The 66,629-nt window shown below is 48.9% G+C and overlaps 10 protein-coding genes, 1 long non-coding RNA gene and 1 pseudogene across 31 annotated transcripts in view; 11 read left to right on the top strand and 1 right to left on the bottom strand.

The window, feature by feature from the left end:
- LOC104910915 (T-cell surface glycoprotein CD8 alpha chain-like) overlaps nt 1-81 on the top strand; it is a 3,724-nt gene extending 3,643 nt beyond the window's left edge. The window contains exon 4 of the mRNA XM_085223713.1: nt 1-81. This exon is cut by the window's left edge and continues 1,101 nt beyond it. The gene's annotated coding sequence lies outside the window, so the exon portion shown is untranslated.
- Nucleotides 82-1,588: 1,507 nt separating this feature from the next.
- On the top strand, nt 1,589-5,004 carry LOC104910899 (T-cell surface glycoprotein CD8 alpha chain-like). 2 transcript variants are annotated; one of them, XM_010710598.4, is made up of 5 exons: nt 1,589-1,634; nt 2,088-2,459; nt 3,069-3,164; nt 3,322-3,438; nt 4,258-5,003. In XM_010710598.4, the coding sequence occupies exons 1-5, from the start codon at nt 1,589-1,591 to the stop codon at nt 4,272-4,274; spliced, it is 648 nt and encodes a 215-aa protein (XP_010708900.2). In that variant the 3' UTR covers nt 4,275-5,003. The 2 variants fall into 2 exon arrangements, with proteins under 2 accessions (XP_010708900.2, XP_085079841.1); XM_085223715.1 differs by lacking the exon at nt 1,589-1,634 and having other exon boundaries at nt 1,979-2,459; nt 4,258-5,004.
- Nucleotides 5,005-6,252: 1,248 nt separating this feature from the next.
- LOC146544543 (uncharacterized) lies at nt 6,253-17,188 on the bottom strand. Its single transcript, XR_014883262.1, has 3 exons — nt 17,104-17,188; nt 12,110-12,197; nt 6,253-7,884 (listed from the first exon to the last, which is right to left on the bottom strand). It is a non-coding gene; the product is annotated as an uncharacterized LOC146544543 (long non-coding RNA).
- Nucleotides 7,934-10,523, top strand: LOC146544544 (uncharacterized; annotated as a pseudogene).
- LOC100546932 (uncharacterized) lies at nt 12,774-16,288 on the top strand. Of its 11 annotated transcripts, XM_085223707.1 has the most exons (6): nt 12,774-12,886; nt 13,350-13,718; nt 14,293-14,385; nt 14,800-14,880; nt 15,029-15,145; nt 15,913-16,288. In XM_085223707.1, the coding sequence occupies exons 1-6, from the start codon at nt 12,841-12,843 to the stop codon at nt 16,281-16,283; spliced, it is 1,077 nt and encodes a 358-aa protein (XP_085079833.1). In that variant the 5' UTR covers nt 12,774-12,840; the 3' UTR covers nt 16,284-16,288. The 11 variants fall into 11 exon arrangements, with proteins under 11 accessions (XP_085079833.1, XP_085079835.1, XP_085079834.1 ...); XM_085223709.1 differs by lacking the exon at nt 14,293-14,385; XM_085223708.1 differs by lacking the exon at nt 14,800-14,880.
- Nucleotides 17,189-18,343: 1,155 nt separating the features above from the next.
- Nucleotides 18,344-21,124, top strand: LOC146544542 (T-cell surface glycoprotein CD8 alpha chain-like). The gene is made up of 4 exons (XM_085223701.1): nt 18,344-18,711; nt 19,240-19,329; nt 19,920-20,036; nt 20,896-21,124. The coding sequence occupies exons 1-4, from the start codon at nt 18,375-18,377 to the stop codon at nt 20,910-20,912; spliced, it is 561 nt and encodes a 186-aa protein (XP_085079827.1). The 5' UTR covers nt 18,344-18,374; the 3' UTR covers nt 20,913-21,124.
- Nucleotides 21,125-27,891: 6,767 nt separating this feature from the next.
- LOC104916556 (T-cell surface glycoprotein CD8 alpha chain-like) lies at nt 27,892-30,714 on the top strand. 5 transcript variants are annotated; one of them, XM_019611379.2, is made up of 5 exons: nt 27,892-27,975; nt 28,442-28,810; nt 29,416-29,511; nt 29,667-29,918; nt 30,412-30,708. In XM_019611379.2, the coding sequence occupies exons 1-5, from the start codon at nt 27,930-27,932 to the stop codon at nt 30,423-30,425; spliced, it is 777 nt and encodes a 258-aa protein (XP_019466924.2). In that variant the 5' UTR covers nt 27,892-27,929; the 3' UTR covers nt 30,426-30,708. The 5 variants fall into 5 exon arrangements, with proteins under 5 accessions (XP_019466924.2, XP_031413514.2, XP_085079815.1 ...); XM_031557654.2 differs by lacking the exon at nt 30,412-30,708 and having other exon boundaries at nt 29,802-30,399; XM_085223689.1 differs by lacking the exon at nt 27,892-27,975 and having other exon boundaries at nt 27,984-28,810; nt 30,412-30,714.
- Nucleotides 30,715-33,790: 3,076 nt separating this feature from the next.
- On the top strand, nt 33,791-36,969 carry LOC100550587 (uncharacterized). 2 transcript variants are annotated; one of them, XM_085223699.1, is made up of 5 exons: nt 33,791-34,504; nt 35,027-35,119; nt 35,534-35,614; nt 35,772-35,888; nt 36,631-36,969. In XM_085223699.1, exons 1-5 carry the CDS (start codon nt 34,168-34,170, stop codon nt 36,645-36,647), a joined length of 645 nt encoding a protein of 214 aa, XP_085079825.1. In that variant the 5' UTR covers nt 33,791-34,167; the 3' UTR covers nt 36,648-36,969. The 2 variants fall into 2 exon arrangements, with proteins under 2 accessions (XP_085079825.1, XP_085079826.1); XM_085223700.1 differs by lacking the exon at nt 35,534-35,614 and having other exon boundaries at nt 33,793-34,504.
- A 2,677-nt stretch (nt 36,970-39,646) lies between these two features.
- Nucleotides 39,647-43,152, top strand: LOC104910916 (T-cell surface glycoprotein CD8 alpha chain-like). Of its 4 annotated transcripts, none has more exons than XM_085223697.1 (6): nt 39,647-39,783; nt 40,245-40,613; nt 41,209-41,298; nt 41,712-41,792; nt 41,941-42,057; nt 42,916-43,152. In XM_085223697.1, exons 1-6 carry the CDS (start codon nt 39,738-39,740, stop codon nt 42,930-42,932), a joined length of 720 nt encoding a protein of 239 aa, XP_085079823.1. In that variant the 5' UTR covers nt 39,647-39,737; the 3' UTR covers nt 42,933-43,152. The 4 variants fall into 4 exon arrangements, with proteins under 4 accessions (XP_085079823.1, XP_085079822.1, XP_085079824.1 ...); XM_085223696.1 differs by having other exon boundaries at nt 42,819-42,972; XM_085223698.1 differs by lacking the exon at nt 41,209-41,298 and having other exon boundaries at nt 42,819-42,972.
- A 1,546-nt stretch (nt 43,153-44,698) lies between these two features.
- Nucleotides 44,699-48,173, top strand: LOC146544541 (T-cell surface glycoprotein CD8 alpha chain-like). Of its 2 annotated transcripts, XM_085223694.1 has the most exons (4): nt 44,699-44,790; nt 45,256-45,624; nt 46,152-46,244; nt 46,899-48,173. In XM_085223694.1, the coding sequence occupies exons 1-4, from the start codon at nt 44,745-44,747 to the stop codon at nt 47,150-47,152; spliced, it is 762 nt and encodes a 253-aa protein (XP_085079820.1). In that variant the 5' UTR covers nt 44,699-44,744; the 3' UTR covers nt 47,153-48,173. The 2 variants fall into 2 exon arrangements, with proteins under 2 accessions (XP_085079820.1, XP_085079819.1); XM_085223693.1 differs by lacking the exons at nt 44,699-44,790; nt 46,899-48,173 and having other exon boundaries at nt 44,919-45,624; nt 46,152-46,860.
- Nucleotides 48,174-53,893: 5,720 nt separating this feature from the next.
- LOC146544540 (T-cell surface glycoprotein CD8 alpha chain-like) lies at nt 53,894-57,244 on the top strand. The gene is made up of 3 exons (XM_085223688.1): nt 53,894-54,256; nt 54,786-54,860; nt 55,515-57,244. Exons 1-3 carry the CDS (start codon nt 53,917-53,919, stop codon nt 55,766-55,768), a joined length of 669 nt encoding a protein of 222 aa, XP_085079814.1. The 5' UTR covers nt 53,894-53,916; the 3' UTR covers nt 55,769-57,244.
- Nucleotides 57,245-60,271: 3,027 nt separating this feature from the next.
- CD8A (CD8 subunit alpha) lies at nt 60,272-64,293 on the top strand. The gene is given in 6 exon segments (NM_001303198.1): nt 60,272-60,317; nt 60,778-61,146; nt 61,460-61,555; nt 62,237-62,353; nt 63,135-63,165; nt 64,239-64,293. Coding segments are annotated over 6 exon segments (714 nt in total).
- Nucleotides 64,294-66,629: the final 2,336 nt, after the last annotated feature.

The following is a 66,629-nucleotide window of genomic DNA, read 5'->3' as shown; positions in this document are numbered from 1 at the left end:
CACCTCAATCACACCCAAAGCTCAGCTCTCATACCCCAACCTCCCTCTCACTTCTCAAGTATTCCTCATTAAACGCATCTAATTCTCAACGCTCTCAGTGTGCTCTTTGGATTCATTCACAGTTCTCATAGGGCCAGAAGGACTGAACATGCTACAATCAACAGCACTTAGGTTTAAAATAAAAGAAATTCACTCAGAAATATATTGAAATATACATGTCTTTCTGTGCAGGGAACCATGGTGGGAAATCTCTCCCAACTTTTCCAACTGAATTCCCCTCTGCAAAGAGTGAGATCATTCATCTCAAACTCACGGCCTCCTGAACCCAGTCCAAAACCTGTCAGACTCTCCCATCCCTCCAGCATTTTATATACGCTCTCCACAGATATACATCATTGATTAATTGTTTTACGTAAATAAATGAAATACAAATCAATTTCAGCACAGCCTTTACTAGTAATAAACTGTGATGCCTCAGTTATTAAGGGCAGGAAGAATCTCCAAACCTGAGAGCTCATCTCTCTTTTCCAGCTCTCTCAGTTGCACTATCAGTGCTGCTGATGGTCACTGCTCGGCAAGTGAGGAGTCAGCACTTTGGATAAGTGGATCTGAAACATTACAGTTGACTCTTGGCTGACCTTAGTTACCACATTCCAGAAGGCTTCACAGCGGCTTTCCTTACTCAGCCAAATGCTTTGAGGCCCAACGAAATGAGCCCAGGCATAACTAAAAAATTTTGGCCCAATTTCTCACCAAACAGCACTTTCATCTGACAGCAGGGCCAGGATTCTGGCATCCAGGAACAGGGGACACATTTGCAACAGAGCAATATAACAACACATCACAAATAACTGTACAGCCAGGAAATAACAACAGACGACACAAATAACACCAGCCCAAGGAAACTGTTAGTATGTGTGTGCAAAGCTGCAGGAAGCCCAGCACTTACCAATGTGTGAGTGGTCACCTACAGGCAGCAGCAAGAGCCCTCAGTGTTGAGGTATATAAGGGTTTTTTTTGACAGGGCGGAAGTCCCTGTTGTTGTAGAACAAAAACACAAGAATTTAAATTAAAAAAAAGAAGTCTGCATGACTCTGGAACATGGGGCTGTAGTGATGGCTACCACATCACAGACCTCTTGCCCTGCACACAGAGGCTTGTGCACAGAAATTATAAAGAAGAAATGTGGAGAACAGCTGGGCTGAAGCACTCAGCTACACGTCAGCAATGCATGGACCCTGCCAGTGAGACGGACTTATTCTAGAAATCAGCAAATGTGGACATGATGAGAGTGCCCAAATGGTTGAGAGACAGCAGTTTGTAGTACCTGATTTGATTTCAAGCACAAACATTGTCAAGGTCTGAATCTCAACTGAAGACATTGCAGCAAAATCCCTGAGGCACCTTAAAAACAACTTAGCCCTATTTCTGGGTCACAGCTGAAGTGCTGCAGAAATCATTCTTTTCTGAATGCCACCTCTGCACAGAAGAGGGTCCTGATGACATCACATCCTCTCCTATAAGTTACGCTGCCTCCAAAGTTCAGTGAGAAACATCACCCGCGCTCCGCTGCACCGCCCCGAGGACGATGGCCGGGTCTCCTGCACTGCTCCTCCTGCTCAGCCTGGGGCTCTGTGAGTATGGAAGCGGGAAGGACAAAATAGAGGGCTGCTCAGTGACTGCAGAGGGAAGTGGGAGTGGTGGTACTGCAGTGCGATATGCAGCAGGAACAGAGCCTGTTCAGACAGGTGTTGCTGGTGGGGATGGGGAAGGGAAGAGAGGGGGCATGTAGCAGTTGTTAGTGTTGAATCATCTGTCAAAGAAGCTGGGAAATGGCAGCAGCCCTGAGAAGGCAGCTGAAGGGCAGCATCCATCTCGAGAGCCCGGCGCTCTCAACGCTGAGTTCCCACGGACTCCAGCACAGCACCCAAGTGTGCTGGATGCCGAGGCCCTCCCTCTGCATTCACCCTCACAGCCCAGCTGCCTGCTTGCCATGCACCGCACTGGTGGGGAAGACCGCTGCCCAAAGGCCCCAGGAGCTCTTCCTGAGCAGCACCAGAGGAGACATGGCGGACTTCTGCCCACAGGCTGCACCGGTGCCCAGGGACAGAGGATGGAGGCCAGATTCCTCAACAGGAATATGAAGCACCCTCAAGAGGGACAGCGACTGGAGCTGGAGTGCCTGCATTACGAAAGAAACAGATCCCCCTTATTCCTCTTCTGGATCCGCCTGGATAAGGATGGGAGGCTTCACTTCATTGTCTCCTGCTACCAATCGTACTCTGCTACCTACTATTGGGGTGACAAAAAATCTACGCAGTTTGATGCATCACTGAGAGACAACACCTGCAGACTGGTGGTGAAGTCCTTCAGGGCACAGGACCAGGGGATCTATTTCTGCATGAACTATATCAACTCGGTGCTGCACTTCAGCTCTGGACAACCCGCCTTCTTCCCAGGTCAGCAACAGCTTCATCCACCTCACTTACACCCACCACCCCTGCCCATGCCTTCTCAATCCGGCCCATCACCCACACTCCCCACATCCCTGCTTCTTTGCCCAAGCCGTTTCATCACACAGCCACTGCTCCTCCTCTTAGAGGCTCCCTGCCCACCATCTCCGCTCGCAGTACTGGCTCTGCCCATACACACAGGTGGTCGCAAAGCCCAGCAGCATCTCCCCATCCCATCAGTGCCTTAGAGGGATGAGAGTTACAATGTCCACAGCTGCCACATCCTTCCTCACCTCACAATAATCCAGATTGTCCTAAGAAATTCTGAATGCTGAAGACATCTCAAAAAGTGACTCACAGGTTAGGTGTAGGTTGCACTGTGGAAAGATAAGGTTCCCAGGTCTCTCAAAGAACTATTCTGAATAAGAAGGATCTCTGCATGTGCTGCTCAGGAAGAACGAACCGTCAGATTTCTATTTCCATGGTTGGGCAGTGTTTCACTGTATCACTTCAAAATGGGATCTATGAAGTTCCACCCGATTTGGCCTTTTCCTGGCAGTGGTGGCAGAAGGTGGTTTATTCTATTTTGCTGTATTCATTCATTTCTTCTTCCAGTCACAACAACAACAGCAGCACCCACCACACCCACTGCCACCACCCAAAGCAGCCAGGTCACTACAGAGGATATCTCCCAGCACAGCCCGGATACAGGTAACCCAGCAATGGGGAGGCAAAGGCTCTGCCAGCAGTGCTGCTTTGGTCTTAAGAGGCCCAATTAAAGTCTGTGCTGGCTACAGGCATTTCAAGATGCAAGAAGATGTCTGCAGCTGGGCCTTTCCTCTTTTCTCTCTCTCTTTTCTTGCTGCAGAAATAAACAACAAGAATACACCACACTTCTGCCATGAAATAGTCATGTGGGTAAACCTGCTATGCGCCTGCCTCCTGCTCCTCACTGCCATAACCATCACCATCATGCACTGCCAAAGTAAGTCACATCCTGATACCCTGCAGAGATTCCTGGAGCCTCACACCACAGAGCACAGCCCACTCCTCCAGGGGAATGGGCTCTCTGCCCACGTAGCCATTGCGTATCCAGGACACAGGGAATGCAGAAAGATGCTCTTAAAATTCCTATCCAGATTTTCCCCATCTCCAAGTTTATTACCAGAAGTATTTATCACATTCTATGCTACCAGCAAAAAGAATATAAGCAGTGAAAACTTATTCTAACAAACTGCATTGGCTAAAATAGGTATCTGTGTGGGAAGTATCAGAACAAAAACATTACTCAACCATTGATTTCTGCCATTTCGTGCTGATTCGAATTACCAGTGCAAATCCACTCGTTGCAGTAATTTCTGCAGCATGCAGAATAAACCCTCAAAGACACCTTGTTATGAGACCTACATTTTCTGTTAAAATTAACGGCTCGATGGTGTAATGTGCTAAAAAGAACCTTCAGAAATAAAAGAGATGACACAAAGGGGAAGAGAATCATTCAGAGGGATTCACACTGAAAGGCTCTAAGTCAGACTGAGCCACCAGAGCAGACACAGGGCCTTCCAGAGAGTCTGCCTAAAAGCACAAGTAGGTGTGTTTAGTCTGAACCATCCTAATATGGCATCCACCATCTCAAATGAAAGATTGTGATTTGAGTATAAATTCAGAAAGCTTCATTGATACTTTGGATTCCTCCTTGCTAAAGTGGTCAGGTGTTCCCATGCTAAGAGCAGGAAGCATCAGCAGTGCTGAAATAAACACAGCCACGCGTCACACGCGCTCACCACAAGCCGATCACTTGCAGGACCAAGCTCAGCGTAAGCAAGCAGTGCTGCGTCGCTGCTCAGCAGAAGGCACACAGGCGTCCTCCTCAAGCACCGCACGGATCCCAGCAGCAACACACACAGCTGCCCTGATGCAGCGCGGGCATTTGGCTGCTCCTCCTGTGCTGCCCACCAGCACTGCACACCTCCCGCGCCCTGACCTGTGCTCCTGCCCCACACTGCTGGCACACACCCAGACCGCGGGGACACTGCTGACCCTAAGAAGCCGGGCAGCTCCGTGCCACTGGGGAAAAGACACCGCTGTGCTGGACAGCTGAGCCTTCCATGAGATGACCAATAAACCAATCATACCAATACTCAGCTCTGATGCCCCAACCCCTCTCTATTTTGCAATATTTTTCCCATTAAATGGTTGTAACTTTTGTCTCTTTCTCTGAGTTGTTCAGTTTCACTATTTCCAGGACGGCAGGGAGTCTGAACATGCCACCACCTTCCTCACTGGTGTTTCAAAAGAAGAAAAGATCCGATTGGAAGGGCCACTCCAAACTGTACTGAAATAACTTGATGCTTGACCAGGGTCCATGATAGGATTTCTCTACTCCCTTTTTCACCTCAAATCTCCTTAACAGGCATTGAGAAAATTCATTCTTAACTCACCTCCTGCTGGGCCACGTTCCTCAATCTGTCAATCTGTATGTTGCCTGCAGGATTTTGTCCCTTCCTTTTTGCATGTCCCCTTGCTTAATTCTTTGTCATGAATAAACTGAATACAGACCAGTATCTCTGCAGACTCCATATACATCAACCCATTTTGCTTCTGTATTTAAAGGCAGCGAGGTCCTGCAGAACTGAAACTTCTTTTCTCTTGACAAATCAAAGTGTGTAAATTCGTTTGCCATAACTTGAGCCACCCATAATTTGTTTCATTTTGAACGCTGCTATGACTTGAAACACAGCACAGGTAAGTTGGTTTACACTGTGAAGATGTATGTTCAACTTACTTAAAGAGAGGCCATATCCACTAGAAGCATTAAAACTGTCACATGTTTTCAGCCTCACAAATGTTCCTTTTGATTCCGGAAATCATTTCATTTCAGTTTGCAAATCCTAACACTGCTTAGCATTTTACCTTACTTTAAAAATGTGACTTACACACCTTACTTTAAAAAAAGTAAATGATGTCTCCATTATCAGCATTTGTACTTTTAAGGAATGCCTGGTGATGGTTCAATCCCTTGGGCTTCATGAAATTCAGACATTTGTTGACAACTGACATGACAATCTCCATTTTTAAAGCCTTTGCACATATATTTCCCTGATGTACCATGCAGAGATGTTGCACCAAACCTGAGTTTCTGGCAGCAATTCCATTGTCTTCCATTAATTCTATAAGCCCCTCTTTTTCACCAACCACTGCCTGGGTGCCATCAGTAGCTCTACCAGATGCGTCAACAAAAGTTAAATAAAATCATTTTTACGCCATTTGTATTGCTCTGTCTGCATCCAAAGATTTCTTCGTGTCTTTAATGGTACCAAAGAAGCCTTTTCTTCAGTGACTAAGTTCTTAAGAATACTTTCCATGAAAACAGCAAATTGAGTCATATCTGTAGCATCAGCTATTTCATCTGTCAGCAAAGGATAACTTCTGAAATTGACAGCTTTACTTTGCAACTTTCTTGCCACAGATTTGTCCATTTCTACAGTCCGTCTGGCAATAGTTGACTGACACCAACTGATTTTACAGAAATCCCCGTTTTAATCAGGGCAGATTGCATCTGTGATGCTGTCTGTGCATTGCTCAATAAACTCACCACTAGCAGATGGTTTTGCTGCTTCTGCCATCAAATTTGCCACCACATCACTGGCCTTTATAGCCGAGTCCATCTGAGGTTTAACTTAACAGCAGTAACTCAGTTTTACCTCAACAAAAAAAGTACTCATCTGCCCATTTTTCATTGAATACTTCTCCTTCAACCACAATTTTTCTTCATTTCAGAGTTCTGTCTTGAGAAGACATTAGGAAGGCTGAAATGTTACAGTGGGTAATTAGTGTGTCTCAGTCACCCAGTGGCACACATGGGTAACACAAACGGGTTTTTATTTGACTGAGCGTGTGGTGGGTGCCAGAGGTGGAGATAGCACAGCACTGTACCCTGCCCATGTCCTGGTTGAGCTGATGCAGAGCCAATCTCACACCGCTGTGTGGCTGTGTCAGTGATGGGTGCACAGAGAGGGCCGGGTCACTTAGCGGGGCAGAGCCGCTGCTGTGATGGCACAGGACGGGAGACGGCTGCAAGACGGGCTGGGCCGGGCAGCGTGCGGCCCGCAGGTTGGGCATGCCTGGAATAGAGAGCTAAGTGCCGTATGAAAACAGGTGGAAGTCAAAGGGATTCCTTATTTCATCTCACAATCTAGGTATGCTTGCTGCTGTGGTGAAGCTGCTTGACTTAACTCACCACCTTGTTGCATTCTTCATTGTCCAGCTCTTTTTCACATGAAACAGCAGTTTTATCACTCAGCACTGCCAGGTTTCTCACAACCAGGAGCAGGGTATGCTTTCCAAAGGAGTAATGGAACAACACCTCTCACAATGAAAAAAGCAAGAAAGCCAGAAAATAGCAAAAAAAAAAAAAAAAAAAAAAAAAAAAAATCAAATAGCAGCAGAGCAAAGCTGTTGAGAAGCTGTTGTGCTAAGCTGCAGGAAGTCAAAACCCTTACCAGTGTGTGTGGTCACCTAGAGGTTGTGGGCTGGCCTCCGAATGTTGAAGCTTGTATGGAGAGGTTTTTTGGCATGGCGAAAGTCCATGTGGTTGGAGAAGAAAAAAAACACAGAGTAACTTTTTGTCCTTTAGATGTGAATGCCACTGGGACACGGGGCTGTCTTGGTAGGTATCACATCACAGAATCAGAGAACGTCAGGGACTGGAAGGGACCTTAAACAATAATCTAGTCCAATCCCCCTGCCGGAGCAGGAACAAGACCTCCTGCCTTGAACACAGTGGCTTCTGCTGAGAAACTACAAAGAATAATTGCAGAGAACAACAGAGCTGTAGAACTCAGATACATATCAGCAATGCACGGGCTCAGAGATTAAAAGTACAGGTATAGAGATACTATAGAACATTATACATCTTTCTTTTAATTATAAAAAGAATTAAATAACGCATAAAAAGATAAAATCACTACCAAGAAATACAATTTGTGCTCCAAGGCATAGGAATTCACTTTGTATTCCACAGATCTGGACATGATGAGAATGCCCCGAATCACTGTGAGACAGCAGACTGTACTGGCTAATCCAACTTGAAGAAGGACCACTGTCAGTATGAATCTCAACTGAAGACACTGCAGCAAAATCCCTGAGGCACCATTAAAAACAAGCCTGTAATGATAAATCAGCCCAGGTTCCGGATCACAGATGAAGTGCCACAGAATTCTTCACCTCAGAGGTTGAACACGAACTCTTCACAGAAGAGGGTCCTGATGACATCACATCCTCTCCTATAAATTACGCTGCCTCCAAAGTTCACTGAGAAACATCACCCGCGCTCCGCTGCACCGCCCCGAGGACGTTGGCCGGGTCTCCTGCACTGCTCCTCCTGCTCAGCCTGGGGCTCTGTGAGTATGGAAGCGGGCTTACGGGGCACCTGTGCCGAGAGGAAAAAGGACAATGAGTGAAGGCATTCCACTTGTACCATGTCCAAGAATATCGGCAAAAAGGACCATGGAGGAAAAAAAGGGCAAACCCAAAGGACTGAATTCAGGGCTGCTCAGTGACTGAGCAGGGAAGCAGGAGCGGTGGGACTGCAGTGCGATACGCAGCTGGAACAGAGCCTGTTCAGACAGGTGTTGCTGTAGGGAATGGGGAAGAGGAGAGAGGGGGCATGTAGCAGTTGTTAGTGTTGAATCACCTGTCAAAGAAGCTGGGAATTGGCAGCAGCCCCGAGCAGGCAGCTGAAGGACTGCTCTGAAGGGCAGCATCCATCTCGAGAGCCCGAAGCTCTCAACGCTGACTCCCCAGCGACTCCAGCACAGCACCCAAGTGTGCTGGACGCCGAGTCCCTCCCTCTGCATTCACCCTCACAGCCCGGCTGCCTGCCTACCACACACCGCACTGGCAAGGAAGAGCCCTGCCCAAAGGCCCCAGGAGCTCTTCCTGAGCAGCAGCTGAGGGGACATGGCTGACTTCTGCCCACAGGCTGCACTGGCGCCCAGGGACAGAGGAACACGATGGAGGCCAGGTTCCTCAACAGGAATATGGAGCACCCTCAGGAGGGACAACGGCTGGAACTGCAGTGCCAGTATTCCCATAGTCATGAAGGTATCTTTTAGATCCGCCTGGACAAAGATGGGATTCTTCACTTCATTCTCTCCAGTTACAGTCCGCACTTTAACACCTTCCATGGGGGTGAGAAAACATCCCAGCACTTTGAGGCATCATGGAGTGACAACACCTGCAGACTGGTGGTGAAGTCCTTCAGGGCACAAGATGAGGGGACTTATTTCTGTGTCAGCTACATCAACACGGTGCTGCACTTCAGCTCTGGACAACCCACCTTCTTCCCAGGTCAGCAACAGCTTCATCCACCTCACTTACACCCACCACCCCTGCTCATGCCTTCTCAATCCGGCCCATCGCCCACACTCCCCACATCCCTGCTTCTTTGCCCAGCTGTCTCATCACACAGGCACTGCTCCTCCTCATAGAGGCTCCCTGCCCACCAGCTCTGCTCACGGTACCAGCCCTGCCCATACACACAGGTGGTCGCACAGCCCTCCCCATCCCATCAGCGCTTCTGAGGGATGAGAGTTTCAAGGTCCACAGCCACCACATCCTTCCTCACCTCATAATAATCCTGAATATCCTAACAACTTCCGAACACTGACAGCACCTCAAAAAGAAACTCACAGTGGAGGTGGACTGCACAAAGAAAAAGGTTCCCAGATCTCTGAAAACATTGTTCCTAATAGGCAAGAGAGATCTGTGTGTGCTGCCAAAGAATTAGGAACCATTAGCCTTCTGTTTCTACAGTGTCCCATTCCTACTGGCCGTGTCTTGGGAGGGGTGGCAGAAAGCAGTTTTATTGTATTTCGCTGTATTCATCCATTTCTCCTTCCAATCACAACAACAGCAGCACCCACTGCTAGCACTGAGAGCAGCCTGGTCACCAAGAAGAACATCTTTCGGCATAGCCCAGATTCAGGTAATCCAGCTGTGGGGTGGCAGGGGCTCTGCCAGCAGTGCTGCTTTGCTCTCAAGAGCCTAAATTAAGGCCTGGTTTGACTGATGGGAGGGGAGACAAAGTGCTTTAGCCTTTATCAGAGAGCAGCCCATTAGGAGATGAAACTAACTGCTTTTTGCACTGGGCTGCCCAGGAATGTGGTGGAGCAACCACCGCCCAAGATATTTGCCTTCTCTGAACGTGGCAATAAAGGATGTCAGATATTAATGGGATTCAGAAGGACAGGCCTTGGAGATCTTGAAGGTCTTTAACAAACTAAGTGATTCCAGGATACTATTACACAATCTACCTTTCATCCCACGTGGGCTGACCTAAAAGTCACAAGCATGGACAGCCATGGGTCACACCAAAACAAGGGATTGCATTTTGAGCTAACACTGCTTTTAGCCTCAGCATGGGATACTAGAAGTCTCCTGACTACATGTCCTGACTCAGCTCCCCAGCACAATACCAACAGCATCAGACCAAGGCTGAGGGTGTCACGTGCAGACATGGCTTGTCCCTGCCTCTCTGTGCTCTGTGAAAACCCTCTCCTCACCTACACCTACCGCCAGCCTCACTCAGAGCCACACAGCTCCCTTTGCTGCAGGATCACCCAACTAGCTAGCTAGCTCTACCACAGCTGGCTGTAACCCCAGCTAGAAGCTGGGTCTGTCTTCTTTCCTCACTCCTTTCTTCCAGCAGAAACAAGCAACGAGAAAAGGGTGAACTGCTGCAATGATACAGTCATGTGGCTTAACGTGGCTGGCACCTGCCTCCTGCTCCTCACTGCCATAACCATCACCATCGTGCACTGCCAAAGTAAGTCACATCCGGACACTCTGCCGAGCTTCCTGCAACCTCACACCACAGAGCACAGCCCGCTCCTCCAGGGGAATGGGCTCTCTGCCTATTGCCCTCACGCAGCCATTGCGTATTCAGGACACAGGGAATGCAAAAGGACTGCTCTCAAAATCCTTTTCCACATTTTCCTCATCTCCAGGTTTAGCTTGAGAAATATTTATCACACTGCACTGTCAGACAATAAAACACAGGAACCTTAATCTACCAGACTGTGTTGCCTCTACCATCCTGAAATCTGTGTATTAGCTTTGGAAGAAGGAGAACCAAAAGCACTGTGAAATGACAGGAGAAACATGCTTCGGTATGGGTCTTGCAAGTGTCCAAATGTCAGCAGTAGCTTGACTTACAGTCAAACTACCTCCTTAATTACACATATTCAGAGGTGCTACATTAAATGTAGTGAGGCTTTCAACCTCTGGGAAGGCAAAAGGTTTTGGGCACAATTTCATGTCTGAAATCTCTAAGTTGCCACAAGAAAAGAGCCAGTGCTAAGGTATGTTTGAGTGCCAACATTGCCCTTTTCCTCCCTCCAACTGAAACAAAGCTTGTGTTTGGAAAGTAAATTCTGAAACTTTCAGTCAACTCTTAGTCCTTCCTTACCACAGAGATCAAATGTTCTAAAAGCAAATGTTCTAAAAGAGATGGATGATCAAAGCCAACCATGTCTCATACTCCATTGTCACTTGCAGGACCAAGCTCAGCGTAAGCAAGCAGTGCTGCGTCGCTGCTCAGCAGAAGGCACACAGGCATCCTCCTCAAGCACCACACTGATCCCAGCAGCAACACACACAGCTGCCCTGATGCAATGCAGGCATTTGGCTGCTCCTTCTCTGCCTACGCCTCAATCACACCCAAAACTCAGCTCTCGTACCCCAGCCTCCCTCTCATTTCCAAGGTCTTCCCAACTAAATACATCTAATTCTTAACGCTCTCAGTGTGTTCTTTGGATTCATTTGCAGTTCTCTAGGGCCAGAGGGCCTGAACATGCTACAATCAACACCAATAATGCTTAAAATAAAAGAAAAGTAATCACAACTATATTGAAATATATATGTCTGCCCGAGCAGGGATCCACAGTGGGAAATCTCTCCCAACCTTTCCCATTGAATTCCCCTCTGCAAAGAACGAGACCATTCATCTCAAACTCACGGCCTCCTGAGCCCAGTCCAAAACCTTTCAGACTCTCCCATCCCTCCAGGATTTTATATACGCTCTCCACAGATATACATCATTGATTAATTGTTTTACGTAAATAAATGAAATACAAATCAATTTCACCACAGCTTTTACTAATAATAAATTGTGATGCCTCAGTTATTAAGGGCAGGAAGAATCTCCAAACCTGAGAGCTCATCTCTCTTTTCCAGCTCTCTCAGTTGCACTATCAGTGCTGCTGATGGTCACTGCTTGGCAGGTGAGGACTCAGCACGACGTTGTGTAAGAGGACCTGAAACATTACAGTTGACCATTGGCTGACCTTAGTTACCCCACCCTACAGGCTCCACAGCAGCTTTCCTTACTCAGCCAAATGCTTTCAGGCCCAATGAAATGAGCCCAGGCATAACCAGACAATTTTGGCCCAATTTCTCACCAAACAGCACTTTCATCTGACAGCGGGGCCAGGATTCTGGCATCCACAATAAAGGGGGCACATTTGCAACAGAGCAATACAACAACACATCACAAATAACTGTACAGCCAGGAAATAACAACAGAAGACACAAATAACAACAGCCCAAGGAAACTGTCAGTACGTGTGCAAATCTGCAGGAAGCCCAGCACTTACCAATGTGTGAGTGGTCACCTGCAGGCAGCAGCAGGGGCCCTCAGCTTTGGGTCATATAAGCGGGTTTTTTTTTGGCAGGGAGGAGTCCCTGTGGTTGTAGAACAAAAACACAAGAATTTTAATAAAAAAAAAATAAGTCTACATGAGTCAGAGACATGGGGCTGTAGTGATGGCTACCACATCACAGACCTCTTGCCCTGCACACAGAAAGAATAAAGATGATTTGAAGAGAACAGCTGAGCTGAAGCACTCAGCTAGATGTTAGCAATGGATGGACCCTGAGATGAGAAGTGCACAAAGATCAATCTGAAAATAGAATAGAATAAAACATCACAAAATCTCCTCCATAAAACACCACTTGCAAACCATGTCCATGGCACGGGACTTCTTGTTATCTGCAAATATGGACATGATGAGAGTGCTCCAAATGGCTGAGAGACAGCAGTTTGTAGTAGCTGATTTGATTTCAAGCACAAACATTGTCACTGTCTGAATCTCAACTGAAGATGCAGAAACAAAATTGCTGAGGCATCATTAAAAACCACCCTGTAACGATGAACCAGCCCATGTTCTGGGTCACAACTGAAGTGCTGCAGAAATCATTCTTTTCTGAACGCCACCTCTTCACAGAAGAGGGTCCTGATGACATCACATCCTCTCCTATAAATTACGCTGCCTCCAAAGTTCACTGAGAAACATCACCCGCGCTCCGCTGCACCGCCCCAAGGACGATGGCCGGGTCTCCTGCACTGCTCCTCCTGCTCAGCCTGGGGCTCTGTGAGTATGGAAGAGGGAAGAATGGAATTCAGGGCTGCTCAGTGACTACGCAGGGAAGAGGAGAGGTGGGACTGCAGTGCGATACGCAGCAGGAACAGAGCCTGTTCAGACAGGTGTTGCTGGAGGTGATTCAGAAGGGGAGAGACAGGGCATGCAGCAGTTGTTAGGGAGATAAAACTCTGGAGAAGCTGGGAAATGGCAGCAGCCCTGAGAAGGCAGCTGAAGGGCTGCTCTGAAGGGCAGCATCCATCTCGAGAGCCCGAAGCTCTCAACGCTGACTCCCCAGGGACTCCAGCACAGCACCCAAGCGTGTTGGAAGCCGAGGCCCTCCCTCCACATTCACCCTCACAGCCCAGCTGCCTGCCTGCTACGCACTGCACTGGCGAGGAAGAGCTTTGCCCAAAGGCCCCAGGAGCTCTTCCTGAGCAGCACCTGAGGGGACATGGACGACTTCTGCCCACAGGCTGTGCCGGCACCCAGGGACAGAGGGATGCATTCGTGGTCAGGTTCCCCAACAGGAGAATCATACAGCCCCAGGAGGGACAGCGGCTGGAGTTGGACTGCTGGAGAAACAAAACCTCCTGGAAAGTATCCTGGATCCGCCTGGATAAGGATGGGAACCTTCACTTCATCCTCTCCATTACCCATTCTCATTCCAGCACAATGCAGGAGAGTGAGAAAACAGCTACAAACTTTGAGGCACTATGGAGAGGAAACTCCTATCGACTGGTGGTGAAATCCTTCAGGGCACAGGACCAGGGGATCTATTTCTGCGTCAACTACATCAACCCAGGGCTGCACTTCAGCTCTGGACAACCCGCCTTCTTCCCAGGTCAGCAACAACTTCACCCACCTCGCTTACACCCACCACCCCTGCCTGTGCCTTCTCAATCTGGCCCAGCACCCACACTCCCCACATCCCTGCTTCTTTGCCCAAGCCGTCTCATCACACAGGCACTGCTCCTCCTCATAGAGGCTCCCTGCCCACCTGTTCCGTTCGCGGTACCAGCCCTGCCCAAACATACAGGTGGTCACAGAGCCCGGCAGCACCTCCCCATCCCATCAGTGCTTCTGAGGGATGGGAGTTACAAAGTCCACAGCAACCATACCCTTGCTCAACGCACCTGGATCTCTACAATCTCACAGCCTCCATATGCTTACAGCACCTCAAAAAGAAACAAAAAAAAATCCCTATGACTCTAACAACATCTTTTATAACAGAGATAACAAAGATCTCACACATACGGAAGGGGGTGATAAGAAATTAGGAGCCCTGGGCAGCATGTAAAAGCATCACTGCTCAAAGCAGACCCATAAAAAGTTCTTCCTCTGCTGGCTGTGTCCTTCCTTCCAGGAGGAAGCTCTTCTGTAGTACCTCACTGGATTCATTTATTTCTTCTTTCCAGTCACATCAACAGCAGCACCCACCACACACACAGCCACCACCCAGAGCAGCCAGGCCACCATGAAGGACAACTCACAACAGGGCCCAGATGCAGGTAACCCAGCTGTGGGAAGGCAGGAGCTCTGCCAGCAGTGCTGAATTGCTTGGAACAGCATGAATTCAAGGCTGTGCTGACTGCAGGCATTCTGGGATGTCAGAAGAAGAGAAACTTGTAATCTTTCTCAGAGAGCTGCCAATGTGGGCATGAAACCACCTAAAGAGCTCAGAATTTCTGAGGGTCCTGGAAAGAAATTCTGAGCACACAGCCCTCAGGTTTCATGGCTGGGCAGCTCAGCAATGTAAGCAGATCTCACATCACAGTGTCAGGGCATCACAGGTCAAAATGGGTCCTACGGAGTCCACCCACAGTGCTGGCCACAGGTTCATCTATGGCCTGGCAGGATGGGAAAAGGTTGTTTTCTTGTATCTCACTGTATTCATCCATTTTTCCATCCACTCACAACAACAGCAGAACACATCACATCCACAACTACCACCCAGAGCAGCAAGGACACCATGAAGGACAACTCACAACAGGGCCCAGATGCAGGTAACCCAGCTGTGGGGCTCTGCCAGCAGTGCTGTTTTGGTTAAAAGTGGCCTAATTAAAGTCTGAACTGGCTGCAGCCATTTCAGGATGCAGGGAGATGTCAGCAGCTGGGCCTTCCTTCTTTCCTGTCTCTCCTTTCATCCTGCAGGAACAAGCAGTGACAACACACCAAGATTCTACTGTACAATGACCATGTGGGTTAACCTGTCTTGCGCCTGCCTCCTGCTCCTCACTGCCATAACCATCACCATCGTGCACTGCCAAAGTAAGTCGCACCCTGACACCCTGCACAGGTTCCTGCAGCCTCACACCACTGAGCACAGCCCGCTCCTCCAGGGGAATGGGCTCTCTGCCTCTTGCCCTCACGCAGCCACTGAGTATCCAGGACACAAGAAGTGTTGAAGGACTGCTGTTAATTTTCTTTTCTATATTTTCCTCCTCACTAGCTTTAGATTCAGAAATATTTATCATGTTCTACACTGACAGACAAGGTATTATGAACAGGCATTACTGGATTTCTTAACAGAAATTATAAACAGACTAGAAATTACAAACTGCGTTGCCTGTGCCATCCTGATATCATCATACTGGGGTTGAAATTGCCTGAATCCAAAACATTACTCAACCATATATTTTGGCCATTTCACACTGATCAGGATTACCAGTGAAGATCCATTAGCTGCATTAATTTCTGCAGCATGCAGCACTAATACTGAAGGAAGGACTGTTACACAACATCTGCATTTGCTGCTAAAATTCTGGCTCAACATTGTAATTCAATGAAAGCATACCACAACAGTAGTGACAGACAAGCAAAATGGGGAGGAGTATCATAAAGGCAGGTTGATCCTGAAGGGCTCTAAGTCAGCTTACTGTCAACACAGTGCCTTTAACAGACTCTGCCTAACAGCAGAACTGGCCATTTTACTTCGCTGTTTTCAAACTTCAACTTCAAAATGCAAGATTGTGATTTAAGAGTAAATTTAGAAAAATTCATGAATACTTTGGATTTCTTCTTGCTAAATTGGTCAGATGTTCCCATGCTAAGAGCAGGAAGCATCAGCAGTGCTGAAATAAACACAGCCACGCGTCACACGCGCTCACCACAAGCCGATCACTTGCAGGACCAAGCTCAGCGTAAGCAAGCAGTGCTGCGTCGCTGCTCAGCAGAAGGCACACAGGCGTCCTCCTCAAGCACCGCACGGATCCCAGCAGCAACACACACAGCCGCCCTGATGCAGCGCGGGCATTTGGCTGCTCCTTCTCTGCCTGCACCTCAATCACACCCAAAGCTCAGCTCTCATACCCCAACCTCCCTCTCACTTCTCAAGTATTCCTCATTAAACACATCTAATTCTCAACGCTCTCAGTGTGTTCTTTGGATTCATTCACAGTTCTCATAGGGCCAGAAGGATTGAACATGCTACAATCAACAGCACTTAGGTTTAAAATAAAAGAAATTCACTCAGAAATATATTGAAATATACATGTCTTTCTGTGCAGGGAACCATGGTGGGAAATCTCTCCCAACTTTTCCAACTGAATTCCCCTCTGCAAAGAGCGAGATCATTCATCTCAAATTCACGGCCTCCTGAGCCCAGTCCAAATCCTGTCAGACTCTCCCATCCCTCCAGGATTTTATATACGCTCTCTATAGATTCACATTATTGATTAATTGTTTTACTTAAATAAATGAAATACAAATCAATTTCAGCACAGCCTTTACTAGTAATAAACTGTGATGCCTCAGTTATTAAGGGCAGGAAGAATCTCCAAACCTGAGAGCTCATCTCTCTTTTCCAGCTCTCTCAGTTGCACTATCAGTGCTGCTGATGGCCGCTGCTTGGCAGGTGAGGACTCAGCACGACGTTGTGTAAGAGGACCTGAAACATTACAGTTGACCATTGGCTGACCTTAGTTACCCCACCCTACAAGGCTTCACAGCAGCTTTCCTTACTCACCCAAATGCTTTCAGGCCCAATGAAATGAGCCCAGGCATAACCAGACAATTTTGGCCCAATTTCTCACCAAACAGCACTTTCATCTGACAGCGGGGCCAGGATTCTGGCATCCACAATAAAGGGGGCACATTTGCAACAGAGCAATACAACAACACATCACAAATAACTGTACAGCCAGGAAATAACAACAGAAGACGCAAATAACACCAGCCCAAGGAAACTGTCAGTACGTGTGCAAATCTGCAGGAAGCCCAGCACTTACCAATGTGTGAGTGGTCACCTGCAGGCAGCAGCAAGAGCCCTCAGTGTTGAGGCACTTTTTGGGTTTTCTGGCAGGGAGGAGTCCCTGTGGTTGTAGAACAAAAACACAAGAATTTTAATTAAAAAAAATAAGTCTACATGAGTCAGAGACATGGGGCTGTAGTGATGGCTACCACATCACAGACCTCTTGCCCTGCACACAGCAAGAATAAAGATGATTTGAAGAGAACAGCTGAGCTGAAGCACTCAGCTAGATGTCAGCAATGGATGGACCCTGAGATGAGAAGTGCACATGGAACAATATGAAAACAGAATAGAATAAAACATCACAAAATCTTCTGCACAAAGCACAACTTGCAAACCATGTGCATGGCATGGGACTTCTCTTTGTTATCTGCAAATATGGACATGATGATTGTGCCCCAAATGGCTGAGAGACAGCAGTAGTGGCAGCTGATTTGATTTCAAGCATAAACATTGTTAAGGTCTGAATCTCAACTGAAGATGCAGAAACAAAATTGCTGAGGCATCATTAAAAACAACCCTGTAATGATGAACCAGCCCATGTTCTGGGTCACAACTGAAGTGCTGCAGAAATCATTCTTTTCTGAATGCGATTTCTTCACAGTAGAGGGTCCTGATGACATCACATCCTCTCCTATAAATTACGCTGCCTCCAAAGTTCACTGAGAAACATCGCCCACACTCCGCTGCACCGCCCCAAGGACGATGGCCGGGTCTCCTGCACTGCTCCTCCTGCTCAGCCTGGGGCTCTGTGAGTATGGAAGCGGGAAGGATGCAATTCAGGGCAGCTCAGTGACTGAGCAGGGAAGCGGGAGTGGTGGTACTGCAGCGTGATACACAGCAGGAACAGAGCCTGTTTAGACAGGTGTTGCTGGAGGGGATGGGAAAGGGAAGAGAGGGGGCATGTAGCAGTTGTTAGTGTTGAATCAGCAGGCAAAGAAGCTGGGAAATGGCAGCAGCCCCGAGAGGCAGCTGAAGGGCTGCTCTGAAGGGCAGCATCCAACTCGAGAGCCCGGCGCTCTCAACTCTGACTCCCCACGGACTCCAGCAGAGCACCCAAGTGTGCTAGACGCTGAGACTCTCCCTCCACATTCACCCCCACAGGCCGGCCGCCTGCCTACCACGCACCGCACTGGTGGGGAAGAGCCCTGCCCAAAGGCCCCAGGAGCTCTTCCTGAGCAGCACCTGAGGGGACATGGACAACTCCTGCCCACAGGCTGCACCGGTGCTCAGGGACAGGAGAACACGATGGAGGCCAGGTTCTTCAACAGGACTATGAAGCACCCCCAGGAGGGACAGCGGTTGGAGCTGGAGTGCACATCTTACAACAGTTACAGCGGTGTTTCCTGGGTCCGACAGGACAAGGATGGGAAACTTCACTTCATCGTCTACATTTCCATGTTTTCCCGGACCACCTACCCAGGGTATGCGAAAACATCTTCACAATTTGAGGGGTCAAAACAAGGCAACTCCTATCGGCTGGTGGTGAAGTCCTTCAGGGCACAGGACCAGGGGATCTATTTCTGCATCACCAACATCGAACCTATGCTGCACTTCAGCTCTGGACAACCCGCCTTCTTCCCAGGTCAGCAACAGCTTCACCCACCTCGCTTACACCCACCACCCCTGCCCATGCCTTCTCAATCTGGCCCAGCGCCCACACTCCCCACATCCCTGATTCTTTCCCAAGCCGTCTCATCACACAGCCACTACTCCTCCTCTTAGAGGCTCCCTACCCACCAGCTCCACTTGCAGTACCAGTCCTGCCAAGCACACAGGTGGTCTCACAGCCCAGCAGCACCTCCCCATCCCATTAGCCCTCTAAGTACCAATGGCCTCCATATGCTTAGAGCACCTCAAAAAGAAACTCAGTAATGCCCGTGACTCTAACAACATCTTTTATAACAGAGATAACAAAGAGCTCGCACATATAGAGGGGCTGATAAGAAATGAGGAGCCCAAATCCCTCTGTTTACAGGGCTGGGCAGCATGTGAGACCATCACTGCTCAAAGCAGACCCTTAAAAAGTTCTTCCTCTGCTGGCTGCGTCCTTCCTTCCAGGAGGAAGCTCTTCTGTTGTACTTCATTGGATTCACTTAGTTCTTCTTTCCAGTCACAACAGCAGCACCCACCACATCCACAGCCACCACCCAGAGCAGCCAGGTCACCATGAAGGACAACTCACAACCGGACTCAGATGCAGGTAACCCAGCTGTGGGGAAGCAGGAGCTCTGCCAGCAGGGCTGAATTGCTTGGAACAGCATGAATTCAAGGCTGTGCTGACTGCAGGCATTTTGATATCTCAGAAGAAGAGAAACTTGTAATCTTTCCCAGAGAGCTGCCAATGTGGGCATGAAACCACCTAAAGAGCTCAGAATTTCTGAGGATGCTGGAAAGAAACTCTGAGCACACAGCCCTCAGGTTTCATGGCTGGGCAGCTCAGCAATGCAAGCAGACCTCACTTCACAGTGTCAGAGCATCACAGGTCAAAATGGGCCCTACGGAGACCACCCGCAGTGCTGGCCACGGGTTCATCTATGGCCTGGCAGGAGTGGGAGAAGGCTCTTTTCTTGTATCTCACTGTATTCATCCATTTTTCTATCCACTCACAACAACAGCAGAAGGTCCAGATCCAGATAAACCAGCAGTGTGGAGGCAGGGGCTCTGCCAGCAGTGCTGCTTTAGTCATAAGAGGCCAAATTAAAGTCTGTGCTGACTGCAGGCATTTCAGGATGCAGGGAGATGTCAGCAGCTGGGCCTTCCTTCTCTCCTGTCTCTCCTTTCATCCTGCAGGAACAAGCAGTGACAACACACCAAGATTCTACTGTACAATGACCATGTGGGTTAACCTGTCTTGCGCCTGCCTCCTGCTCCTCACTGCCATAACCATCACCATCACGCACTGCCAAAGTAAGTCGCACCCTGACACCCTGCACAGGTTCCTGCAGCCTCACACCACTGAGCACAGCCCGCTCCTCCAGGGGAATGGGCTCTCTGCCTATTGCCCTCACGCAGCCACTGCGTATCCAGAATGCAGGAAATGCTGAAGGACCTACCTCAAAATCATTTTCCATATTTTTCTCATCTACACATTAAGCTTCAGAAATATTTATCATGTTCTACATTGACAGACAAGGTATTATGAACAGGCATTACTGGATTTCTTAACAGAAATTATAAACAGACAAGAAATTACAAACTGCATTGCCTGTGCCATCCTGATATCATCATACTGGGGTTGAAATTGCCTGAATCCAAAACATTACTCAACCATTTATTTTGGCCTTTTCACACTGATCAGGATTACCAGTGAAGATCCATTAGCTGCATTAATTTCTGCAGCATGCAGCACTAATGCTGAAGGAAGGACTGTTACACAACATCTGCATTTGCTGCTAAAATTCTGGCTCAACATTGTAATTCAATGAAAGCATACCACAACAGTAGTGACAGACAAGCAAAATGGGGAGGAGTATCATAAAGGCAGGTCGATCCTGAAGGGCTCTAAGTCAGCTTACAGTCAACACAGTGCCTTTAACAGACTCTGCCTAACAGCAGAGCTGGCCATTTTACTTCACTGTTTTCAAACTCCAACTTCAAAATGCAAGATTGTGATTTAAGAGTAAATTTAGAAAAATTCATGAATACTTTGGATTTCTTCTTGCTAAATTGGTCAGATGTTCCCATGCTAAGAGCAGGAAGCATCAGCAGTGCTGAAATAAACACAGCCACGCGTCACACGCGCTCACCACAAGCCGATCACTTGCAGGACCAAGCTCAGCGTAAGCAAGCAGTGCTGCGTCGCTGCTCAGCAGAAGGCACACAGGCGTCCTCCTCAAGCACCGCACGGATCCCAGCAGCAACACACACAGCTGCCCTGATGCAGCGCGGGCATTTGGCTGCTCCTTCTCAGCCTGTGCCTCAACCACATCCAAAACTCAGTTCCCATACCCAACCTCTCACTTCTGAACTATTCCCGATTAAACGCATCTAATTCTTAATGCTCTCAGTGCCTTCTTTGGATTCATTCACAGTTTTCACAGGGGCGGAGGGACTGAACATGCAACAACCAACACCAAGAATATTTAAAATAAAAGAAATCGACTCCCAGCTATATTCCAGTATATTTGTCTTTCTGTGCAGGGATCCCTGGTGGGAAATCTCTCCCAGTTTTTCCAACTGAAACCCCCTCAGCAAGCACCGAGGTCATTCATCTCAAACTCGTGTCCACCTGAGCCCATTACAAAATGTGTCAGACTCAGTCCTCCCTCCAGGATTTTGTCCACGCTCTCCACAGCCATATTTCATTGATTCATCGTTTGACGTAAATTCACAGAATCACAGAATCACCAAGGTTGGAAAAGACCTTCAAGATCATCCTGCCCAACCATCCACCTATCACCAATAGTACTCACTACACCATGTCCCTCAACACAAAATCCAGACGTTCCTTGAACACCCTCCAGGGTCGGTGACTCCACCACCTCCCTGGGCAGCCCCATTCCACTGCCTGACTACTCTTTCAGAAAAGTAGTATTTCCTAACGTCCAGCCTAAATCTCCCCGGCGCAGCTTGAAGCCATTCCCTCTAATTCTATCACCAGTTACAGGAGAAGAGGCCGGCCCCCAGCTCACTACAACCTCCCTTCAGGTAGTTATAGAGAGCAGAAAGGTCTCCTCTGAGCCTCCTCTTCTCCACACTGAACAATCCCAGCTCCTTCAGCCGCTCCTCACAAGGCCTGTGCTCCAGACCCCTCACCAGCTTTGTCGCCCTTCTTTGAACCTGCTCCAGGGCCCCAACGTCTTTCTCGCAGCGAGGGGCCCCAAACTGGACACAGTACTCGAGGTGCGGCCTCACCAGAGCTGAGTACAGGGGGACAATCACTTCCCTGTTCCTGCTGGCAGCACCGTTCCTGATGCAAGCCAGGATGCCATTGGTCGTCTTGGCCCCCTGGGCACACTGCTGTATTCACTAAGTACAAACTCATTTCACCACAGACTAACTGACAATAAATCATGATGCCTCTGTTTTTAAACTCAGGAGGAACCCCTACACCTGGAAGCTCATCCCTCTTTTCCAGCTCTCTCAGTTGCACTATCAGTGCTGCTGATGGCCGCTGCTTGGCAGCTGAGGACTCACCATGACTTTGGATAAGTGGATCTGAAACATCACAATTTACCCTTGGCTGACCTAAGTTACCCCACCCTACAAGGCTCCACACCAGCTTTCCTTACTCACCCAAATGCTTTCAGGCCCAATGAAATGAGCCCAGGCATAACCAGACAATTTTGGCCCAATTTCTCACCAAACAGCACTTTCATCTGACAGCGGGGCCAGGATTCTGGCATCCACGATAAAGGGGGCACATTTGCAACAGAGCAATACAACAACACATCACAAATAACTGTACAGCCAGGAAATAACAACAGAAGACACAAATAACACCAGCCAGGGAAACTGTCAGTACGTGTGCAAAGCTGCAGGAAGCCCAGCACTCACCAATGTGTGAGTGGTCACCTGCAGGCAGCAGCAAGGGCCCTCAGCGTTGAGGCATATAAGAGGGGCATTTTTGGCAGGGAGGAGTCCCTGTGGTTGTAGAACAAAAACACAAGAATTTTAATAAAAAAAAAATACGTCTACATGAGTCAGAGACATGGGGCTGTAGTGATGGCTACCACATCACAGACCTCCTGCCCTGCACACAGCGGCTTCTGCACAGAAAGTCTAAGGAAGAAATGTGGAGAACAGTTGAGCTGAAACACTGATATGTGTTAGCAATGGATGGACCCTGAGATGAGAAGTGCACAAGGATCAATCTGAAAATTGAATAGAATAAAAGATCACAAAATCTCCTGCACAAAACACAACTTGCAAACCATGTCCACGGTTCAGGACTTCTCCTTGTTATCTGTAAAAATGGACATGATGAGAGTGCTCCAAATGGCTGAGAGACAGCAGTTTGCGGCAGATGATTTGATTTTAAGCATGAACACTGTCAATGTCTGAATCTCAAATATAGATGCAGAAGCAAAATCCCTGAGGCACCATTACAAACTTTGCTATAACAATAAACCAGCCTGTGTTTTGGATCACAACTGAAGTGCTGCAGAAATCATTCTTTTCTGAATGCCACCTCCTCACAGAAGAGGGTCCTGATGACATCACATCCTCTCCTATAAGTTACGCTGCCTCCAAAGTTCAGTGAGAAACATCGCCCACGCTCCGCTGCACCGCCCCAAGGACGATGGCCAGGTCTCCTGCACTGCACCTCCTGCTCAGCCTGGGGCTCTGTGAGTATGGAAGCAGAAAGGATGGAATTCTGGGCTGTTCAGTAACTGCGCAGGGAAGCTGGAGAAGTGGTACTGCAGTGCGATACGCAGCAGGAACAGAGCCTGTTCAGACAGGTGTTGCTGGAGGGGATGGGAAAGGGAAGAGAGGGGGCATGTAGCAGTTGTTAGTGGGGAATCAGCAGGCAAAGAAGCTGGGAAATGGCAGCAGCCCTGCGAAGGCAGCTGAAGGGCTGCTCTGAAGGGCAGCATCCATCTCGGGAGCCCGGCGCTCTCAACTCTGACTCCCCACAGACTCCAGCACAGCACCCAAGCGTGCTGGATGCCGAGGCGGTGCCTCCACATTCATCCTCACAGCCCGGCTGCCTGCCTACCACACACCGCACTGGTGGGGAAACAGAAGCTCAGCATAAGCAAGCAGTGCTGCGTCGCTGCTCAGCAGAAGGCACACAGGCGTCCTCCTCAAGCACCGCACGGATCCCAGCAGCAACACACACAGCTGCCCTGATGCAGCGCGGGCATTTGGCTGCTCCTCCTGTGCTGCCCACCAGCACTGCACACCTCCCGCACCCTGACCTGTGCTCCTGCCCCACACTGCTGGCACACACCCAGACCGCGGGGACACTGCTGACCCTAAGAAGCCGGGCAGCTCCGTGCCGCTGGGGAAAAGGCACCGCTGTGCTGGACAGCTGAGCCTTCCATGAGATGACCAATAAACCAGTCGTATCAATCCTCAGCTCTGATGCCCCATTCTGTCAATTCCAAATTCTTCCCTACAAGCAAGATGTAACTTTCACCTCTTTCACTGTGTAGTTTAGTTGAATTCATTATTGACATAGGTGGCAGAGAGACTCATAACGTAACATGCTATCCCACTAATGTTACAAAAACAGAATTCTACAATTAGCTTCCTCTCCAAACCATATAGGAAGAGCAGAGTGTCTGACTCGGGTCCGTGGTAGAAATTCTCTCCAAGCTTGTGCAACAGAAATCCCCTCAGTAGGCATAGAGAAAATTAATCCATGCTGCTGATCTATATTGCCTTCACAGGTGAAGGTTTTGAAGTAGATCTTCACCTGCAGGTCCTGCTACTGTCACAAGTTTTCCACAATAGAGTAATTGCCACTGGCACAGTCTAAGCTGTTCTTACTTACTACCGTTGAAAGGAGAAACGGCTTTGTGCTACGGCATAAAGAAACGTAGGACTCGGGAAAGGAAGATCCCTGCCCCACGTAATCTGTTTCTTTGGAGACATGTGATGAAGGCTCAGGAGCACAGTGGCTTCATCTGATTACACACAGATGTCTCCAGTAGAGCTAAACTTGCCTGGGTCCCTCTCTGGCCAATGAAGCATGTCCCTGCTGGAAGGGATGCATGACAGCCCCTTACTGCTCTCTCTCTCCACTGACAACATGCTTACATCTTGCCTTAAAGACATATATTCATTAAGAATAGAACACATCAGAAGAGGCAGGGGCGGGATGTTTCTTTGGTGTAGGAGGGACTCAAAAGAATATCCAACAAATCAAAACCTGAAGAGGAAAAGGAGTCCTCTGAACAGTGACATGGCACCCAGGTTCTGAACACATCACAGGAAGAGGTGGACTCGTGTGGAAAAAACTCCATTGGTGAGTCGCAGGAACACTTCTGTACTTAGGAGGCAAACATCTCAGTTCCTGTTTGGTATCTGGGATTATTTCATAGTGAAATAACACTGTCATAGGGCAGAGGAAGGAAGTAAGATGTCCCTTCTAAGAAAGGCAAGTGCTCTTCATGGCTTACTCTGTTCTCCACTTGTAGAGATTCTCCTAACACATCTCTGAACACGAGGTGCTGTGGGTAGGCTACCGTGCTCCATGGCAGGGTGAGAATCCAGTCCCAAGATACATTCAACCTAAAGCATTCATCTACAGGTCCCCGACCTGTCCAATCACACCAAACCACTAAAAAGAGAAATTTTACTACTTTAGTCACAACGCAGGTGTAAGGCAGAAGCAGCTCAATGCAGCACCTCACAAAACATGGTACGAATTCAGCCATCCACAAGGCATGCCCATAGCTTCACCTCCTGCCCCACCTTCCTCCAGCAGGTGGTAAAACTGGGCTCTCCTCAAAGCTCCGGATCCCATTGCAAAGGCAGCGTGGATTCAGCTTAGCTTGAGGAGAATAAACTGACACCAGGAGGAGCTCACACAAGTAGCACACCTCACATGTCTCAATGGCAGACGGACTGTTCACATTTCCCTGACGGGATTTCAAGACATAGATGCTTGCAGTGGTAGTTGATAGATCCAACAGATTCTCTGTTGGTTTTGTTAAGCTCTGCTCTAGCTCATGCAGGCGTCACCAGGCTCACAGCCTCGTACCACCACAAGCCTCTCAGAGCTCAGCAGGCTTCACTCCAGCTTCCCTCACTCACCAAAGTGCTGTGAGGCCCAAAGAAATGAGCCCAGTTCCCAGATCGCTTCGGCTCACTTTCTCACAAAACAGCACTTCCATCACTCAGCAGTGCCCGTTTTCTGGCTCCCAGAACAACAGCAACGCTGGCACAGGAGCCATACAGGCATGCCCACCCCGCAGGCCACACGCTCCCCTGCCCAGCCCTCCCACGGCCGCCCCCTGCCCCGCGCCATCATGGCGGCGGCTGCGCCCCAGCCATGCAGCCATCGCTCACAGCCGCACAGCCCTGCTGTTCAGTGTGTGCAGTGAGAGCAGGGCGCGGGACAGGGCCGGCTCCGGGGATGGCAAACAACTCTTTGCATTTGGAGCCGTTGGCTGAACGCGGCCTTGTCAACTGCCAACAGTGAGCAGCGGTGCTCTGCGGTCTCATGCAGGAATGTAAGAACAGAGGGCAGGATGGACAAAAGCATCATCAGCTTCACAACCACACCGTATTCGTGACATCAGGTTTTGGCACTACCCACATTTGGGAACAATTACAGTCAAGGATGCAGTGCAGGAAGAGTAAAATTTCATCAGAATTCTCTGACAAACCCCACTGAGATCTCACTGAGAACTGCAGGCACTGCCATCCAACCAGATCACTGCGTTCGTTACACAAAAACAAGGCCACATAGCCCACCAGTTTTATCATTCTCTTTGCTTATATTTTTAACATTTTAATAAAAGCGCTGAAAATCAAATTGATTTCTTATTTACATGTTAAGGATAGAGTCTGTTTAGAAAGGACTGTTCTGAAAGTAACAGCTTTCACCGTTTTATTCAGCTGGCTCATGTGTTCAGAGGCAGATGTTGGTGGCATGGCTGTAGAAGCAGAACCTTCCCTCCAGTTTTCCATCACGTTTTGTTGCCACGTGACAGACAGCAGCAGAGGGGCAGTCAGACAAAACAGCTTCCAACACAGAAATGAGCACTGAAGTCATCCGTGCAGAACAAATGGCACCCACTGACATTCACTGATGTTTTTTGGATGTTTCTGGAGACCAAACAGTGGGTGTGAGCACAGTGAGGCTCCGAGAGGAGCATTTCTGCAGCGGCAACAGCGACTGCGGTCACCAGTGCTGGTGCCTAACACTGCTCCTCATGACTCACTCAATGCTGCCCAGGCAAGACAGATTGTTGCACACCCATGGAGTCATAGAAAAACTCCTCATCAGAGAAAAAAAGAAGAAAAAATAACAAATAAAAAGGATAACCAGGAAATACCAAGAGAAGAAGCAAATAATGCCAGGATAGGGAAACAGTCATTCATGTACCAAGCTGCAGGAAGTCCAAAACCGCTACCAACGTGTGAGTGGTCAACGAGCGGCAGCAGCCCTGGCAGGGCCCTGAATGTAGAAGCACACAAGGGTTATTTGGCAGGGCGGAAGTCCTTGTGGTTGCAGAAGAAAGTCACAAGATGTAAAAAAAAATAAAAGAAAAAAACTAATCTGCATGACACTGGGGCATAAGATTTTCTTGATGGGAATCACACCAGAGACCTCCTGCCTTGCGCACAGTGGCTTCTGCACAGAAATTACAAGGAACAATTGCAGAGAACAACTAACATACGGAACTCAGCTACATGTTCACATTGTCTGGACTCAGAGAAAACAAAGGCAGATGGATCAAACTCTTAATAAAATTGAAAAAATCAAATAAAATCTCCAACCCAAAATACAACTTGCAGTCCATGTGAACTGAAGGGGACATGGCCTGGTTTCCAGTAGTTCCGGTCATAATGCGAGTGCCCAAAAGACCTTGGAGACAGCAGTAGGTGGCCACAGAACTGGCTTCCAAAAGGACCACTGAATGCCTGAATCTCAGCTGAAGACATTGCTGCAAAATTCTGGAAGCACCATTAAAAACATTGCTATAATAGTAAATGAGCCCAAGCTCTGGATCACAAATGAAGTGCCGCAAAGATCTTTCCTCACTCTGTTTCACCTCAGAGGCTGAACACGGACTCTTCACAGAAGAGGGTCCTGATGACATCACATCCTCTCCTATAAATTACGCTGCCTCCAAAGTTCAGTGAGAAACATCACCCACGCTCCGCTGCACCGCCCCGAGGACGATGGCCGGGTCTCCTGCACTGCTCCTCCTGCTCAGCCTGGGGCTCTGTGAGTATGGAAGAGGGAAGGATGGAATTCTGGGCTGCTCGGTGACTGAGCAGGGAAGCAGGAGTGGTGGTATTGCAGCGTGATACGCAGCAGGAACAGAGCCTGTTCAGACAGGTGTTGCTGGAGGGGATGGGAAAGGGAAGAGAGGGGGCATGTAGCAGTTGTTAGTGTTGAATCCCCTGGTAGACAAGCTGGGAAATGGCAGCAGCCCCGAGCAGGCAGCTGAAGGGCTGCTCTGAAGGGCAGCATCCATCTCGAGAGCCCGGCGCCCTCAATGCTGACTTCCCGGCGACTCCAGCACAGCACCCAAGCATGCTGGACGCCGAGGCCCTCCCTCCGCATTCACCCTCACAGCCCGGCTGCCTGCCTGCCACGCACCGCACTGGCGAGGAAGAGCTTTGCCCAAAGGCCCCAGGAGCTCTTCCTGAGCAGCACCTGAGGGGACATGGACGACTTCTGCCCACAGGCTGTGCCGGCACCCAGGGACAGAGGGATGCATTCGTGGTCAGGTTCCCCAACAGGAGAATCATACAGCCACAGGAGGGACAGCGGCTGGAGTTGGACTGCTGGAGAAACAAAACCTCCTGGAAAGTATCCTGGATCCGCCTGGATAAGGATGGGAACCTTCACTTCATTCTCTCCGCTACCCATTCTCATTCCAGCACAATGCAGGAGGGTGAGAAAACAGCTACAAACTTTGAGGCATCATGGAGACGAAACTCCTATCGACTGGTGGTGAAATCCTTCAGGGCACAGGACCAGGGGATCTATTTCTGCGTCAACTACATCAACCCAGGGCTGCACTTCAGCTCTGGACAACCCGCCTTCTTCCCAGGTCAGCAACAGCTTCACCCACCTCGCTTACACCCAGCAACCCTGCCCGTGCCTTCTCAATACGGTGCTTCACCCACACTCCCCATGGCCCTGCTTCTTTGCCCAGCTCTCTCATCACACAGGCACTGCTCCTCCTCATAGAGGCTCCCTGCCCACCAGCCCCGCTTGCAGTACCAGCCCTGCCCAAACACACAGGATGTCTCACAGCCCCAAGACACCTCCCCATCCCATCAGCAATTTTGAGGCACAAGAGTTACAAAGTCCACAGCCGCCAACTCCTTGCTCACCTCACATTAATCCTCAATGTCTTGATACCCTCCGTATGTTCACAGCACCTCAAAAGTAACCTCACAGGTGAGGTGGATGTTGGACAGTAGAAAAGAAAATGTTCCCACATCACCAAAAACATTGTTCCTAACAGGGACAACTGAGTGTGCTGCTAATGAATTAGGAACTCTAAGCCTTTAATTTCCATGGTTGGGTGTTGTTCCAGTGTATAACTTTTCAAAATGGGACCTATAAATGCCCGTGTTGCCCCTGTTCTTGGAGAGGTAGGACAAAGTGGCTTTATTTTAATGTGCTGCATTCATCCATTTCTCCTTCCAGTCACAGCAACAAAAGCAGCACCCACCACACCCACTGCTGCCAACCATAGCAGCCAGGACACCATGAAGGACAACTCGCAACAAGGCCCGCATGCAGGTAACCCAGCAGTGGGGAGGCAGGATCTCTGTCAGCAGTGCTGCATTGGTTGTAAGAGGCCAAACTAAAATCTATGCTGACTGCAGGCATTTCAGGATATAAGGAGATGTCAGCAGCTAGGCCTTCCCTCTTTTCTCTCACCATTCTTCCTGCAGGAACAAGCAATGACAACACACCAAGATTCTACTGTACAATGACCATGTGGGTTAACCTGTCTTGCGCCTGCCTCCTGCTCCTCACTGTCATAACCATTGCCTTTCCTCTTTCCTCTCTCTGTTTTGTTTCTGCAGGAACAAGCAATGAGAAGACACTGAATTCCATCTGTGATGTTCTCCTCTGGGTTCGAGTGGCTGGCACCGGCCTCCTGCTCCTCACTGCCATAACCATCACCATCGTGCACTGCCAAAGTAAGTCGCACCCTGACACCCTGCACAGGTTCCTGCAGCCTCACACCACTGAGCACAGCCCGCTCCTCCAGGGGAATGGGCTCTCTGCCTCTTGCCCTCATGCAGCCATTGCGTATCCAGGACACAGGGAATGCTGAAGGAGTTGTTTTAAAATTCTTTTCCATATTTTCCTTATCGCTAGATTTAGATTCAGAAATATTTATCACATTCTACACTTGACAACAAATTATAATCAGGCATCATTACAATTATCTACAGAAATTACAAACAGACAAGAAATCACAAACTGCATTGACCCCGCCATCCTAATATCATCATTTTGTGGTTGAAATTGCCAGCATTCAAAACATTACTCAAACATTTATTTAGGCCCTTTCATGCTGATCAAGATTACCATTGAAGATCCATTAGCTGCATTAATATCTGTAGCAAGCAGCACAAATGCTGCAGAAGAGATTGTTACACAACATCTGCATTTGCTGCTAAATTTCAGGCTCAACTTTGTAATTCACGGATCCCAGCAGCAACACACACAGCTGCCCTGATGCAGCGCGGGCATTTGGCTGCTCCTCCTGTGCTGCCCACCAGCACTGCACACCTCCTGCGCCCTGACCTGTGCTCCTGCCCCACACTGCTGGCACACACCCAGACCGCGGGGACACTGCTGACCCTAAGAAGCCGGGCAGCTCCGTGCCGCTGGGGAAAAGGCACCGCTGTGCTGGACAGCTGAGCCTTCCATGAGATGACCAATAAACCAGTCCTTTCAATACTCAGCTCTGATGTCCCAGTCTCCTTCTATTTTCTGATATCTTCCCCACTGTAATTTTATCTCTTCCTGCAAGTTGTTTGTTTTAAATGACAATTTCCACGAGGGCAGGGAGACTCAACATGCTACATCCCACTCCTCTAATGTTTCAAAGGAAAAAAAGGACCCATTGAAAGGACACTCCAAACTATGTTGAGATAACTTTGTTTCAGACCAATGTCCATGGGCGTAGGAATTCTCTCCTAGCAATTTCTCTATTTGAAATCTCCTCGTTAAGCGTGAACACAGGTAGATGACATCAGTTGCCCTTCCTTTGTCCACCAATGCCATCACTCCATCATAAAAGGCCGCTAGATTGGTCAGGCACAATCTGCCCTTGGTGAATACACGCTGGCTGTTTCAGATCACCTCCTCATTTTGCATGTGCCTTCCAGGAGGATCTGCTCCACGATCTTCCCAGGCACGGTGAAAAAGCTCACTGCTCTGTAGTTCCCCAGGTCTTCTCTTCCCCCACTCTTAAAAATGGGAATGATGTTTCCCTTTCTCCAGTCACCGGCAACTTCACCTGACAGCCATGGCTTTTTAACTATGATGGAGAGAATCTTGGCAACCACCTCAGACATCTCCTTCATGACATGAGGTGCATGGCCTCATGAACCATAGACTGATACTCACTGAGTCTCATCAGGTACTCTCAGACTTGCTCTTTTCTTACAGTGGGAGGTATTTTGCTCCCCCAGTCTCCAGCTAAAGATACAGAGATGTGAGAGACACAAGAAGCCTAACTACCTCGTGAAGACAGAGGCAAAGAACTCACTGAGTACCACAGCATTCTCCACGCCAGTTTTTCCCTTCTCATTTATCACAGGGGGTACTCTCCCTGAAGTCTACCTCTTCTGATCAATGTACCTGTAGAATACCACCTTCTTTTTCACATCCCTTGCCAAACACAGATCCATCTGCACCTTGGCTTTCCTTTCCCATCTCTGCATGTCCAGACAGCATTTCTTTATTCTTCCCAGACCACACATCTCTGCTCCCACTGCCTGCACAAATTCCTCTTATCCCACAGTTTGCTCTTATGCTCTCAGAAAGGCATCCTTAGAAAGCTACCAGTTCTGCTACACTCCTTAGTCTGTAAGCACAGCTTCCCAGGGAATCTCAGACAGTAAATCCTTGAACAACAGTGTATGGTGCTGCTGAATCACGGCCTGGACCTCTGATTAATCACCTGAGGTGAGCAATGAGTCAGCCATGGGAGAACAGGTGAAGGCAATTCACCTGTGCTGCAGGAAGGGGTGGAGCTTGGCTCCACCTCTCCTAGACCCACTTAAGAGCTGACTGCCAGCAGGGAAGGATCTCTCTGGAGATCTGTTCTAATGGAGTCTATTTCACAAGCTGAGGATAGGGTGAGTGTCTTTCTTTTCCTTCTCCAATATAATAGTTACAATAGCCAAACTCCTGGATATACTATACCGTCTGCATACTCAGTGATTGTACAAACTGGGGTGCTCGAGATTCTCAAGATCACAAACTCCATCAGACTATGGTCACTGCAGCCCAGAGTGCCTCCAGTCTTAACCTCTTTAATGAGATCCTCCAAGCAGGTGAGGAACAGGTCCAGAAACATTACATCACCAGTCAGTTTGTCCAATACCTGGACCAGAAAGTTATCCTCAACACAGCAGGAGTCTCCAGGATTGCTTGCAACTCACTGTGTTGTTTTTTCAATAGACATCTGGGCGTTTGAAATCCCCCATCAAGATGAGAATTTGAGACCTGGATTCTTGTAATGTTATTTAATGGATGTATTAATCAAATTTTCTCATTACATTGTAATTTTTGCTGACATCACAAGTCTTAACACCTCAACAAAAGCCTAGGATAACAGATTCTAGATGGCTTCACAGCAGCTTTCCTCACTCACCCAAATGCTTTCAGGACCAATGAAATGAGCCCAGGCATAACTAGACAATTTTGGCCCAATTTCTCATCAAACAGCACTTTCATCTGACAACATTGCCTGGTTTCTGGCATCTATGACTAAGGGACATATTTGCAAAAGAGCAATACAACAACACATCACAAATAACTGTACAGCCAGGAAATAACAACAGAAGACGCAAATAACACCAGCCCAGGGAAACTGTCAGTACTGTGTGTGCAAAGCTGCAGGAAGCCCAGCACTTACCAATGTGTGAGTGGTCACCTGCAGGCAGCAGCAAGGGCCCTCAGCGTTGAGGCCCTTTTTGGGTGTTTTTTTTTTGGCAGGGCGGAAGTCCCTGTGGTTGTAGAACAAAAACACAAGAATTTTAATTAAAAAAAGAATTGGTCTGCATGAGTCTGGGACATGGGGCTGTAGTGATGGCTACCACATCACAGACCTCCTGCCCTGCACACCGCAGCTTCAACACAGAAATTATAAAGAAGAATTGAAGACAACAGTTGAGCTGAAGCAGTCAGCTACATGTCAGCAATGCATGGACCCTGAGATGAGGAGTGCACATGGATCAATCTGAAAATAGAATACAATAACATACACTAAAATAAAATCTCCTGCATAAAAAACAACTGTAGTTTGTGTCAAAGGCACAGGACTTCTCTTTGTTATAAGCAAAATGGACATGATGATTGTGCCCCAAATGGCTGAGAGACAGCAGTTTGTGGTGGTTGACTTGATTTCAAGCACAAACATTGTCACTGTCTGAAACTCAACTGAAGACACTGAAGAAAAATCTCTGAGGCATCATTAAAAACAACACTATAATGACAAACGAGCCCAAGTTCTGGACCACAAATGAAGTGCCGCAGAAATCATTCTTTTCTGAATGCAACCTCTTCACAGAAGAGGGTCCTGATGACATCACATCCTCTCCTATAAATTACGCTGCCTCCAAAGTTCACTGAGAAACATCGCCCGCGCTCCACTGCACCGCCCCGAGGACGATGGCCGGGTCTCCTGCACTGCTCCTCCTGCTCAGCCTGGGGATCTGTGAGTATGGAAGCGGGAAGGATGCAATTCTGGGCTGCTCGGTGACTGCAGAGGGAAGCGGGAGCGGTGGGACAGCAGTGCGATACGCAGCAGGAACAGAGCCTGTTCAGACAGGTGTTGCTGGAGGGGATGGGGAAGGAGAGAGAGGGGGCATGTAGCAGTTGTTAGAAAGAAAAAACTCTGGAGAAGCTGGGAATTGGCAGCAGCCCCGAGCAGGCAGCTGAAGGGCTGCTCTGAAGGGCAGCATCCATCTCGAGAGCCCGAAGCTCTCAACGCTGAGTCCCCAGCGACTCCAGCACCCACGCGTGCTGGATGCCGAGGCCCTCCCTCCACATTCACCCTCACAGCCCGGCTGCCTGCCTGCCATGCACCGCACTGGCAAGGAAGAGCCCTGCCCAAAGGCCCCAGGAGCTCTTCCTGAGCAGCACCTGAGGGGACATAGCTGACTTCTGCCCACAGGCTGCACCGGTGCCCAGGGACAGAGGAACAAGATGGAGGCCAGGTTCCTCAACAGGAAGAAGCAAAACCCCCAGGAGGGACAGCGACTGGAGCTGGAGTGCCTGAATCATGACAGGAAAAGACCCATCTTCTGGATCCGCCTGGACAGGAGTGGGAACCTTCACTTCATTCTCTCCAGTACACAGTCTTATTCCTCTACCTTGCCGGAGAATGAGAAAACAGCTACAAATTTTGAGGCATCTTCGAGGGGAAACTTCTATCGGCTGGTGGTGAAGTTCTTCAGGGCACAGGACCAGGGGACCTATTTCTGCGTCAACTACATCAACCAGGTGCTGCACTTCAGCTCTGGACAACCCGCCTTCTTCCCAGGTCAGCAACAGCTTCACCCGCCTCACTTACCTGCCCATGCCTTCTCAATCCGGCCCATCACCCACACTCCCCACATCCCTGCTTCTTTGCCCAAGCCGTCTCATCACGCAGCCACTGCTCCTCCTCTTAGAGGCTCCCTGCCCACCAGCTCCGCTCGCAGTACTGGCCCTGCCCAAACACACCGGAGGTCGCACAGCCCAGCAGTACCTCCATATCCCATCAGCCCTCTAAGTACCAATGGCCTCCATATGCTTACAGCACCTCAAAAAGAAACTTAGTAATGCCCGTGACTCTAACAACATATTTTATAACAGAGATAACAAAGATCTCACACATATGGAAGGGGATGATAAGAAATTAGGAGCCCAAATCACACTGTTTACAGGGCTGGGCAGCATGTGAAACCATCACTGCTCAAAGCAGGCCCTATAAAAGTTCTTCCTCTGCTGGCTGTGTCCTGGCACAGATTGGAGGAAGCTCTTCTGTTGTACCTCATTGGATTCACTTAGTTCTTCTTTCCAGTCACAACAACAGCAGCACCCACCACATCCACAGCCACCACCCAGAGCAGCCAGGTCACCATGAAGGACAACTCACAACAGGGCCCAGATGCAGGTAACCCAGCTGTGGGGAGGCAGGAGCTCTGCCAGCAGGGCTGAATTGCTTGGAACAGCATGAATTCAAGGCTGTGCTGACTGCAGGCATTCTGGGATGTCAGAAGAACAGAAACTTGTAATCTTTCCCAGAGAGCTGCCAATGAGGGCATGAAACCACCTAAAGAGCTCAGAATTTCTGAGGATGCTGGAAAGAAACTCTGAGCACACAGCCCTCAGGTTTCATGGCTGGGCAGCTCAGCAATGCAAGCAGACCTCACTTCACAGTATCAGGGCATCACAGGTCAAAATGGGCCCTATGGAGTCCACCCACAGTGCTGGCCACAGGTTCATCTATGGCCTGGCAGGATGGGAGAAGGTTGTTTTCTTGTATCTCACTGTATTCATCCATTTTTCTATCCACTCACAACAACAGCAGAACACATCACATCCACAACTACCACCCAGAGCAGCCAGGACACCATGAAGGACAATTCGCAAGAAGGCCCGCATGCAGGTAACCCAGCAATATGGAGGCAGAGGCTCTGCCAGCAGTGCTGCTTTAGTCATAAGAGGCCTAATTAAAGTCTGAACTGGCTGCAGCCATTTCAGGATGCAGGGAGATGTCAGCAGCTGGGCCTTCCTTCTTTCCTGTCTCTCCTTTCATCCTGCAGGAACAAGCAGTGACAACACACCAAGATTCTACTGTACAATGACCATGTGGGTTAACCTGTCTTGCGCCTGCCTCCTGCTCCTCACTGCCATAACCATCACCATCGTGCACTGCCAAAGTAAGTCGCACCCTGACACCCTGCACAGGTTCCTGCAGCCTCACACCACTGAGCACAGGCCGCTCCTCCAGGGGAATGGGCTCTCTGCCTCTTGCCCTCACACAGCCATTGCATATCCAGGACACAGTGAATGCAAAAGGAGAGCTGTCAAAATCCGTTTTCAAATTTTCCTCATCTCTAAGTTTAGTACAAGAAATATGCATCACATTCTGCCTTCCCAGACAGTAATTGAACACACAGAAACCTTAATCTACCAGACTGCATTGCCTCGATCATCCTGAAATCCATAAATCAAGGTTGGAAGAAGCAGAACTCGTAGCACTGTGGGTTTCACAGTGGAGACACATGCCTCACTATGCATTTTCCAATTGTCCAATTGCCAACACTCGCAACAGCAGCTTGAGCTAAAGCCAAACTCCCTCCTTAATTTCACACATTCACAGGCTGCTACGCTAAAAGCAGTGATTCTACATCTCTGGGAAGGCAAAAGGTTTTGATACAATTACATATCTGAAATCTTTAATTTGCCAAGGGAATACAATCAGTGCACAGGTATGTTTGAGTGCCAACATTTCTCTTTCCCCCTCTCCAGTAGAAACAAAGCTTCTGATTGGAGAGTAAAATTCTGAAACTTTCAGTCAACTCTCAGTTTTTCCTTACCAAAGGGATCAAATGTTCTAAATGCACAAAAGAGACGGATGATCAAAACCAACCATGTCTCACACTCAATTGTCACTTGCAGGACCAAGCTCAGCGTAAGCAAGCAGTGCTGCGTCGCTGCTCAGCAGAAGGCACACAGGCGTCCTCCTCAAGCACCGCACGGATCCCAGCAGCAACACACACAGCTGCCCTGATGCAGCGCGGGCATTTGGCTGCTCCTCCTGTGCTGCCCACCAGCACTGCACACCTCCCGCGCCCTGACCTGTGCTCCTGCCCCACACTGCTGGCACACACCCAGACCGCGGGGACACTGCTGACCCTAAGAAGCCGGGCAGCTCCGTGCCGCTGGGGAAAAGGCACCGCTGTGCTGGACAGCAGAGCCTTCCATGAGATGACCAATAAACCAGTCCTTTCAATACTCAGTTCTAATGCCCCATTCTGTCAATTCCAAATTCTTCCCTACAAGCAAGATGTAACTTTCACCTCTTTCACTGTGTAGTTTAGTTGAATTCATTATTGACATAGGTGGCAGAGAGACTCATAACGTAACATGCTATCCCACTAATGTTACAAAAACAGAATTCTACAATTAGCTTCCTCTCCAAACCATATAGGAAGAGCAGAGTGTCTGACTCGGGTCTGTGGTAGAAATTCTCTCCTTGTTTGTGCAACTGAAATCTCTGTAAGCATAGAGAAAATTAATTCATGTTGCTGATTTAAATTGTCTCCACAGATCAAGGTTTTAAGTTAGAGCTGTTCCTCGACATCCATGTTCTGTCCAAAGCCTTTCATAATAGAGAATTTGCTGCTGGAACAGTATCACTTGTTTTTCTTTTTAATTTTAAAAGAAGAAACGGCTTTTTGCTAAGACAGCCCAGGAAATGAAGATTCCTGCCCCAGCAAATTTGTTACTTAGGAGACAAGAGATGGAGGCTTAGGAGCACAGTGGCTTCGTCTGTTCACACACAGATGAGTACATGAGAGCTAAACTTGCCTGGGACTCTCTGGCCAATGAAGTGTGTCTCTGCTGGGAAGGGATGCATGACAGCCCCCTTACTGCTCTCTCTCCACTGACAACGAGCTTTCAAAATGCCATAAGGACATATATTTATTAACAGTTTCTTAAAGGCAGCAGAAACGAGTGATACCTCCAAAAGAACCCCATGTGACTCAGCATAGTCGCCATCATCCTGCATGGCGCGATGGGCAACATCAGAAGATGCGGGGGCTGGGGGAATCTTTGCTGTAGCGATGACTCACAAAGCAACTCAGCAAATAACAATCTGATTATGAAAAGCAGTCTTCTGAACTGACTCACAGCCCAGGGCCTGAGGATTTCACAGCAGGTAGTGGCCTCCTGTGGAAACCAGTTCCATCTGTGAGCCACAAGGACCAAGAGGAAAGGCAACTCTGTGTTTAGTAGGGGAACTTCTGGGTACCTGTTAGGTAGCTGGGAATGACCCACAGTAGAATCACACTGGCACAGGGAGAAAAGAGGGAAGAAAGATGTCCAAACTGAGACAGGCAATAGTCCTTCCTGGGTTATCCTGCTATCCAACTGTAGAGCTTCTCCTAACACGTCTCTGAACACGAGATACCGTGTGTAGGCAACCGTGCTCCATGGCAGGGTAAGAATCCAGTCCCAGAAACATGCAAACATCCTCATTTGCCAATAGCTCCCCTTGCAGATAAATCATCCTGAACCACAGAAATCAGGAATTTTTCTACTTTGGTCACAGTCCCGGTGTGAGGCAGAAGCAGATCACTTCAGCACCTCACAAAATATGGGACAACGTCAGCCATCCACAAGGCATGCCTATTAGTTCAGCTCTTCATCCCATTGCAAAGGCAGCACGGATTCTGCTAAGCTCGAGAAGAAGAAACTGACAACAGAAAGAGCCTACACAAGCAACATAATATAAATGTCTTGCAGGGAAATGGATGGAGGCCTAAGTGCCCACGCTTCTAACGTGCTTGATGGGAATTCAAGGCTCTTGTCGTGTTCTTTAACAGATTAACCCTCTTTTCTCTTCTTTTTGCAACACATCTGATCAACTTCATGCTGACATCGCATGTCGGACAGCCTCATAATACCTTCTGTTTCACAGACCTCCGCAGGCCTCACTCTGGCTTTCTGCACTCACCACAGTGCTTGACACAGTCCAATGAGTTCCCAGACACTTTCAGCTCACTTTCACACACAACAGTGGTTCCATCAGTCATGAGTGCCTGGCTTGTTAACATCCAGAGGGTTTTCTTGCAAAGGTAATAGAACAATGCCTCACACGTTATCAAAACATAGCGGGAAAGCCAGGAAATCCCCAGAGAAAAGCAAATAACACCAGCCTAGAGGAACTGTTGTGACTGTATATGCAAAGCTGCAGGAAGACAAAACTCTTAGCAGAGTGTGAGGTCACTTACAGAAAGCGGGCGAGCCTCAGAGTGTTCAAACAGGTAGAGTGGGATGGTTGTTCTTTACTTTAGAGAGGGCGGAAGTCCCTGTGGTTGAAGAAGAAAACCAAAAGGATATTATTAAAGACATAAACTCAGCATACCACAGGACATAGGGCAGTCTTGACTGATGTCATACCACAGAGCTCCTGCCTTGCACACAGCAGCTTCTGCAGAGAAACTAGAAAGAGATGCAGAGAAAAGCTGAGCTGAAGAACTCAGCTACATCTCAGCAATGCATGGACTCTGAGATAAGGTGCAGATGGATAGATGCTGGAAACCATTCCCAAGTATACTTTTACCTGTAAATTGAATAAAATAAAATACAGTGAAATACAATACCCCTAAGAAAAACAATATGTTGTCCATAGCAATGGCCCCACTCGTGTCCTAGTTTTCTGCAGATCTGGACGTGAAGTGAGTGGGAAACATCAGCCTGGGGTGATTCACCCAATTTCAAGAAGGATCATTGCCAGTCTGAATCTCAACTGAAGACACTGCAGCAAAATCCCAGAGGCACTATTAAAAACAACGCTATCATGATAAACAAGCCCAATTTCTGGATCACAAATGAAGTGATGCAGAAATCTTTTCTCACTCCGTTTCATATGAGAGGCTGAACACGGACTCTTCACAGAAGAGGGTCCTGATGACATCACATCCTCTCCTATAAGTTACGCTGCCTCCAAAGTTCACTGAGAAACATCACCCGCGCTCCGCTGCACCGCCCCGAGGACGATGGCCGGGTCTCCTGCACTGCTCCTCCTGCTCAGCCTGGGGCTCTGTGAGTATGGAAGCGGGAAGGACAAAATACAGGGCTGCTCAGTGACTGCAGATGGACGTGGGAGTGATGTGAGTGCAGCACGATACGCAGCAGGAACCTGTTCAGACAGGTGTTGCCAGAGGGGATGGGAAAGGGGAAAGAGGGGGCATTTAGCAGATGTTAGTGGGGAATCAGCAGGCAAAGAAGCTGGGAATTGGCAGCAGCCCTGAGAAGGCAGCTGAAGGGCTGCTCTGAAGGGCAGCATCCATCTCGAGAGCCCGGCGCTCTCAACACTGACTCCCCAGTGACTCCAGCACAGCACCCAAGCGTGTTGGACACCAAGACCCTCCCTCCACATTCACCCTCACAGCCCGGCTGCCTGCCTACCACGCACCGCACTGTTGGGGAAGAGCCCTGCCCAAGGGCCCCAGGAGCTCTTTCCTAGCAGCACCTGAGGGGACATGGACGACTTCTGCCCACAGGCTGCACCGGTGCCCAGGGACAGAGGAACATGATGGAGGCCAGGTTCCTCAACAGGACTATGAAGCACCCCCAGGAGGGACAGCAGCTGGAGTTGGAGTGCCTGAATTACGAGAGAAACAGACCCCTCTTCTGGATCCGCCTGGACAAGAGTGGGAACCTTCACTTCATTCTCTCCAGTACCCATTCCTATTCAACCACCTTGCAGGAGGGTGAGAAAACAGCTACAAATTTTGAGGCACTATGGAAAGGAAACTCCTTTCGGCTGGTGGTGAAGTCCTTCAGGGCACAGGACCAGGGGATCTATTTCTGCGTCAACTACATCAACCCGGTGCTGCACTTCAGCTCTGGACAACCTGCCTTCTTCCCAGGTCAGCAACAGCTTCACCCACCTCGCTTACACCCACCACCCCTGCCCGTGCCTTCTCAATCTGGCCCAGCGCCCACACTCCCCACATCCCTGATTCTTTGCCCAAGCCGTCTCATCACGCAGGCACTGCTCCTCCTCATCGAGGCTCCCTGCCCACCTGTTCCGTTCACGGTACCAGCCCTGCCCAAACATACAGGTGGTCACAGAGCCCGGCAGCACCTCCCCATCCCATCAGTGCTTCTGAGGGATGGGAGTTACAAAGTCCACAGCAACCATACCCTTGCTCAACGCACCTGGATCTCTACAATCTCACAGCCTCCATATGCTTACAGCACCTCAAAAAGAAACAAAAAAAAATCCCTATGACTCTCAGGACATCTTTTATAACAGAGATAACAAAGATCTCACACATACGGAAGGGGATGATAAGAAATTAGGAGCCCAAATCCCTCTGTTTACAGGGCTGGGCAGCATGTGAGACCATCACTGCTCAAAGCAGACCCTATAAAAGTTCTTCCTCTGCTGGCTGCGTCCTTCCTTCCAGGAGGAAGCTCTTCTGTAGTACCTCACTGGATTCATTTATTTCTTCTTTCCAGTCACAACAACAGCACCCACCATACACACAGCCACCACCCAGAGCAGCCAGGCCACCATGAAGGACAACTCACAACAGGGCCCAGATGCAGGTAACCCAGCTGTGGGGAGACAGGAGCTCTGCCAGCAGTGCTGAATTGCTTGGAACAGCATGAATTCAAGGCTGTGCTGACTGCAGGCATTTCGGGATGTCAGAAGAACAGAAACTTGTAATCTTTCCCAGAGAGCTGCCATTGAGGGCATGAAACCACCTAAAGAGCTCAGAATTTCTGAGGGTCCTGGAAAGAAATTCTGAGCACACAGCCCTCAGGTTTCATGGCTGGGCAGCTCAGCCATGCAAGCAGATCTCACATCACAGTGTCAGGGCATCACAGGTCAAAATGGGTCCTACCGAGTCCCCGCAGTGCTGACCACAGGTTCATCTATGGCCTGGCAGGAGTGGGAGAAGGTTGTTTTCTTGTATGTCACTGTATTCATCCATTTTTCCATCCACTCACAACAACAGCAGAACACATCACATCCACAACTACCACCCAGAGCAGCAAGGACACCATGAAGGACAACACACAACAGGGCCCAGATGCAGGTAACCCAGCTGTGGGGCTCTGCCAGCAGTGCTGTTTTGGTTAAAAGTGGCCTAATTAAAGTCTGAACTGGCTGCAGCCATTTCAGGATGCAGGGAGATGTCAGCAGCTGGGCCTTCCTTCTTTCCTGTCTCTCCTTTCATCCTGCAGGAACAAGCAGTGACAACACACCAAGATTCTACTGTACAATGACCATGTGGGTTAACCTGTCTTGCGCCTGCCTCCTGCTCCTCACTGCCATAACCATCACCATCGTGCACTGCCAAAGTAAGTCGCACCCTGACACCCTGCACAGGTTCCTGCAGCCTCACACCACTGAGCACAGCCCGCTCCTCCAGGGGAATGGGCTCTCTGCCTCTTGCCCTCACGCAGCCACTGAGTATCCAGGACACAAGAAGTGTTGAAGGACTGCTGTTAATTTTCTTTTCTATATTTTCCTCCTCACTAGCTTTAGCTTCAGAAATATTTATCATGTTCTACACTGACAGACAAGGTATTATGAACAGGCGTTACTGGATTTCTTAACAGAAATTATAAACAGACAAGAGATTACAAACTGCATTGCCTGTGCAATTGCCTGATATCATCATACTGGGGTTGAAATTGCCTGAATCCAAAACATTACTCAACCATATATTTTGGCCTTTTCACACTGATCAGGATTACCAGTGAAGATCCATTAGCTGCATTAATTTCTGCAGCATGCAGCACTAATACTGAAGAAGAGACTGTTACACAACATCTGCATTTGCTGCTAAAATTCTGGCTCAACATTGTAATTCAAGGGAAGAAATCGACAGTTGTGACAGACAAGCAAAATGGGGAGGAGTATCATAAAGGCAGGTCGATCCTGAAGGGCTCTAAGTCAGCTTACAGTCAACACAGTGCCTTTAACAGACTCTGCCTAACAGCAGAACTGGCCATTTTACTTCAGTGTTTTCAAACTTCAACTTCAAAATGCAAGATTGTCATTTAAGAGTAAATTCAGAAACCTTCACTGACACTTTAGATTCCTCCTTACTAAACAGACCAGATGTTCCCATGCTAAGAGCAGGAAGCATCAGCAGTGCTGAAATAAACACAGCCACGCGTCACACGCGCTCACCACAAGCCGATCACTTGCAGGACCAAGCTCAGCGTAAGCAAGCAGTGCTGCGTCGCTGCTCAGCAGAAGGCACACAGGCGTCCTCCTCAAGCACCGCACGGATCCCAGCAGCAACACACACAGCTGCCCTGATGCAGCGCGGGCATTTGGCTGCTCCTTCTCAGCCTGCGCCTCAATCACACCCAAAGCTCAGCTCTCATACCCCAACCTCCCTCTCACTTCTCAAGTATTCCTCATTAAACGCATCTAATTCTCAACGCTCTCAGTGTGTTCTTTGGATTCATTCACAATTCTCATAGGGCCAGAAGGACTGAACATGCTACAGTCAACAGCACTTAGGTTTAAAATAAAAGAAATTCACTCAGAAATATATTGAAATATACATGTCTTTCTGTGCAGGGATCTCTGGTGGGAAACCTCTCCCAACTTTTCCAACTGAATTCCCCTCTGCAAAGAGCGAGATCATTCATCACAAACTCACGGCCTCCTGAGCCCAGTCCAAATCCTGTCAGACTCTCCCATCCCTCCAGCATTTTATATACGCTCTCCACAGATATACATCATTGATTAATTGTTTTACGTAAATAAATGAAATACAAATCAATTTCACCACAGCTTTTACTAATAATAAATTGTGATGCCTCAGTTATTAAGGGCAGGAAGAATCTCCAAACCTGAGGGCTCATCTCTCTTTTCCAGCTCTCTCAGTTGCACTATCAGTGCTGCTGATGGTCGCTGCTTGGCAGCTGAGGACTCAGCACAACGTTGTGTGAGTGGATCTGAAACATTACAGTTGACTCTTGGCTGACCTTAGTTACCACATTCCAGAAGGCTTCACAGCAGCTTTCCCTACTCACCCAAATGCTTTCAGGCCCAATGAAATGAGCCCAGGCATAACCAGACAATTTTGGCCCAATTTCTCACCAAACAGCACTTTCATCTGACAGTGGGGCCAGGATTCTGGCATCCACGATAAAGGGGGCATATTTGCAACAGAGCAATACAACAACACATCACAAATAACTGTACAGCCAGGAAATAACAACAGAAGACGCAAATAACACCAGCCTAGGGAAACTGTCAGTACGTGTGCAAAGCTGCAGGAAGCCCAGCACTTACCAATGTGTGAGTGGTCACCTGCAGGCAGCAGCAAGAGCCCTCAGTGTTGAGGCACTTTTTGGGCTTTTTTGGCAGGGAGGAGTCCCTGTGGTTGTAGAACAAAAACACAAGAATTTTAATTAAAAAAAATAAGTCTACATGAGTCAGAGACATGGGGCTGTAGTGATGGCTACCACATCACAGACCTCCTGCCCTGCACACAGAAAGAATAAAGATGATTTGAAGAGAACAGCTGAGCTGAAGCACTCAGCTACATGTCAGCAATGGATGGACCCCGAGATGAGAAGTGCACACATAACAATATGAAAACAGAATAGAATAAAACATCACAAAATCTTCTCCATAAAATACAACTTGAAATCCATGTGTATGGCACGGGACTTCTTGTTATCTGCAAATATGGACATGATGAGAGTGCCCCAAATGGCTGAGAGACAGCAGTAGGTGGCAGCTGATTTGATTTCAAGCACAAACATTGTTAAGGTCTGAATCTCAACTGAAGATGCAGAAACAAAATTGCTGAGGCATCATTAAAAAAAACAACACTATAATGACAAACGAGCCCAAGTTCTGCACCACAAATGAGGTGCCGCAGAAATCATTCTTTTCTGAATGCAACCTCTTCACAGAAGAGGGTCCTGATGACATCACATCCTCTCCTATAAATTACGCTGCCTCCAAAGTTCAGTGAGAAACATCACCCACGCTCCGCTGCACCGCCCCGAGGACGATGGCCGGGTCTCCTGCACTGCTCCTCCTGCTCAGCCTGGGGCTCTGTGAGTATGGAAGGGGAAGGATGCAATTCTGGGCTGCTTGGTGACTGCAGAGGGAAGCGGGAGCGGTGGGACTGCAGCGTGATACACAGCAGGAACAGAGCCTGTTCAGACAGGTGTTGCTGGAGGGGATGGGAAAGGGAAGAGAGGGGGCATGTAGCAGTTGTTAGTATTGAATCCCCTGGTAGACAAGCTGGGAAATGGCAGTAGCCCCGAGCAGGCAGCTGAAGGGCTGCTCTGAAGGGCAGCATCCATCTCGAGAGCCCGGCGCCCTCAATGCTGACTCCCCAGCGACTCCAGCACAGCACCCAATTGTGCTGGACGCCAAGGTGGTCCCTCCACATTCACCCTCACGGCCCGGCCGCCTGCCTACCACGCACCGCACTGGTGGGGAAGAGCCCTGCCCAAAGGCCCCGGGAGCTCCTCCCGAGCAGCACCTGAGGGGACATGGACAACTTCTGCCCACAGGCTGCAATGGCGCCCAGGGACAGGAGAACACGATGGAGGCCAGGTTCTTCAACAGGAATATGAAGCACCCCCAGGAGGGACAGCAGCTGGAGCTGGAGTGCACACCTTACAACAGTTACAGCGGTGTTTCCTGGGTCCGACAGGACAAGGATGGGAAACTTCACTTCATCGTCTACATTTCCACGTTTTTCCAGACCATCTACGCAGGGTATGCAAAAACATCTTCACAGTTTGAGGGGTCAAAACAAGGCAACTCCTATCGGCTGGTGGTGAAGTCCTTCAGGGCACAGGACCAGGGGACCTATTTCTGCGTCACCAACATCAAACCGATGCTGCACTTCAGCTCTGGACAACCCGCCTTCTTCCCAGGTCAGCAACAGCTTCACCCACCTCGCTTACACCCACCACCCCTGCCCATGCCTTCTCAATCTCGCCCAGCGCCCACACTCCCCACATCCCTGATTCTTTCCCAAGCCGTCTCATCACACAGCCACTGCTCCTCCCCTTAGAGGCTCCCTGCCCACAGCTCCACTTGCAGTACCAGTCCTGCCAAACACACAGGTGGTCTCGCAGCCCAGCAGCACCTCCCCATCCCATCAGCCCTCTAAGACCAATGGCCTCCATATGCTTAGAGCACCTCAAAAAGAAACTCAGTAATGCCTGCGACACTAAAACATGTTTTATAACAGAGATAACAAAGAGCTCGCACATATGGAGGGGCTGATAAGAAATTAGGAGCCCAAATCACACTGTTTACAGGGCTGGGCAGCATGTGAAACCATCACTGCTCAAAGCAGACCCTTAAAAAGTTGTTTCTCTGCTGGCTGCATCCTGGCACAGATTGGAGGAAGCTCTTCTGTTGTACCTCATTGGATTCACTTAGTTCTTCTTTCCAGTCACAACAACAGCAGCACCCACCACATCCACAGCCACCACCCAGAGCAGCCAGGTCACCATGAAGGACAACTCACAACAGGGCCCAGATGCAGGTAACCCAGCTGTGGGGAGGCAGGGGCTCTGCCAGCAGTGCTGAATTGCTTGGAACAGCATGAATTCAAGGCTGTGCTGACTGCAGGCATTTTGATATCTCAGAAGAACAGAAACTTGTAATCTTTCCCAGAGAGCTGCCAATGTGGGCATGAAACCACCTAAAGAGCTCAGAATTTCTGAGGGTCCTGGAAAGAAACTCTGAGCACACAGCCCTCAGGTTTCATGGCTGGGCAGCTCAACCATGCAAGCAGACCTCACTTCACAGTGTCAGGGCATCACAGGACAAAATGGGCCCTACGGAGTCCACCCACAGTGCTGGCCACGGGTTCATCTATGGCCTGGCAGGAGTGGGAGAAGGCTCTTTTCTTGTATCTAACTATATTCATCCATTTTTCCATCCACTCACAACAACAACAGAACACATCACATCCACTGCCACCACCCAGTGGAGCCAGGTCACCACGAAAGACAACTTGCAATAAGGTCCAGATCCAGATAAACCCAGCAGTGTGGAGGCAGGGGCCCTGCCAGCAGTGCTGCTTTAGTCATAAGAGGCCTAATTACAGTCTGTGCTGACTACAGGCATTTCATGACACAGTGAGATGTCTGCAGCTGGGCCTTTCCTCTTTCCTCTCTCCGTTGTGTTTGTGCAGGAACAAGCAATGAGAGGACACTGAATTCCATCTGTGATGTTTTCCTCTGGGTTCGAGTGGCTGGCACTGGCCTCCTGCTCCTCACTGCCATAACCATCACCATCGTGCACTGCCAAAGTAAGTCGCACCCTGACACCCTGCACAGGTTCCTGCAGCCTCACACCACTGAGCACAGCCCGCTCCTCCAGGGGAATGGGCTCTCTGCCTCTTGCCCTCACGCAGCCACTGAGTATCCAGAATGCAGAAAATGCTGAAGGACCTACCTCAAAATCATTTTCCATATTTTCCTCATCTACACATTTAGCTTCAGAAATATTTATCATGTTCTACACTGACAGACAAGGTATTATGAACAGGCGTTACTGGATTTCTTAACAGAAATTATAAACAGACAAGAGATTACAAACTGCGTTGCCTCTGCCATCCTGATATCATCATATTGAGGTTGAAATTGCCTGAATCCAAAACATTACTCAACCATTTATTTTGGCCTTTTCACACTGATCAGGATTACCAGTGAAGATCCATTAGCTGCATTAATTTCTGCAGCATGCAGCACTAATGCTGAAGGAAAGACTGTTACACAACATCTGCATTTGCTGCTAAAATTCTGGCTCAACATTGTAATTCAATGAAAGCATACCACAACAGTAGTGACAGACAAGCAAAATGGGGAGGAGTATCATAAAGGCAGGTCGATCCTGAAGGGCTCTAAGTCAGCTTACAGTCAACACAGTGCCTTTAACAGACTCTGCCTAACAGCAGAACTGGCCATTTCACTTCACTGTTTTCAAACTCCAACTTCAAAATGCAAGATGGTGATTTAAGAGTAAATTTAGAAAAATTCATGAATACTTTGGATTCCTCCTTGCTAAATTGGTCAGATGCTCCCATGCTAAGAGCAGGAAGCATCAGCAATGCTGAAATAAACACAGCCACGCGTCACACGCGCTCACCACAAGCCGATCACTTGCAGGACCAAGCTCAGCGTAAGCAAGCAGTGCTGCGTCGCTGCTCAGCAGAAGGCACACAGGCGTCCTCCTCAAGCACCGCACGGATCCCAGCAGCAACACACACAGCTGCCCTGATGCAGCGTGGGCATTTGGCTGCTCCTTCTCAGCCTGTGCCTCAACCACATCCAAAACTCAGTTCCCATACCCCACCTCTCACTTCTGAAATATTCCCGATTAACCGCATCTAATTCTTAATGTTCTCAGTGCCTTCTTTGGATTCATCCACAGTTTTCACAGGGGCAGAGGGACTGAACATGCAACAACCAACACCAAGCATATTTAAAATAAAAGAAATCGACTCCCAGCTATATTCCAGTATATTTGTCTTTCTGTGCAGGGATCCCTGGTGGGAAATCTCTCCCAGTTTTTCCAACTGAAACCCCCTCAGCAAGCACCGAGATCATTCATCTCAAACTCGTGTCCACCTGAGCCCATTACAAAATGTGTCAGACTCAGTCCTCCCTCCAGGATTTTGTCCACGCTCTCCACAGCCATATTTCATTGATTCATCGTTTGACGTAAATTCACAGAATCACAGAATCACCAAGGTTGGAAAAGACCTTCAAGATCATCCTGCCCAACCATCCACCTATCACCAATAGTACTCACTACACCATGTCCCTCAACACAAAATCCAGACGTTCCTTGAACACCCTCCAGGGTCGGTGACTCCACCACCTCCCTGGGCAGCCCCATTCCACTGCCTGACTACTCTTTCAGAAAAGTAGTATTTCCTAACGTCCAGCCTAAATCTCCCCTGGCGCAGCTTGAAGCCATTCCCTCTAATTCTATCACCAGTTACAGGAGAAGAGGCCGGCCCCCAGCTCACTACAACCTCCCTTCAGGTAGTTATAGAGAGCAGAAAGGTCTCCTCTGAGCCTCCTCTTCTCCACACTGAACAATCCCAGCTCCTTCAGCCGCTCCTCACAAGGCCTGTGCTCCAGACCCCTCACCAGCTTTGTCGCCCTTCTTTGAACCTGCTCCAGGGCCCCAACGTCTTTCTCGCAGCGAGGGGCCCCAAACTGGACACAGTACTCGAGGTGCGGCCTCACCAGAGCTGAGTACAGGGGGACAATCACTTCCCTGTTCCTGCTGGCAGCACCGTTCCTGATGCAAGCCAGGATGCCATTGGTCGTCTTGGCCCCCTGGGCACACTGCTGTATTCACTAAGTACAAACTCATTTCACCACAGACTAACTGACAATAAATCATGATGCCTCTGTTTTTAAACTCAGGAGGAACCCCTACACCTGGAAGCTCATCCCTCTTTTCCAGCTCTCTCAGTTGCACTATCAGTGCTGCTGATGGCCGCTGCTTGGCAGCTGAGGACTCACCATGACTTTGGATAAGTGGATCTGAAACATCACAATTTACACTTGGCTGACCTAAGTTACCCCACCCTACAAGGCTTCACAGCAGCTTTCCTTACTCACCCAAATGCTTTCAGGACCAATGAAATGAGCCCAGGCATAACCAGACAATTTTGGCCCAATTTCTCACCAAACAGCACTTTCATCTGACAGCGGGGCCAGGATTCTAGCATCCACGATAAAGGGGGCACATTTGCAACAGAGCAATACAACAACACATCACAAATAACTGTACAGCCAGGAAATAACAACAGAAGACACAAAGAACACCAGCCAGGGAAACTGTCAGTACTGTGTGTGCAAAGCTGCAGGAAGCCCAGCACTTACCAATGTGTGAGTGGTCACCTGCAGGCAGCAGCAAGGGCCCTCAGCGTTGAGGCATATAAGCGGGTTTTTTTTGGCAGGGAGGAGTCCCTGTGGTTGTAGAACAAAAACACAAGAATTTTAATTAAAAAAATATAAGTCTACATGAGTCAGGGACATGGGGCTGTAGTGATTGCTATCACATCACAGACCTCCTGCCCTGCACACAGCGGCTTCTGCACAGAAAGTCTAAGGAAGAAATGTGGAGAACAGTTGAGCTGAAACACTGATATGTGTTAGCAATGGATGGACCCTGAGATGAGAAGTGCACAAGGATCAATCTGAAAATAGAATAGAATAAAACATCACAAAATCTTCTGCACAAAGCACAACTTGCAAACCATGTCCACGGTTCAGGACTTCTCCTTGTTATCTGTAAAAATGGACATGATGAGAGTGCTCCAAATGGCTGAGAGACAGCAGTTTGCGGCAGATGATTTGATTTTAAGCATGAACACTGTCAATGTCTGAATCTCAAATGTAGATGCAGTAGCAAAATCCCTGAGGCACCATTACAAACTTTGCTATAACGATAAACCAGCCCGTGTTTTGGATCACAACTGAAGTGCTGCAGAAATCATTCTTTTCTGAATGCCACCTCCTCACAGAAGAGGGTCCTGATGACATCACATCCTCTCCTATAAATTACGCTGCCTCCAAAGTTCAGTGAGAAACATCACCCACGCTCCGCTGCACCGCCCCGAGGACGATGGCCGGGTCTCCTGCACTGCTCCTCCTGCTCAGCCAGGGGCTCTGTGAGTATGGAAGCAGAAAGGATGGAATTCAGGGCTGTTCAGTAACTGCGCAGGGAAGCTGGAGAAGTGGCACTGCAGTGCGATACACAGCAGGAACAGAGCCTGTTCAGACAGGTGTTGCTGGAGGGGATGGGAAAGGGAAGAGAGGGGGCATGTAGCAGTTGTTAGTGGGGAATCAGCAGGCAAAGAAGCTGGGAATTGGCAGCAGCCCTGCGAAGGCAGCTGAAGGGCTGCTCTGAAGGGCAGCATCCATCTCGAGAGCCCGGCGCTCTCAACTCTGACTCCCCACGGACTCCAGCACAGCACCCAAGCATGCTGGATGCCGAGGCGGTGCCTCCACATTCACCCTCACAGCCCGGCTGCCTGCCTACCACACACCGCACTGGTGGGGAAACAGAAGCTCAGCATAAGCAAGCAGTGCTGCGTCGCTGCTCAGCAGAAGGCACACAGGCGTCCTCCTCAAGCACCGCACGTATCCCAGCAGCAACACACACAGCTGCCCTGATGCAGCGCGGGCATTTGGCTGCTCCTCCTGTGCTGCCCACCAGCACTGCACACCTCCCGCGCCCTGACCTGTGCTCCTGCCCCACACTGCTGGCACACACCCAGACCGCGGGGACACTGCTGACCCTAAGAAGCCGGGCAGCTCCGTGCCGCTGGGGAAAAGGCACCGCTGTGCTGGACAGCTGAGCCTTCCATGAGATGACCAATAAACCAGTCCTTTCAATACTCAGCTCTGATGCCCCATTCTGTCAATTCCAAATTCTTCCCTACAAGCAAGATGTAAATTTCACCTCTTTCACTGTGTAGTTTAGTTGAATTCATTATTGACATAGGTGGCAGAGAGACTCATAACGTAACATGCTATCCCACTAATGTTACAAAAACAGAATTCCACAATTAGCTTCCTCTCCAAACCATATAGGAAGAGCAGAGTGTCTGACTCGGGTCCGTGGTAGAAATTCTCTCCAAGCTTGTGCAACAGAAATCCCCTCAGTAGGCATAGAGAAAATTAATCCTTGCTGCTGATCTATATTGCCTTCACAGGTGAAGGTTTTGAAGTAGATCTTCACCTGCAGGTCCTGCTACTGTCACAAGTTTTCCACAAAAGAGTAATTGCCACTGGCACAGTCTAAGCTGTTCTTACTTACTACAGTTGAAAGGAGAAACGGCTTTGTGCTATGGCATAAAGAAACGTAGGACTCGGGAAAGGAAGATCCCTGCCCCACGTAATCTGTTTCTTTGGAGACATGTGATGAAGGCTCAGGAGCACAGTGGCTTCATCTGATCACACACAGATGTCTCCCTCAGAGCTAAACTTGCCTGGGTCCCTCTCTGGCCAATGAAGCATGTCCCTGCTGGAAGGGATGCATGACAGCCCCTTACTGCTCTCTCTCTCCACTGACAACAAGTTTACACCTTGCCTTAAAGACATATATTCATTAAGAATAGAACACATCAGAAGAGGCAGGGGCGGGATGTTTCTTTGGTGTAGAAGGGACTCAGATCACTGCGTTAGTTACACAAAAACAAGGCCACATAGCCCACCAGTTTTATCATTCTCTTTGCTTATATTTTTAACATTTTAATAAAAGCGCTGAAAATCAAATTGATTTCTTATTTACATGTTAAGGATAGAGTCTGTTTAGAAAGGACTGTTCTGAAAGTAACAGCTTTCACCGTTTTATTCGGCTGGCTCATGTGTTCAGAGGCAGATGTTGGTGGCATGGCAGTAGAAGCAGAACCTTCCCTCCAGTTTTCCATCACGTTTTGTTGCCACGCGTCAGACAGCAGCAGAGGGGCAGTCGGACAAAACACATCCAACACAGAAATGAGCACTGAAGTCATCCGTGCAGAACAAATGGCACCCACTGACATTCATTGATGCTTTTTGGATGTTTCTGGAGACCAAATGTTGGGTGTGAGCACAGTGAGGTTCCGAGAGGAGCATTTCCGCAGCGGCAACAGCGACTGCGGTCACCAGTGCTGGTGCCTAACACTGCTCCTCATCACTCAATGCTGCCCAGGCAAGACAGATTGTTGCATACCCATGGAGTCATAGAAAAACTCCTCATCAGAGAAAAAAAGAAGAAAAAATAACAAATAAAAAGGATAACCAGGAAATACCAAGAGAAGAAGCAAATAATGCCGGGATAGGGAAACAGTCATTCATGTACAAAGCTGCAGGAAGTCCAAAACCGCTACCAACGTGTGAGTGGTCAACGAGCGGCAGCAGCCCTGGCAGGGCCCTGAATGTAGAAGCACACAAGGGTTATTTGGCAGGGCGGAAGTCCTTGTGGTTGCAGAAGAAAGTCACAAGATGTAAAAAAAATAAAAGAAAAAAACTAATCTGCATGACACTGGGGCATAAGATTTTCTTGATGGGAATCACACCAGAGACCTCCTGCCTTGCGCACAGCAGCTTCTGCACAGAAATTACAAGGAACAATTGCAGAGAACAACTAACATACGGAACTCAGCTACATGTTCACATTGTCTGGACTCAGAGAAAACAAAGGCAGATGGATCAAACTCTTAATAAAATTGAAAAAATCAAATAAAATCTCCAACCCAAAATACAACTTGCAGTCCATGTGAACTGAAGGGGACATGGCCTGGTTTCCAGTAGTTCCGGTCATAATGCGAGTGCCCAAAAGACCTTGGAGACAGCAGTAGGTGGCCACAGAACTGGCTTCCAAAAGGACCACTGAATGCCTGAATCTCAGCTGAAGACATTGCTGCAAAATTCTGGAAGCACCATTAAAAACATTGCTATAACAATAAATGAGCCCAAGCTCTGGATCACAAATGAAGTGCTGCAGAGATCTTTCCTCACTCTGTTTCACCTCAGAGGCTGAACACGGACTCTTCACAGAAGAGGGTCCTGATGACATCACATCCTCTCCTATAAATTACGCTGCCTCCAAAGTTCACTGAGAAACATCACCCGCGCTCCGCTGCACCGCCCCGAGGACGATGGCCGGGTCTCCTGCACTGCTCCTCCTGCTCAGCCTGGGGCTCTGTGAGTATGGAAGAGGGAAGGACGCAATTCTGGGCTGCTCGGTGACTGAGCAGGGAAGCGGGAGCGGTGGGACTGCAGCGTGATACGCAGCAGGAACAGAGCCTGTTCAGACAGGTGTTGCTGGAGGGGATGGGAAAGGGAAGAGAGGGGGCATGTAGCAGTTGTTAGTGTTGAATCCCCAGGTAGACAAGCTGGGAAATGGCAGCAGCCCCGAGAAGGCAGCCGAAGGGCTGCTCTGAAGGGCAGCATCCATGTAAAGAGCCCGGCGCCCTCAATGCTGACTCCCCAGCGACTCCAGCACAGCACCCACGCGTGCTGGACGCCGAGGTGGTCCCTCCACATTCACCCTCACGGCCCGGCTGCCTGCCTACCACGCACCACACTGGTGGGGAAGAGCCCTGCCCAAAGGCCCCGGGAGCTCCTCCTGAGCAGCACCTGAGGGGACATGGACAACTTCTGCCCACAGGCTGCACCGGTGCCCAGGGACAGGCGAACATGATGGAGGCCAGGTTCCTCGACAGGAATATGAAGCACCCCCAGGAGGGACAGCGGTTGGAGCTGGAGTGCACAGCTAACAACAGTTACAGCGGTGTTTCCTGGGTCCGACAGGACAAGGATGGGAAACTTCACTTCATCGTCTACATTTCCATGTTTTCCCGGACCACCTACCCAGGGTATGCGAAAACATCTTCACAATTTGAGGGGTCAAAACAAGGCAACTCCTATCGGCTGGTGGTGAAGAACTTCAGGGCACAGGACCAGGGGACCTATTTCTGCATCACCAATATAGAACCGATGCTGCACTTCAGCTCTGGACAACCCGCCTTCTTCCCAGGTCAGCAACAGCTTCACCCACCTCGCTTACACCCACCACCCCTGCCCATGCCTTCTCAATCTGGCCCAGCGCCCACACTCCCCACATCCCTGATTCTTTCCCAAGCCGTCTCATCACACAGCCACTGCTCCTCCTCTTAGAGGCTCCCTGCCCACCAGCTCCACTTGCAGTAACAGTCCTGCCAAGCACACAGGTGGTCTCACAGCCCAGCAGCACCTCCCCATCCCATCAGCCCTCTAAGTACCAATGGCCTCCATATGCTTAGAGCACCTCAAAAAGAAACTCAGTAATGCCTGTGACACTAAAACATGTTTTATAACAGAGATAACAAAGAGCTCGCACATATAGAGGGGCTGATAAGAAATTAGGAGCCCAAATCCCTCTGTTTACAGGGCTGGGCAGCATGTGAGACCATCACTGCTCAAAGCAGACCCTATAAAAGTTCTTCCTCTGCTGGCTGCATCCTGGCACAGATTGGAGGAAGCTCTTCTGTTGTACCTCATTGGATTCACTTAGTTCTTCTTTCCAGTCACAACAACAGCACCCACCACCCAGAGCAGCCAGGCCACCATGAGGGACAACTCACAACAGGACTCAGATGCAGGTAACCCAGCTGTGGGGAGGTAGGGGCTCTGCCAGCAGGGCTGAATTGCTTGGAACAGCATGAATTCAAGGCTGTGCTGACTGCAGGCATTTTGATATCTCAGAAGAACAGAAACTTGTAATCTTTCCCAGAGAGCTGCCAATGTGGGCATGAAACCACCTAAAGAGCTCAGAATTTCTGAGGATGCTGGAAAGAAACTCTGAGCACACAGCCCTCAGGTTTCATGGCTGGGCAGCTCAGCCATGCAAGCAGACCTCACTTCACAGTGTCAGGGCATCACAGGTCAAAATGGGCCCTACGGAGTCCACCCACAGTGCTGGCCACAGGTTCATCTATGGCCTGGCAGGAGTGGGAGAAGGCTCTTTTCTTGTATCTAACTATATTCATCCATTTTTCCATCCACTCACAACAACAGCAGAACACATCACACCCACTGCCACCACCCAGTGGAGCCAGGTCACCACAAAAGACAACTTGCAATAAGGTCCAGATCCAGATAAACCCAGCAGTATGGAGGCAGGGGCCCTGCCAGCAGTGCTGATTTAGTCATAAGAGGCCTAATTACAGTCTGTGCTGACTACAGGCATTTCAGGATGCAGGGAGATGTCTGCAGCTGGGCCTTTCCTCTTTCCTCTCTCTGTTTTGTTTGTGCAGGAACAAGCAATGAGAGGACACTGAATTCCATCTGTGATGTTTTCCTCTGGGTTCGAGTGGCTGGCACCGGCCTCCTGCTCCTCACTGCCATAACCATCACCATCGTGCACTGCCAAAGTAAGTCGCACCCTGACGCCCTGCACAGGTTCCTGCAGCCTCACACCACTGAGCACAGCCCGCTCCTCCAGGGGAATGGGCTCTCTGCCTATTGCCCTCACGCAGCCACTGAGTATCCAGAATGCAGAAAATGCTGAAGGACCTACCTCAAAATCATTTTCCATATTTTCCTCATCTACACATTTAGCTTCAGAAATATTTATCATGTTCTACACTGACAGACAAGGTATTATGAACAGGCGTTACTGGATTTCTTAACAGAAATTATAAACAGACAAGAGATTACAAACTGCGTTGCCTCTGCCATCCTGATATCATCATATTGGGGTTGAAATTGCCTGAATCCAAAACATTACTCAACCATTTATTTTGGCCTTTTCACACTGATCAGGATTACCAGTGAAGATCCATTAGCTGCATTAATTTCTGCAGCATGCAGCACTAATGCTGAAGGAAAGACTGTTACACAACATCTGCATTTGCTGCTAAAATTCTGGCTCAACATTGTAATTCAATGAAAGCATACCACAACAGTAGTGACAGACAAGCAAAATGGGGAGGAGTATCATAAAGGCAGGTCGATCCTGAAGGGCTCTAAGTCAGCTTACAGTCAACACAGTGCCTTTAACAGACTCTGCCTAACAGCAGAACTGGCCATTTTACTTCACTGTTTTCAAACTCCAACTTCAAAATGCAAGATGGTGATTTAAGAGTATATTTAGAAAAATTCATGAATACTTTGGATTTCTTCTTGCTAAATTGGTCAGATGTTCCCATGCTAAGAGCAGGAAGCATCAGCAGTGCTGAAATAAACACAGCCACGCGTCACACGCGCTCACCACAAGCCGATCACTTGCAGGACCAAGCTCAGCGTAAGCAAGCAGTGCTGCGTCGCTGCTCAGCAGAAGGCACACAGGCGTCCTCAAGCACCGCACGGATCCCAGCAGCAACACACACAGCTGCCCCGATGCAGCGCGGGCATTTGGCTGCTCCTGCTGTGCTGCCCACCAGCACTGCACACCTCCCGCGCCCTGACCTGTGCTCCTGCCCCACACTGCTGGCACACACCCAGACCGCGGGGACACTGCTGACCCTAAGAAGCCGGGCAGCTCCGTGCCGCTGGGGAAAAGGCACCGCTGTGCTGGACAGCTGAGCCTTCCATGAGATGACCAATAAACCAATCATACCAATACTCAGCTCTGATGCCCCAACCCCTCTCTATTTTGTAATATTTTTCCCATTAAATGGTTGTAACTTTTGTCTCTTTCTCTGAGTTGTTCAGTTTCACTATTTCCAGGACGGCAGGGAGTCTGAACATGCCACCACCTTCCCCACTGGTGTTTCAAAAGAAGAAAAGATCCGATTGGAAGGGCCACTCCAAACTGTGCTGAAATAACTTGATGCTTGACCAGGGTCCATGATAGGATTTCTCTACTCCCTTTTTCACCTCAAATCTCCTTATCAGGCATTGAGAAAATTCATTCTTAACTCATCTCCTGCTGGGCCACGTTCCTCAATCTGTCAATCTGTGTGTTGCCTGCAGGATTTTGTCCCTTCCTTTTTGCATGTCCCCTTGCTTAATTCTTTGTCATGAATAAACTGAATACAGATCAGTATCTCTACAGACTCCATATACATCACCCATTTTGCTTCTGTATTTAAAGGCAGCGAGGTCCTGAAGAACTGAAATTTCCTTTCTCTTGACAAATCAAAGTGTGTAAATTCGTTTGCCATAATTTGAACCACCCATAATTTGTTTCATTTTGAACGCTGCTATGACTTGAAACACAGCACAGGTAAGTTGGTTTAAGCTGAGAAGACGTATGTTTGACTTACTTAAATGAGAGGCCATATTCACCAGAAGCATTTTCAGCATCACGTTCTGACACAAATGTTCCTTTTTATTCCAGAAATCATTTCATTTCAGTTTGCAAATCCTAACACTGCTTAGCATTTTACCATGACTTACACACCTTACTTTAAAAAATTAAATGATGTCTCCATTATCAACATTATCCATTATTTTAGAGAATGCCTGGTGATGGTTCAATCCTTTGGGCTTCATGAAATTCACACATTTGTTGACAACTGACATGACAGTCCCCATTTTTAAAGCCTTTGCACATATATTTCCCTGATGTACCATGCAGAGATGTTTCAACAAACCTGAGTTTCTGGCAGCAATTCCATTGTCTTCCATTAATTCTGTAAGCCCCTCTTTTTCACCAACCACTGCTCGGGTGCCATCAGTAGATCTCCCATACACGTAAAGAAAGGTTAAATAAAATCACTTTAATGCCATTTTTACTACTTTGTCCACACCAAAAGATTTCTTCATATCTCTTAATGGTACCAAGGAAATCATTTCTTCATAGAATCATGGAATCGCTCAGTTTGAAAAAGACCTTAAAGATCATCAAGTCCAACCACAACCTAACCACACTACCCTAACAACCCTCTGCTAAATCATGTCCCTGAGCACCACATGCAAACGGTTTTAAACACATTCAGGGGTGGTGACTCAACCACCTCCCTGGGCAGCCTATTCCAGTGCTTAAGAGCCCTTTCTGTAGAGAAGTGTTTCCTCATATCCAACCTAACCTCCCTTGGCCAACTTGAGGCCATTTCCCCTCATCCTGTCACCTGCCACCAGTGAGAAGAGACCAGCCCCACTCTCGCTGCAATCACCTTTCAGGTATTTGAAGAGAGCAATAAGGTCTCCCCTCAACCTCCTCTTCCCCATACTAAATAGCTCCAGTTCCTTCAGTCTCTCCTCGTAGGGCATATTCTCCAGCCCTTCACAAGCCTTGTTGACCTTCTTTGGACCTGCTCCAGCACCTCCATGTCCTTTCTGTACTGAGGTGCCCAAAACTGAACACAGTACTCAAAATGAGGCCTCACCAATGCTGAGTACAGGGCAGGATGACTTCCCTAGTCCTGCTCACCGCTCCATTCCTGACACAAGCCAGGATGCCATTATCCTTCTTGGCCACCAGGGCACACTGCTGGCTCGTATTCAGCTGACTGTCTACCAGTACACCAAGGTCCCTTTGCATCAGGCAGCTTTCCAGCCACTCTTCCCCAAGCCTGTAAGGTTGCCTGGGGTTGTTGTGACCAAAATGCAGGACCCAACACTTGGCCCTACAGAAATTCATACAGTTAACCTTAGCCCATCAGTCCAGCCTATCCAGGACCCTCTGTAGTGCCTTTCTCCCCTCAGGCAGATCAACACTCCCTCATCTGCAAACTTACTGTGCCCTGCCCATGTCCTGGTTGAGCTGATGCAGAGCCAATCTCACACCACTGTGTGGCTGTGTCAGTGATGGGTGCACAGAGAGGGCCGGGTCACTTAGCGGGGCAGAGCCGCTGCCGTGATGGCACGGGACAGGAGACGGCTGCAGGAGGGGCTGGGCCGGGCAGCGTGAGGCCCGCAGGTTGGGCATGCCTGGAATAGAGAGCTAAGTGCCGTATGAAAACAGGTGGAAGTCAAAGGGATTCCTTATTTCATCTCATTAACCAACTCATCTCTCCATGGCAGAGTTGGTCACCAGTGTACAAGTTAGGAACACTTGCTGCTGTGGTGAAGCTGCTTGACCCAACTCACTGTCTTGTTACATTCTTCATTGTCCAGCTCTTTTTCATTACTCAGCAGTGCCAGGTTTCTCACAGCCAGGAGCAGGGGCATGCTTTCCAAAGGAGTAATGGAACAACACCTCCCGCACTGAAAAGAAGAAAAAGCAAGGAAGCCAGAAAATACCAAAAAAAGAGTCAAATAGCAGCAGAGCAAAGCTGTTGAGAAGCTGTTGTGCTAAGCTGCAGGAAGTCAAAACCCTTACCAGTGTGTGTGGTCACCTAGAGATGGTAGGCTGGCCTCTGAATGTTGAAGCATGTATGGAGAGGTTTTTTGGCATGGCGGAAGTCCTTGTGGTTGGAGAGAAAAAAAAAAACACAGGGTAACAGGGTAACTTTTTGTTCTTTAGATGTGAATGCCACTGGGGCACGGGGCTGCCTTGGTGGGTGTCACATCACAGACCTCCTGCCTTGAACACAGTGGCTTCTGCAGAGAAATAACGAAGAACAATTGCAGAGAACAACAGAGCTGAAGTACCCAGATATGTATCAGCAATGCATGGGCTCGGAGATTAAAAGTGCAGGTGGAGAGATGCTATAAAACATTCCCAGGTCTTCTTTAATCTGCAAAAAAAGTGAATTCTACATAAAATAAAATTTCTGCCAAGAAATACAACTTGCAATCGATGTTCATGACACAGGACTTGACTTTGTATTCTGCAGACCTGGACATGATGAGAGTGCCCCAAATGGCTGAGAGACAGCAGTCTATAGCCACTGATCTGACTTCAAGAAGGAACGCTGTCCGTCTGATTCTCAGCTGAAGACATTGCAGCAAAATCCCGGAAGCACCATTAAAAACAATGCTGCAACAATAAGCAAGGCCAAGATTTGGGTCACAACTGAAGTTCTTCGGAAATCTTTTCTCACGCTATTCCACCTCAGAGGCTGAACAATGGCTCTTCACAGAAGAGGGTCCTGATGACATCACATCCTCTGCTAGAAGTTACGCTGCCTCCAAAGTTCAGTGAGAAACATCACCCGCGCTCTGCTGCACCGCCCCGAGGACGATGGCCGGGTCTCCTGCACTGCTCCTCCTGCTCAGCCTGGGGCTCTGTGAGTATGGAAGCGGGAAGAATGGAATTCAGGGCTGTTCGGTGACTGTGGAGACAAGCGGGAGTGGTGGTACTGCAGCGTGATACGCAGCAGGAACAGAGCCTGTTCAGACAGGTGTTGCTGGAGGGGATGGGGGAGAGAGGGGGCATATAGCAGTTGTTAGTGGGGAATCACCTGGCAAAGAAGCTGGGAAATGGCAGCAGCCCCAAGAGGCAGCTGAAGGGCTGCTCTGAAGGACAGCATCCATCTTGAGAGCCCGGTGCTCTCAACACTGACTCCCCACGGACTCCAGCACAGCACCCAAGTGTGCTGGACGCCGAGTCCCTCCCTCTGCATTCACCCCCACAGCCCGGCTGCCTGCCTGCCACACACCACACTGGTGGGGAAGAGCCCTGCCCAAAGGCCCCAGGAGCTCTTCCTGAGCAGCAGCTGAGGGGACATGGCTGACTTCTGCCCACAGGCTGCACCGGCGCCCAGGGACAGAGGAACACGATGGAGGCCAGGTTCTTCAACAGGAATATGAAGCACCCCCAGGAGGGACAGCGGCTGGAGCTGGAGTGCACACCTTACAACAGTGACAGTGGTGTTTCCTGGGTCCGACAGGACAAGGATGGGAAACTTCACTTCATCGTCTACATTTCCACGTTTTCCCGGACCACCTACCCAGGGAATGAGAAAACATCTTCACAATTTGAGGGGTCAAAACAAGGCAACTCCTTTCGGCTGGTGGTGAAGAACTTCAGGGCACAGGACCAGGGGACCTATTTCTGCATCACCAACATCAACCAGATGCTGCACTTCAGCTCTGGACAACCCGCCTTCTTCCCAGGTCAGCAACAGCTTCACCCACTTCGCTTACACCCAGTACCCCTGCCTGTACCTTCTCAATGCTTCTCAATCTCATGTCCCACTCCCCATGTCCCTGCTTCTTTGCCCAAGCCATCTCATCACACACACTGCTCCTCCTCATAGAGGCTCAGGGCACTGTTGAGAAATTAGGAGACCACAGTACTCAATTCATATGGTTTGGCAGCATGTTGTGGCATCACTGTTGAAAATCCTTCCTGTGGTGGCCACGTTTCAGATGTGGTGAGAGAAAGCTCTTGTATTCTATCTCACTGTATTCATCCAATTTTTTTTAGTCACAACAACAACAGCAGCACCCACCACACCAGCTGCCACCACCCAGAGAAGCCAGGTCACCAAGAAGGACATCTGCGTGCAGAGCTCAGATCCAGGTAACCCAGCTGTGGATAGATGAAATAAAGGCCTATGCTGACTACAGGCATTTTGGGATGCAGGGTGAGGGGAAATATCTTGAGCTTCATCAGTGAGATTGCTGATGAGGGGAGGAAACTAACACAATTTGGCATGTGCTGCCCAGGGAAGTGATGAAATCTAGCTTCCCAGAGGTTTTCAAGAGATGAGTGCACGTGGCACTGTGGGACATGGGTTAGAGAGCATAGTGGCCATTCTTGAGCTAGATTATCTTAGGGGTCTTTTTAAACCTCAATGATTTCATGATTCCAAACCCACGTTTTATCCCACTTGGGGTGACTTAAAAGGCACAAGAATTCTGATGACTGGACAGCAGCAAGAAAGGGGCAGCATTTTGAGCCAGCACTGGTTTTAGCCCCAGAAGGGGACATGAGAGGACTTTTGGCTACATGTCCTCCCTCATCTCAATGCCAACAGCAACAGCCCACAACTGGGGATGTCACCTGAGGACGTGCCTGGTCCCCACCCCTCCCTTTGTGCCCTGTGGAAGCCCTCTCCTCACATACACCTACCGCCAGCCTCTCTCAGAGCCACACAGCTCTCTGTGCTGCAGGACCTCCCAGTGGCGCTGCCACAGCTGGACATCACCACAGCTGGGAGATGGGCCTTTTCTCTTTCCTCTCTCTCCTTTCTTCCTGCAGGAACAAGCAACAGGAACATGCTGAATTTTTACTGTGAGATTTACATCTGGGCTCCCCTTGCTGGCGTCTGCCTCGTGCTCCTTGTAGCTCTGATTGTCACCATCGTGCTCTGCCAAAGTAAGTTGCACCCTGACACCCTGCACAGGTTCCTGCAGCCTCACACCACTGAGCACAGCCCACCCCCCCAGGGGAATGGGCTCTCTGCCTATTGCCCTCACACAGCCATTGCATATCCAGGACACAGAAAATGCAGGACTTCTCATGAAATCATTTTCCATATTTTTCTTATCTACACATTTAGCTTCTGAAACATTTATCACATCCTATTGCCAGACAATAAATTACAAAGAGAGAAACGTTACTGTACCCAACTGCATTGACTCTACCTTAGATCCTTAGACCAGGCACACTGCCTTTAATATGCATTGGCTAAAGGCAGTACTCAGTATCTCTCTGCATCCCACTGTAAGTTTGTAGTAGCAGTGAGTAAAACCTCAGCCCATGACACCCTCCTGGTGTGTGGAGACGGATCGCAGCCACGTGGATACAAATGTGATCCCACACCAGGTGGGAACGATGCCATTCACCCTCTTCAGCAATAACTGCTGCCAATGGATTTTCAGCAGCATGCCAGAGTTGCTGGAGACAGCAAAAAGGAACTCGCCCCTGTGCCCCCAGCCTGACATGGCAGCTCTGAAGCCGAGCGCTGAGGGAATGGGAGCTGCAGCAGTGCCCAGTGCATGGCTTTCCCCACACATGAGCTCAGTTCGCATGCTCTCAGCCTATAGGAGATAGGAAAGCAGTGAGTTGCTGGGGAATACCAGCCCTACACAGCAGCTGCACTGCTTTCCTACCCTGTGACTTCATATCTATGAACTGTTTGCTTTCTTCATTTTAGAGACCAGAAGACGACGATGCAGGTGTAAGAGGTCAGTATGTGACAAAGGGGATGCTTTTATCTTGAAGTCTGTAGCATTAATACTGGGCCAAAAGGCAAGCAGGTGGCATAGGAAACACCGAAATGCACCTGGACTTTCTTCTCCCAGCATACAGTAGATAGGAGGGGACTGTGTAATGGTTGAAGGGGGGAGAGGGGAAAAAAAAAGAGATAAGCAAACAGAGAAAAGAACCTTACATCATTCAAATCACTGAGCACTGATGATACTACACACAAAGCCAGGATGCATGAGCAGAATCCAAAACCCTCTGGACACCACCCAGTGCTCATCCCTTCACATCTCTCTATCATCCCAAGCCTCCAAGAACACACTGTCAGAATAATAACGTTGCAGGCTGCAGTTTATCACTTTTGAACTCCCATTGCCCAGCAGCAGCACGCACTTTGCTTCTGCAGCCTGACCTCCCTGCAGCTGGTCTCACCCAGCCTGCTCAGCAGAAAACCACTTCTGCACTTTGCAAGGTTGGTGCTGAGCCCACTGCAGGGCTGTCACGGAGAAATGCTCGACCACGGAAATCCCCCATGCTGCTCCAATTACACCAGCACCATGCAAGCACTGCAAAAGAGAGGTTGCAAACAGCAGTTTCATATCTCTGCAGCCCCCTCTGCAAATGGAGCACTTTGCAGCTGATAAATTCAGCCTGCTGGTTACACATCCAATGAGTTTCATAGTCAAGACAGAGATATGTTTTGTAAACAATTTAATTGCTCACTGCTAGTAATAGGGAAAACCTCTCTAAACTTGCATTTACTGAAAAGGGATCTCTAAATCTATGTTTGCAGCCCCTGCAGAATATTGGGGCTTTTATTTAGAAGGGCACCTTTTCTTCCCACTGGCTGAGACAAAGCACACTGGAAGCCTATTTCTTGTATTATTTTAACTACTGCTTAGTATGCTCTGTATGCTGCATGAGTGCAAGGGGACACAGCAACGCTCGCAGCTGGCTGGGAGGTCCCAGGCTGCACAGTGAGCTGAGCAGCGGGATAGGAACTACCTCTCTGCTCACTGCACATCCAACTAAATCCTTTTTTTCCCCTCTCTAGACCTCCAAATGGGAAGCCTGGTGCAAAACCCAGTGTGCCAACCCGACACATATGAGCAGCTGCAGCGCCCAGCTGCTGGTCAGCATCTGGGAGCCACTGCTGCCAAAGGCCATCTCCCAAATAGCTACTACTCTTCAAGCATGCTATCCTGAGAAATCCAGAAAGACAGCAAAGGAGCAGAGTCACACAAAGCCAGCACCTCCCTGAAGCACAGCTCTTACAGAACCAGAGCTTTTCCATTGGATTCCAAAGGCCCAACAGCACCTTTAGACCCAGCAGAACTCTGCGGTTCCAGCAGAAGAAAGTGGTCAATCCTGATGCAAACACCCATTGGTGATAAGTGGAAGAAGAAATAAGGATATTGACTGGACATCTGCCCTCTTTTTTGTGGTGCTGCGCAGCCCCCTCAAAGTTTCATAGAGTCACAGAATGGCTCAGGTTGGATGGGACCTTACAGACCGTCACATCCCAACCCCAGCCATGGGCTGAGTGCCTCTACCGGGTCAGGCTTCCCAGGGCCCCATCCAACCCAGCCCTGAGCAAAGTTTCATCTCATGTAACAGAGGGCTGCATTGAGAAAGCAAACATGGATATAAGGGCTGTACTTTCGGGGGGGTTTACACTCCTGCAGGCTGAAGTTTCTTATTTCCCCTTTGCTCCCTTCATCCTGCTGCTAACCCCACACCCACTGTGCTCAGCACCTCTACCTGGGCACAGAGTGGGACTTCCCTTCTTTCTGGAATAAATGGTTAGGTATTAATAAGTTAACAGCCTCTGTTATTTGCTTTGGCTAAGCAGGACTTTCAGCATACTTGGGGCACTGTGAGTGAGAGTTCTGTTTATTTTTTCACCTCTGTGTCTTATGTAAATATTTCCTCATTACAGTGACACGTCGACACCTGAGATAAAATAAAGCAACGTTTCCAGACAGATTCACTAATGCTTCTTTCTTTCTTTGCTTTCTAGCCTCAGAGAAACCAAAACCCCATGTGAAAATTTAACTGAGGGTTTGAGGCAGTCACGTGTAAGGGCATCAGACACTGCAGTTTAAGTTCCAAATTACTGCAGCCTTGAGACAATCTCTGCATTGATTTTCTCAGGGAGACACAGGATGGGTCCAAAAACACTTCCCTGCACCATGAAGGTGGAGGAGGTTAAGGTTTCAGTGTTGTCTCCAAGGGGTTGATAAAGGCCTGGGGAAAAACAAAGAACATGAAACTCTTTGAGGGGGGGGGGGGGGGGGGACGGACGGACAGCAGGACAGCTGGGGATGAGAGAAAGAGAGAAGCAGTTTTTCAGCTTAGCTCCTATCATACTAAGCTGAAAAAAGACAGAGTAAATGAGCACATCTAAAGCTCATCACTGCTTCACCATCCTCTACAGCTGTTTCCTCACTGTTCTCAGTCATTGCACTGCAGCTTTTGGCAGCCCCACATGCACTACATGCAGCCACTCTCCTGTAACCCATCAGGCAATGCTCCAACGATGTTACCCCAAAAATCCTCTCCCAGCAGCTCAGGTGGTTCCCATACCAAGTGCAAACCTAGTGCAGGAATTACCCTCGTGCCTCACGTGGCACAGACGCAGCCACACAGCTATTGAGATGTAAGAAAATAAAAAGCAACCCTAACTAAAGAAATACAAAACGCCTCCCAAACAGAAAACCAGGTGTAGCATTTAACTGTAAAGCACTTCAGAAAAGAAAGTGCAAGCAGCTCAGGCAGATGAAAAGATGAAGCTCTACAGCTGGCGTGTCTCATGCAGCAGCTCTTCACACTGATGTTAGCCCCATTGGTTGCAGATATATGGCTGCGTGCACAACATGGTAGGTGACATACACTGAGATAAAGGCCTTAACACTCAACAGAGAACCTGGCAGAAGAATTACTCTGTATTCTTTCCCCTGTATGCTCTGCTGCTCTTTAAAACAAAACAATCCATGCGTGCAATATTTAGTAGAGCTCTGCTGCTACGAGAGCCCCCGGAGGTCAATCCTGTAGGGAAAAGCAGGCAAAGCACAGGAAAGCAATACTCTTAGTGTGAAACACGCATATTTGGACATGCAACTACTGATGTTATACAGATACTCCACTGTGCAGGGCTGCACCAAGATCCTGGTCCTGGAGGGAGACTGATGCAGCCAAAGCCATCCCAACACCACAGATGAGCATAGTGAAGGACCTGGAAGCAGCATACACTGTAAGGAATCTTAACTTGCACACAAAATCAACATTTGGGGGAAAAACTACAATGCTGCCAGGTGCTTCAGCATTCTGAACAGAAGAAGTACAATAAGGGAAAAGAAATAGTGACAGAGACCTGAGAAACACAGTAGAGGCAGTAAAATATGACTCTCCTGTAAAGAGTTTTCTTCCTTCTGATTCATCTCGT

Source organism: Meleagris gallopavo, chromosome 4 (genome assembly GCF_905368555.1).
Source record: "Meleagris gallopavo chromosome 4, MGAL_WU_HG_1.1, whole genome shotgun sequence".
Taxonomy (NCBI): domain Eukaryota; kingdom Metazoa; phylum Chordata; class Aves; order Galliformes; family Phasianidae; genus Meleagris; species Meleagris gallopavo.
This window is presented reverse-complemented; position numbering and strand designations above follow the sequence as displayed.

Excerpts from the sequence above, each read along its gene's own strand:
- LOC104910899 (XM_085223715.1), top strand. The coding sequence starts at position 1,994 with ATGCACCGCACTGGTGGGGAAGACCGCTGCCCAAAGGCCCCAGGAGCT. Across the intron at positions 2,460-3,068 it reads ACAACCCGCCTTCTTCCCAG|TCACAACAACAACAGCAGCA; the intron begins GTCAGCAACAGC and ends TTCTTCTTCCAG. Across the intron at positions 3,165-3,321 it reads CCAGCACAGCCCGGATACAG|AAATAAACAACAAGAATACA; the intron begins GTAACCCAGCAA and ends TTCTTGCTGCAG.
- LOC100546932 (XM_085223702.1), top strand. The coding sequence starts at position 13,082 with ATGGCAGCAGCCCTGAGAAGGCAGCTGAAGGGCTGCTCTGAAGGGCAG. Across the intron at positions 13,719-14,292 it reads ACAACCCGCCTTCTTCCCAG|TCACATCAACAGCAGCACCC; the intron begins GTCAGCAACAAC and ends TCTTCTTTCCAG. Across the intron at positions 14,881-15,028 it reads ACAACAGGGCCCAGATGCAG|GAACAAGCAGTGACAACACA; the intron begins GTAACCCAGCTG and ends TTCATCCTGCAG.
- LOC146544542 (XM_085223701.1), top strand. The coding sequence starts at position 18,375 with ATGGAGGCCAGGTTCTTCAACAGGACTATGAAGCACCCCCAGGAGGGA. Across the intron at positions 18,712-19,239 it reads ACAACCCGCCTTCTTCCCAG|TCACAACAGCAGCACCCACC; the intron begins GTCAGCAACAGC and ends TCTTCTTTCCAG. Across the intron at positions 19,330-19,919 it reads ACAACCGGACTCAGATGCAG|GAACAAGCAGTGACAACACA; the intron begins GTAACCCAGCTG and ends TTCATCCTGCAG.
- LOC104916556 (XM_085223689.1), top strand. The coding sequence starts at position 28,174 with ATGGCAGCAGCCCCGAGCAGGCAGCTGAAGGGCTGCTCTGAAGGGCAG. Across the intron at positions 28,811-29,415 it reads ACAACCCGCCTTCTTCCCAG|TCACAGCAACAAAAGCAGCA; the intron begins GTCAGCAACAGC and ends TTCTCCTTCCAG. Across the intron at positions 29,512-29,666 it reads GCAACAAGGCCCGCATGCAG|GAACAAGCAATGACAACACA; the intron begins GTAACCCAGCAG and ends TTCTTCCTGCAG.
- LOC100550587 (XM_085223699.1), top strand. The coding sequence starts at position 34,168 with ATGGAGGCCAGGTTCCTCAACAGGAAGAAGCAAAACCCCCAGGAGGGA. Across the intron at positions 34,505-35,026 it reads ACAACCCGCCTTCTTCCCAG|TCACAACAACAGCAGCACCC; the intron begins GTCAGCAACAGC and ends TCTTCTTTCCAG. Across the intron at positions 35,120-35,533 it reads ACAACAGGGCCCAGATGCAG|CAGAACACATCACATCCACA; the intron begins GTAACCCAGCTG and ends TCACAACAACAG.
- LOC104910916 (XM_085223695.1), top strand. The coding sequence starts at position 39,738 with ATGGCCGGGTCTCCTGCACTGCTCCTCCTGCTCAGCCTGGGGCTCT. Across the intron at positions 39,784-40,244 it reads CCTGCTCAGCCTGGGGCTCT|GCTGCACCGGTGCCCAGGGA; the intron begins GTGAGTATGGAA and ends TTCTGCCCACAG. Across the intron at positions 40,614-41,208 it reads ACAACCTGCCTTCTTCCCAG|TCACAACAACAGCACCCACC; the intron begins GTCAGCAACAGC and ends TCTTCTTTCCAG.
- LOC146544541 (XM_085223693.1), top strand. The coding sequence starts at position 44,988 with ATGGCAGTAGCCCCGAGCAGGCAGCTGAAGGGCTGCTCTGAAGGGCAG. Across the intron at positions 45,625-46,151 it reads ACAACCCGCCTTCTTCCCAG|TCACAACAACAGCAGCACCC; the intron begins GTCAGCAACAGC and ends TCTTCTTTCCAG.
- LOC146544540 (XM_085223688.1), top strand. The coding sequence starts at position 53,917 with ATGATGGAGGCCAGGTTCCTCGACAGGAATATGAAGCACCCCCAGGAG. Across the intron at positions 54,257-54,785 it reads ACAACCCGCCTTCTTCCCAG|TCACAACAACAGCACCCACC; the intron begins GTCAGCAACAGC and ends TCTTCTTTCCAG. Across the intron at positions 54,861-55,514 it reads ACAACAGGACTCAGATGCAG|GAACAAGCAATGAGAGGACA; the intron begins GTAACCCAGCTG and ends TTGTTTGTGCAG.